This window comes from Haliotis cracherodii, unplaced genomic scaffold (genome assembly GCF_022045235.1).
Source record: "Haliotis cracherodii isolate W230 unplaced genomic scaffold, xgHalCrac1.p SCAF_14, whole genome shotgun sequence".
Classification (NCBI taxonomy): Eukaryota; Metazoa; Mollusca; class Gastropoda; order Lepetellida; family Haliotidae; genus Haliotis; species Haliotis cracherodii.
In genome coordinates this window covers 34,146,048-34,206,995 of record NW_027266269.1, presented here as the reverse complement: position 1 = coordinate 34,206,995, position 60,948 = coordinate 34,146,048, and the positions used below count along the sequence as shown (strand labels likewise).

The following is a 60,948-nucleotide window of genomic DNA, read 5'->3' as shown; positions in this document are numbered from 1 at the left end:
ACCTACTTGAGAGCTGTTTGATAATAATAGGAAGTGTAGTGATACTGCTAAAAGTAACTTATCACAGACAAAGGGTGCAACCAGATTACACACTCAGAGCCATCTCTGAAACACAGAAGAAACTCAAATTGATGAGACTGACCTTTGTAATGGTCATGATTCAAGCTATAGTGTTTTTTTATTTTTCAAATTCTAATGAGGCGCAAAGTATTTTACAACCACCAATTCCTGTCATATTTGTGCTGGACAAAATCTATGATTGTTTCCGATTGTGTTTCTACTTGTGTGTGTACAAACCGATGAGGGAGACCACCAAAACACTCCTGTCCTGTAGGAGGGGGAACCCATCAACGATTGACGTCAGTTCAAGGTGCAGGGGACAAACCAGAAAACGTGACAACGACAGTCAATCCACAGAGAACATACCCAACAATGTGATAACGTTAGTCCAACCAACAGAGAACACATCCAACAACGTGATAACGTCAATCCAACCAACAGAGAACACACCCAACAACGTGATAACGTCAGTCCAACCAACAGAGAACACATCTAACAACGTGATAACGTCAATCCAACCAACAGAGAACACACCCAACAACGTGATAACGTCAGTCCAACCAACAGAGAACACATCCAACAACGTGATAACGTCAATCCAACCAACAGAGAACACACCCAACAACGTGATAACGTTAGTCCAATCAACAGAGAACACATCTAACAACGTGATAACGTCAGTCCAACCAACAGACAAGACACCCAACAACGTGATAAGGTCAGTCCAATCAACAGAGAACACACCCAACAACGTGATAACGTCAGTCCAACTAACAGAGAAGACACCCAACAACGTGATAAGGTCAGTCCAACCAACAGAGAAGACACCCAACAACGTGATAACGTCAGTCCAACCAACAGAGAAGACACCCAACAACGTGATAAGGTCAGTCCAATCAACAGAGAACACACCCAACAACGTGATAACGTCAGTCCAACCAACAGAGAACACACCCAACAACGTGATACCGTCAGTCCAACCAACAGAGAACACACCCAACAACGTGATAACGTTAGTCCAACCAACAGAGAAGACACCCAACAACGTGATAAGGTCAGTCCAATCAACAGAGAACACACCCAACAACGTGATAACGTCAGTCCAACCAACAGAGAAGACACCCAACAACGTGATAACGTCAGTCCAACCAACAGAGAACACATCCAACAACGTGATAACGTCACCCCAACCAACACAGGAGACACCCAACAACGTGATAACGTCAGTCCAACCAACAGAGAACACACCCAACAACGTGATAACGTCAGTCCAACCAACAGAGAACACACCCAACAACGTGATAACGTCAGTCCAACCAACAGAGAACACACCCAACAACGTGATAACGTATGTCAAGCCAATAGGGAACACACCCAAGAAGGAGATACCGTCAGTGCACGGCGAACACACATGTACACCACATCATGATACCTACAGTCCAGCCAACAGCAAGTTATAATAATAGGCTATTTATATTTCGCATATTTCGACATAACTAAAGCGCTATTATTACTCCAGTCACTGGATCAGTGTTCCCTCAACAACCATTCCCTGCTCCCTGGGGAGTATTGGACCCAAGCTGCCTGTTAGGTGCTAGGACTTCCACGTTGTCATCTCATCCTACCTGTTCACCCATTCACTGCTGGGTAAACAGAGGCAGAATTCGATCACATTCACTTGCCCAAGGAGACACAACATGTGTTACATGTGCTTCAGTGTGGGACCGAAGGCCTTGAAACTCCCAGCAGCCAAGCTGCCGAAACGCGGTCATCAATCCAAGGACTCTCTACAACCGACGTTGCTTGACTTCACCTCATCTGTAACCTGTGCGCTGTGCAGAGGACGATGCAGGTTGGCCCCTAACTAATAATGGACTTATGTAACTAGCCAAACACGTGAGTCATATGTCACAGAAATATCATTGTACCAACGATATTGCTTTTAGGGCATATCGTATGCTGGCTCTCGGAGCAGGCTGGTCGAAATTATGACAGACACTTTCAGATATTGTTGAGTTTGGAATTGAATGTGTACTTGCTGTAACGAGATACAACCAATTTTCTTTATTAACTTGGCACATCTTGTTGTTCAACAGAGATCGCTTTTCCTCTACCTAGGGGAGATGGTGGAAAACACTGTGACGTGAACAAGGTAACACATGTGATGGTCAAGACCATTATGTTAAAACCAGGCGGTGGTGAAAAGTATTGTCATTGAGCATTGCTGACTGCAGCATACAGTTGGTTGGTTGTTTAACGCCGCACTCAGCAATATTCCAGCTATATGACGGCGGTCTGTAAATAATCGGGTCTGGACCAGACAATCCAGTGATTAATATCATGAGCATCGATCCAACAATTGGGATCGATGACATGCATCAACCGATTCAGCGAGCCTGACCACCCGATCCCGTTAGTCGCCTTACGACAAGCATAGTCACCTTTTACAGCAAGCATAGGTTGCTGAAGACCTATTCTATCCCGGAATCTTCACGGGTCTGTTCATACCAATATGTTCATACTGATACATACATACTGATGTGTTCATCCTGACACGTTCATATTGTTCATTTCCAAGTTCAATGCAGACTTCAATTCAGAGCATACAGAGAGTGCTGTGAACATTGTTGATTGTGACCATAATGGATTGTCAACACTACTGATGGTGAACATTCTTGACGGATGCAGATATGTGAACTGTCAACGGATTCCCTCATGTTGATGATAGACAATATTGCTTTGCAGGTTTGGGTAAAAAATAACTTGGTCTAAATATTGCACCGAGCTTTATTCCCCTTTATAGCAGCGTAGCTCTAAATTTGTGAAAAAATAGTGTGCATGCTTAATATAGATGGCACTGACAGATATTTATTAGCTTTTTGCATACGACTAGCAATATATAGCATAGTTAGCATTGTCAATATATTATCATTATAGTACATTATGTTTGAGCGCATTTTCTTTCAGTGAGATATTTGCAGTTAACACCAATTTGAACAATATTTGGCCAACTTCACTGTAACCCATTTGAAATTCACCGAAAGGAAGAGCTAAACCCTTTTTTGGAACACATTCCTTCCGCATCTTCCCGAGGCAAGGGAGTTAACTGACTATAAAAGTCCAGTTTCCACCCTTGCCGAACTAGGCTGGTATTGTGGAGTTACATTTTGGCTGGACTAACGAGTCTATGCATAGTTCAATCAAAATCGCGAACCGAAATCGAAATCCGGTTCGTAAACTGTAGGGCAGATTTCGGTCGATTGCAGGATTTGCACAGCATGTGCACCGCCAACTCGTTGTCAACAGATATTTTCCAAATCTTTTCAAGTTTTTGATCAAGGTGCTCACGTGATTCGATGCACTTCGCGATGTAAGACCCTTATATCACAATAAAGATCTTGATTGTCGACCAGATCGTCTTGACTGGGCCAAATGCAAGTGATACGGTCTGATTGGCCCATAGGAGAGGCAGAGAAGGGACTTTTAAACTCTCTTGACACGGGAAGATGTCCTTCCGGGGCATCCAGCTGTGAACAAATTGATATTGCATAACCTGAGGCAAACTAATATGTTTATGTTTCTAGTATTTGACCAAACTATCTCTATATGATTGTTTATATAACTGTTGTGTTCATGAAAAGTGTTGCACTAATGTTAAGATAATGTATATTACCGAAGCGTATTGGGGAAGGGACGCATGGGCGGATACAGCTTTTTTTAAAAGGGGTGGGGTGGGGTGGGGTGCACAATTAAGATCTATTTATTGTCTTTGGTGGTAATTTATACGGAAATAAAGATTTTTTTCGAAATAAAAAGGGGGGTACTGCATTCCGAAGCTCCATCAAAATCTCCACAAAGAGAGATACATTGCTCGGTCCAGCAAATGTACCACCAAATCTCTGACTCAAAGACTAACCATAATCCCTAACATGGGCGGGTACAGCCTTTTTATTTCGAAAAAAATCTTTATTTCTGTATAAATTACCACCAAAGACAATAAATAGATCTTAATTGTGCACCCCCCCCTTTTCATAAAAAGCTGTATCCGCCCATGCCTAATACAATCAAGGAAGGACTTTCTTTACGTTTACAGAACATATTTGAGACAAGTGGAATGAATACCATACGGATTCTCAAAAAACGCAAAGAACTTGCTTGACTTTTTTGCAATCTCAGAATAGAACCAAGTTCCATTCTGTCAAAACTTTTATTTTTCAACTTTGTACACCACTATCCCACATGACAAAGTTTAGGAAAAACTAAAGATCCATGGGGCTTTTGTTACAAAACGTTGTGACCACGGATACAGTTACGTATCTATATTCGACCGCCTCCGTGGTCTAATGGTAGAGCGTCCGCCCAGAGATTCAGGAAAATGTGAAGGAAATGAAAGCAAAAGCCATCTGAAGTTTACTGAGAAAACAATATGTGAAATGCTGGACTTCCTCATTGATAACATCTACGTAACATTTTGGGGTAGGACATTCAGGCAAGAAGTAGGCATCCCCAAGTGCGCTCCCCTTCGTGCGGTTCTGTTTCTTTATGCGTGTGAATCGGAATTTCTGTTTGGATTGGCAAAATCAAAACAAGGTAATCTGGCCAAGTTTAACCTTAGCTTCTAGCTTCGATGCTCTGATATCGTTCCATAACCATCAAATAGCCAATTCCCTTCCACTGATTTACCCACCTGAACTAGAAATAAAGGAGACCAGTGAGACCGCCTCATCTGTTTCATATTTAAATCTATGCATAGAAATTCAGAGAGACAAAACACTCTACACAAGACTGTATGACAAGAGGGATGACTTCAACTTTCCAATAGTCAAATTTCCCTTCATGTCGAGCAATATTCCAGCAGCTCCAGCATTTGGTGTTTACATTTCGAAACCTTTGAAATACAATCGAGCATGCTCTTTCTATCAAGATTTCAAAGACCGTAATACGACTCCTGCTCAGAAGTTGTTTGATCAAGATTATATTATAGTGGTCCTATTATTCCAAATGGTTCACGATATGGCTGAAATATTGCCGATGTGACGTAAAACATTAACTCACTCAAATCGTTCACAAAATTTAAATTAAAATATGATATTTCAATAAGTAAAATATTGTTATAGTGGTCCTATTATGCCAAATGGTTCACAAAATTTAAATTAAAATATAAAATTTCAACAAGTAAAATTGTTTAGTTTAGACTGTAATATTCTAAATACAAATAATACATTGTGTTTTGGGGAAAGACTTATGCAGGTTGCAAGGGGAGTCCACGGAGTACAATAAAAACATGCCGCTGGACATTTAAACAAAGCTCCTCTCACAGTGTCTACAGTTAATCCGTAACGTGACGCACCAATACCATGCGCCAGTGACCAGGATGCGCAATACCGGCTTATTCAGATAATCCGTTTGTTTTAATAAACACGGCAGACATTATTTGGGTAACTTTATGAGAAAATTGTCTTAACTTTAGTTCGCCCCCTACCCACTCTTGGCATTCATTCCAAATCTCAAAATCTCAAAATTACTACACCAGCAACCCTTAACCCCCCCCCCCCCCCCCCCCCACACACACACACACCCCTCCACCCCCCCCCCCCCCCCCCAGGGTTACACCACCACTTCCTTTCCCCCTTTCGAGAACACATTTAATGGCCTGGCGGGCCCGTGTGCGACATAAGCTTGCAGTCGGAAAGCGCACGTAAAATCTCCAATATAAGTAAGTAAGTAACCCAATGTCACATTGTATCTGGGATAAAGCTCGGAACTGCAGCTATCCCTGATGTCATCTTTCGTTAGGAATTTCCATATTCTGTTTTAAGGTAAGACATTTTATGTGTTTTTTCGGATAAGTGAACTAGACTTAGGTTACATGTATTTTATGTTATTTAAGGTTACATGTATTTTATGTTATTTAAGGTTACATGTATTTTATGTGTTAGAATTGTGTTGTGTATATATTCCTGACTTAATGTACAAATAAGATCTTTTTAAATATCACCAGTTGTTAAATTACTTAATGTGCAAAATCATTTTTTTTTATAGATTTCTCTATATTGCTTACATAATATATTTGTTCAAAATAACGATTCATTCGCTAAAAGTATAAATGTGAAATTAAATGAAATTGCATTTGATAATTACAATACTCTAGTTTATCTATTATTTCTGAAATTGGGTTGTTGCAATTGCATATCATTTACATAAGTTAATAATTAGTTAATAATCTTTCAGGTAATTCAGGAAGAAAGTTTTCTTTTCGTGTAACAGTCTTTGTGTTCACATTGTGAACAAAAAGTGGCATTATATTTCATAACTCTCTTTGCTAATTAAGCATCGTAAGTCAGCATTATTTATTATAATTTCCATTAGTGATATATGTACGCTTAGTGTGTAATGTTTATATGCAAATAAACTTATTTTAGAGTCCTGCGTAAAAATAACATATTGTCCCTTTATATTACGGTAAAGACGGTAATACACCGACAGTGTTACCGTATTGTATATATAGTAAGGTCCACATTATGGTGACATATACAATTCAACTGACATTAAAATTGAATATAATGATGCTGTAACGCGTAAGCTTGTGTGTCCTGTATGAAATAAATCCTGGTATGGTTTTAAATATTAAGTACAAGTTTAGATATCTAGCGTTTTATTAATTATTAGCGTATTAAATGTTTGGGTTTATGTAAGCTGTAGGTATTATGTTAAAAATAATGTCATATTGATGAGAAATGATTGTGATGTTGAAAAGAATGTTGATTATGATGTGAATTGTTGTTGGACACATTGTATCTGAAATAAAGCTCGGAACTGCAGCTATCCCTGATGTCATCTTTCATTAGGAATTTCAATATTCTATTTTAAGGTGTTTTAGTCGCGTGAGCAGCACTTGTTCAATTACAACATTCAAGGCCTAAAAGGTTTTTCAAAAGGTCTTATGGTAGACATGTGGAGGACATTTCCAAATTTGACGCATCAGTGACAAAAAATGATGTCCGATGCAATTCCCTAGTTTGACTTGTACCATAAGTTCCCGAGTTTTTGTCAGGTGAACAATTGACTTGCGTTTGCATGTGTTTGTGACGAGTGCCACCGTTGGGGCGATACGCTCACCTTTTCGCGAAAACCTGGTATCATCATTATTTGATAGTGATTCATAAACACAAGTTCATGATATCGTCGGAGTCGTATTATCGACTCTGCTTCGTACCTATTGCTATTCGATATGGTTTTGTCGCTTTATGTACATCATTATATTTTTGGACATATAGCAAGTGTGATTTAGTTAAGTGATTGTTTTCTGTTTATGGTGGCGATATAAACACGAGTGAGTGAGTTTAACGGTTTAACGCCGCTTTTAACAGTATTCCAGTTATATCGCGGCGTGTCAGCTTAATGTGGGAGGAACCCAAAGTGATGCAGGTCTCAGACGTTTACCACTTCGGTGAAACCCACGAGCATTGGTATGGTGCTGAAAAACCTAGAAACATAATAGGGGCGAACAGGGATTTGAACCCACAATCATACGTTTCTGGCGTGCCTAAGGGACGCAACTCTGCATAGCGAATTGTGGCGCCTCAGACGACTGGGCCACCGGACCACCTAAAGTACTTAGACAATATCTCCAACGTTTTTCGTGATAACCGGAATTTGTAACTCATTAAGCGGTTGATCTTTGGACACGCCTTTGTCACAATTTCATTGATATGCCTTTTCCATGAACAATCGCTTTGAAGTGGAATACCCAAGACTTACTGTTTATGACTTCCTACTCCTTGAATGGGAGCTCCGTCCTTATAATTTCAGCCCAATACCGGTATCATATATTGAAGTATTGTCTGGGACAAATGGGTATCCTTCGATATTATCATTTATGTAAAGGACAAACAAAACCTGGCCTAGGGCAGATCCCTGAGGTACCCCAGAGTGTACAGCTCTGAACTGTTTCCACTGATCACTACGGTTTGAACTTCGTAATCCAATGTCTCTGAAGAAATCAAAATCATATGTGAATATGAACTCTTCAAAAAAAGAAAAAAAAGAAACGCACAGATGTAGTTCTTTGAACCTGCCTTCACAAAAAAATCCGGTATATAAATTAGATATATGTTATTGGAAAACGTTGGTGGCCTGACGCAGGCATTGTCGATTTGCAGTGTCTTAAACGGCATTGTTTTCACACTTGTTAACACATGCCATGGAGGAAAACAGTAAAGAAAAATGCACGTGCAAGTTATGGCATTCTTAACTCGTGGTAGTGGGATGAACTCGATCGACGTGTACTTCAACGTCAGAACACGCCGCAGACTCCCACAAATGGCCAACGCGTTACAAGCAGAATGGCGCAGAATTCACCAGGACAGAATTCGTACACTTATCCAGTCAGTGCCGATGAGTTGCAGAGCCGTGATTGCTGCCCGGGGCGGTCACACTAGATACTGAGTTCAGCGCAACCTTGTGGCCTTATGTGACATGACAATGAACAGTTTTCAATGCCTGTTTACAACCACAACATGTGACCATCGAGCTGCAAAATTTCATATTTGTATCTATGATATTAAATTAAATACACGAGCCAGCGCGCATGCATTGTTTTAGCGGAAGTACTCAACTCAGCGCTAATAAGCAGTGCTAATTGGTGTGTGATTGGTTTAATGTAAGGTTGGATTAAGGAGAGGATTCTCCTGTAAACCTTACAGAGTATATTTTCTTAAGATTTAAATCCACCGATGCTTGAGAGGAGGGGGTGTCGCATTCATACTGAGTCGCGTTGTTGGCTAGGGGCCAGCGGTCGCATTCTTTTGGAGACGCATTTATTTCACAATTTACAGTATATCAACCTTATTAGGTACAATACATTGTCCACAGCCTACCTGTGCGTTTCTTTTTTTGAAGAGTGTACATACCAGTGCCTCATAACGCCTGATATCCTTGTGAAGACTGAGAACATGAAAGTTTAATAATGTGTTTCTCTACTGACGAAAATACAAATTAATCATGTATTGTCTGATGAATCAATTGCTTATTAATGACAAACAGGTCTTCAGGTTACATTGTAGTGCAAATTAAAACGTTTCACGGTTGCACAGTTGCGTGGTGAAATTCGATTCAGATTTCATTTGCCTGAACAGGAAATAGTCACTGGGGTCTAAGTCTGGTTCGAACAGTTAAATCGCCCACCCTACAGCCCAGACCAAGCCCCCGCTGACTATTTCCTGTTCCGGCAAATGAAATCTGCCCTACGTGGAAGACGCTTCCAGGATGACGAGGACATAAAGGCTGCCACAGAGGCGTGGGCCAATCTGCGGATATCTATGAAAGTGGAATTAAAAGCTTGAAGGACAAATAGAAGTGTATTGAGGTGAATGGAGATTATATTGAAAAAGAAAGGTGCAAAAGATATTCTGCGACTTGGTCTTATATTGAAGTTCCAAAACTTATTGAACGCCCCTCGTACGTAGCACATTGTGACGTCATGCTTCTATCTTCTTAGATATGTACCGTCAAACATTGTGACGTCATGCTTTATCTTCTTACATACGTATCGTCAAACATTGTGACGTCATACTTCTATCTTCTTACATATGTACCATCACACATTGTGACATCATGCTTCTATCTTCTTACATATGTAGCGTCACACATTGTGACGTCATGCTTCTATCTTCTTACATATGTACCATCACACATTGTGACGTCATACTTCTATCTTCGTACATATGTACCATCACACATTGTGACGACATGCTTCCACTTCTTACATATGTACCATCACGAGATGTGACGTCATGCTTCTATCTTCTTACATATGTACCGTCACACATTGTGACGTCATGCTTCTATCTTCTTACTTAAGTACCGTCACACGTTATGACGTCATGCTTCTATCGTCTTACATATGTAGCGTCACACATTGTGACGTCATGCTTCTATCTTCGTACATATGTAACGTCACACATTGTGACGTCATGCTTCTATCTTCTTACATATGTACCGTCAAACATTGTGACGTCATGCTTCTATCCTCTTACATATGTAACGTCACACATTGTAACGTCATACTTCTATATTCTTACATATGCACCATCACACATTGTGACGTCATGCTTCTATCTTCTTACAGATGTACCGTCACACATTGTGACGTCATGCTTCTATCTTCTCCGAGATGTACTGCACACATTGTGACGTCATGCTTCTATATTCTTACATATGTACCATCACACATTGTGACGTCATGCTTCTATCTTCTTACAGATGTACTGCACACATTGTGACGTCATACTTCTATCTTTTTACATATGTACCGCACACATTGTGACGCCATGCTTCTATCTTTCTACGTGTGTAGCATCAAACATTGTGACAAAATTCTTCTATCTTCTTACACATTAAGCGTCACACATTGTGACGTCATGCTTCTATCTTCTTACATATGTACCGTCACACATTGTGACGTCATACTTCTATCTTCCTACGTGTGTAACATCACACATTGTGACAAAATGCTTCTATCTTCTAACACATTAAGCGTCACACATTGAGACGTCATGCTTATGACATCTATCTTCTTACATATGTAGCGTCATCAATGTGACGTCATGTGTCATGGATCTAACTTTTGACATGTGTTGCATCTCCACATGGAGCTTCAAAGATATACCGAGGAACAAGACAGACTATACCTGTCATTTGATTTTGTCAAATTCTTTAGATGTATCCTCATATTAGACAGCACAATGCAATGTCCTTTATATATTGGTATTAATCACTCTAGGCCAGACAGGACAAATAGACAACACATGTGAAAGTGCTACAGTAAAATTTGATTGCTCTTATCTTGTCGATATTATCCTTTAAGGTAACCGCGTTGGCATCTTCTGTAATGACAAAAAGGCGGTACGATAGGTGACTGAGTGAGTGAGTGAGTGCGTGCGTGCGTGCGTGCGTGCGTGCGTGCGTGCGTGAGTGAGTGAGTGAGTGCTTGCGTGCGTGCGTGCGTGCGTGCGTGAGTGAGTGAGTGAGTGAGTGAGTGAGTGAGTGAGTGAGTGCGTGCGTGCGTGCGTGCGTGCGTGCGTGAGTGAGTGAGTGAGTGAGTGAGTGAGTGAGTGAGTGAGTGTCCATTTCATGTGGGCGTAGCCCACAAGCACAGGTATGGTGCTGACAAACTTCAAAACAATCAGGGATTCGAACTCACGCCAATAGATCTTTGGCACTACCAATGGGGGCACCTCTCACAGCCTTAGAGGACTGGGCCACCCGTGGCCCTTATAGTATCAGAATAAGAAAGCTATATCACGACAAGTTCGAGTATAACATTCTTACAAACTGATGCTGACATACTCGATATTGGATGAAGTCTGATAGTTGTCAGAGAATGCGTGAGCTGGATTTATCGAAGCTTGTAACAACAGGTATACCCTCCGCCTGTATCGTTTTTCCCGTCCATTTTTTCCCTTGAAAATAAGAGGAGCAAAAGAAACTATACCTCTCAGCTGATTATGTTTGATTTTCAAATGAAACATCATAATTAAGCGATAATATAATATTATCAAAAATGGACCGTCGCTAGGTCAACACTCAAGGAATTCTTCCTCATGGTTTTATTTTAAAATGTAATTTGATTTAAACCTTTTAACAAGAGTTACGAAAAGATGACAAATTCCCCGGCCTCCACAAATTCAAAGAACAAATCATATTACAGTAAACTACGTTTATAACGAACATGCTTATAACGAATTGACGGATATTACGAAAAGTTTTTTGTCCCGTTCATTGGCTGTATATGAGCTGTATATATGCGTATAACGAACTACGGTTATAACGAACTAAATCTGTGGCCCTTTTAGTTAGTGTCGGAGTCGGAGTGCAAGAATGTCGGATTAACGGGACTAAATAGCACTGAATCAATCGTTCCCATCATTTGTGTCGGATAAAGCCGAGTGTCGGATTAACGAGTGTCGGATTAACGAGTGTCGGATTAACGAGACTTGACTGTATATTATAACCGTAGTTTACTGTATTGTTTCTGCAAGTCCTACAGGAGGACTTCATGAGAATATTCCTACCAAATGTGTCCGTCTGTATAAAAGAGTAGTTATTGAGTCATCGAAACAATCCCAAGAAAATGATTCGAAACTTTGTATTTGTATATGTCAGATCCATTTTCACAAAGATATGAGTTGGGGGATATCACAGATTTGGTGCATGGCTCATAGAAATGTGGCCAGACCCTCAAACTGCCGACATACACTTCCCCATGGTAGAACAAAGCAAACTTAGATTTTCTTTGTTTTTGTATCCAACTGACAAGTAAATGATAAGATGTAGTCAAATGTTTTGGTGTCAGATACTGTTTTGGGGTAAAAATTCTCTTTTGTCAGTCGCTTTACATCCCAAATCATGCTTTGGACATGACATGTTCATGAAAAGTGTGGAATATAGTTATTGGTGTCATTCATTGGTTACCCCCTCCTGCAAGCGAGTCAAAACGAGGCACGATTACATATATATACCGACGTAACAATCGTTATATCAAGAGTCTAGAAGAGTCAGACGAGAAATGTCAACTGTTGGGTGATGTCCAATCGAAACTCATTTAGACATTATAAACTTGATTATCTGAATATTTCATAACTTTGCTTTGATATATACAGCAGCAAGCAAGAGTCGAGCAAGGATTGTAGAAATGTATATATTTGAACGGACATGTTTAAGCTCTTGCTTGGTGTTGATGTTGTCGTATTGCAAGATATACACCAAGTTCCAAAACTGTTCAAACGGTTAGAGAGAGGTGTGGTGGGTCGGTGGAGAGTGCCCACGACTAATATGAAGACAGAGATCATATTAGATGATTAAATATTAGTTGAGATAATGATAATGTTATGAAAATTATTTGAACTCGCATATCTTGTATCAACGACACACGGTTAACAGTTATAAAGCATAAACTGACCATTGGTCAAGACCCAGCGTTACAGCTGCAAGTTGGACATCCACTGGCATCACTGGCGAATCCTTCAGGACAGATCGTCCGGTCGCATTGCAGCGTTGGGCAAACAGATCTACACTGACACGTCCGACAACCATCCACAAACTTGAAGCCGAGCTGACACTGCGTGGTGCCACAGTCGGGGGGAGGGGAGGGGCAGACGGGGGCGGGTCCACATCTACACACAGGGCAGCCGTTGACCCTCACAAGGGAGGACCCGGCAAAACAGTCGAGGAGAGCCAGGCACGGGAGAGGGGGACAGGCTACAGCCGTCTCGGGTCCTGGTGAAACAGTAAGTCATAATGGTTAAAGTCGACAACAGTTCACAACATGTACAGTAAACTACGTTTATAACGAATACGCTTATAACGAACTGACGGATATAACAAACTTATTTTGTGTTTGTCCCGGCCATTTGCTGTATATATGCTGTATATGCTTACAACGAACTACGGTTATAACACGAAAATTAGCGGTCCCTTTGAGTTCGTTATAACCGTAGTTTACTGTACCATACTGGAGATACGTTATATTGCAGATGTTTTAAAATAGTGTATTTGCGATATATCTTTTAACAGATGCGGTTCTGGAATTAATACTTTCGTGGATGTACATCTTCCCGAGGCAAGTGAGTTAACTGACTATAAAAGTCCAGTTTCCACCCTTGCCGAACTAGGCTGGTATTATGGAGTTAGATTTTGACTGGACTAACGAGTCTATGTATAGTCCAATCAAAATCGCGCACTGAAATCGAAATCCGGTTCGTAAAGTGTCATGCAGATTTCGGTCGACTGCAGGATTTGGAAAGCATGTGCACCGCTAATTCGTTGTCAACAGATATTTTCTAAATCTTTTCATGCTTTTAATCAAGGTGCTCACGTGATTTGATGCACTTCGCGATGTAAGACTCGTTTTATCACAATATAGATCTTGATTATCAATCAGAACGCCTTGACTGGCGCCACCGTTTTGTTTGAAGCAAGTGATACGAGAGGTTGAATCTGATTGGTCAATAGGAGGGGCATAGAAAGGACATAACTCGTAATAGCCACTGGTGGCGCTATGATCGAGCCCAGGAATTCCAGCCTAGTTCGGCAAGGGTGGAAACTGGACTTTTAAAGTCAGTTAACGCTCTTGCCTCGGGAAGATGGTGGATGTATTGATAAATAATGGACTGATTTTACCAAACAATATATAAATCCAGGTTTCTTTCTCTGAATACTGTGCCCTTTTAGCATGAGCATGAGGCTAATTTCAGCTGCCGGGCAAAATAACGGTTACATCCATGTTTGACTGTGCCAAAGAAGAAATGGTTATTCAATGGTGATGTATTTGAGTAAGCGAGTGAGTTGGGTTTAACGCCGCTTTAAATAGTATTCCAGTTATATCGCGGCGTTTCAGCTTAATGTGGGAGGAAAGCCCGAAGTGATGCAGGTTTATGTATTTGAAACAGGTATCATATTTGGTTTTTGGACCTTCACTTTGAAGTGTTTTGGATACTGTTTTCAGTCCAGTAACGTTTTGATAACGTTTGTAAATATGGTCAAATCCAGTTTCGAGTGGATACATCTATTGTGCTGATAGTTTATATATCCGCCATTTTCAACGTCATTAAAGAAAACCTGATTAATAATACGGTTCCAGTAACTGTATTTCCTTTACTAAGAAAACAGGACTTCATTGACTTCATATTACTGAACAACAAAGCCAGTATTATAAGCCGACTCTACTAGTACTGGTCAAGAGACTGTCGGCTCCACATATCATTGAGTCAGCCGATTCTACAAAACGTTCGTATAAGTGGCGAAGAGGAAGGTCTCTGTTTAGTTGAGTTCATGGTCTTAAAATGAGACGAAATTATTAACATTACAGGTACAAAAAAATCCACAACGTAATTCAGTTATTGTTTGAAGCCCGCCGTGAAATTGCTGGAATATTGCTAAAATCGGCGTAAAACCATACTCACTCACTCACTCACTCACTCACTCACTCACTCACGCACGCACGCACGCACGCACGCACGCACTCATGCACTCACTCACTCACTCACTCATTCACTCACTCACTCACTCACTCATCCACCCACTCACTCACTCACTCAGTATTGTTTGAAGCACTGTAATGCTGGGCTTGAACAATTACTGTGTAATTGCTGACTTACTTCTACATTCACACTTCGGACATCCAAATCCAATGTCGTCCGTGACAAACCCAAGGGGACATGTCTGAGGTGAGCACGTGAGAGGGGGGCAGGCTTCGGGGTTGCATTCACAGGTTGGGGAGACGCAGCTGTCCACCCTCTTGAACCCAAAGGTACAGAAGGTCACAGACGCACATTCTGGAAGGGGAGGGCAGGAAAATGGCGGAGTGCATACGCAGACATCACAGCCATTGACGTCCTTCTGAAAGCTAGTCCCAAATAGACAGTCTGATGGGCAGGCAGGAAATGTCGGACATTGAGGTGGTGTTGCGCATGTGCAGACACGGCATCCGGCGACATGTTGGCACACTGGTGTAGATGGATTTGCGCATGTTCGTTCTGGCGGACATGTTGGTCTGTTTCCTGGCAACACATAAAAATACAGTCACATAAAGTCACAGAGAAGATACGAGAACGCTATTTAGGAGACAAACCGTGTGTTTTTAATTCAGAGGTTTCCAACATAAATTTGATATCATTTTATTTTGTTTGGTTGAACATAAGGACAAATTATTTAAAAAAACTGAAACCCAGCTCTCCGAACGAATAGCAAAGGTCGGTCCCTAAAGAGAAGGACTGGAAAAATAAATGTTGCGTATGGCTAGGTAAAGTTTTAGTTATTGCAAAAGTTTAAGTTGTAAAAGTTACTTGTGCATTTTAAACGTATCTAAAGCTTAAAAGTGCCCTGCGAAGTCTAAAACCTGGGTTGTGACAATTTGGCTTGCCCAAGGATGAGAACCTTTGCGCATTGTGATCTAACATACACCTATAAATAACCCAAGTGGAAGTTTTTTTTAATATCTATGTAGGACTTTCTTAAAAATTAAAAAGAAAACAAGAGTCTCGACTGAAATTAGAAGTTGTCGTTTATATTTAAGGAACTTACTCTTAACCTACAAAAACATACTTGCTTAGCTAATCATAGTAAAATATATCCTTAAGGAACGTTAAACCCAATGCGGCGGTCGTATATTCACGGACAGATGCGATACAGCGGAAACGTCTATCACCTGTCCTGTCTAACCTCAGTCTGACGTCATGTTTTGTAAAACTCGCAAAACCTGACCTAAATTTATTATGAAGATATATTTATGTGACAGATCGTGGTGGCAATGACTGGAATCCTCGTGTTGCTACAACAGCTTTGATTTATACATAAAATTAACATGGCGTTATGACGTGTTGGTACATAAATACCATTCCAAAGGTCTTAATGATTTTTATGTACAACTAGAACTGAGATGGTGTTAAGCGGGATTTAGTTTGTAACTGGAACTCTAGAGGTGTTACGACGGGTTGTGTTTAAAACTAAAGGCCCAGCTATGGGTGTTATGTCTGGATTTAGTTTGTAACTGGAACTCTAGAGGTGTTACAACGGGTTGTGTTTAAAACTAAAGGCCCAGCTATGGGTGTTACGTCGGGATTTAGTTTGTAACTGGAACTCTATAGAGGTGTTACGACGGGTGATTTAAACTAAAGGCCCAGCTAGGGGTGTTACGACCGATTGGTTTAAAACTAAAGACCCAGCTATGAGTGTTACGAAGGGTTGGTTTAAAACTAAAGGCCCAGCTATGGGCGTTACGACGGGTTCGTTTAAAACTAAAGGCCCAGCTATGAGTGTTACGAAGGGTTGGTTTAAAACTAAAGACCCAGCTATGAGTGTTACGAAGGGTTGGTTTAAAACTAAAGGCCCAGCTATGGGCGTTACGACGGGTTCGTTTAAAACTAAAGGCCCAGCTATGAGTCTTACGACCGATTGGTGTAAAACTAAAGACCCAGCTATGAGTGTTACGAAGGGTTCGTTTAAAACTAAAGGCCCAGCGAGGGATGTTACGACGAATTTAGAAGTTTGGTAGGATATTTGACATGGCCAAAAAGATCATGAATGAGGGACATAAAACAGAATATATATAAAGTCGGTGGAGGATAAACAGTAACTACTTTTTCATCCGACCACTTCTTAGTGATGCCTATCAAACAATTTAACATATAACAACAATTACACAATGAGCGGAATACCTGCTCTGACAACACAAATAGCGATGAGCGGACCTTCCAGCTAAAGCATACATGAGGTGAGCGGAGCTGCAGCTCATCCTCAGGTCGTCCCGACACCAGCACTCGGAATACCAAGCTTGACTAACACCGTAATGAGTGAGTGAGTGAGTGAGTATGGTTTTACGCCGCCTTTAGCAATATTCCAGCAATATCACGGCGCGGGACACCAGAAATGGGCTTCACACATTGTACCCATGTCGGAAATCGAACCCGGGTCTGCGGCGTGACGAGCGAACGCTTTAACCACTAGGCTACCTGACCGCCCCAACACCGTAATGATAACACATACATAGGAACAATCAACAATGGACAAAGACACAATGACGTTGCTCTGGACATTGGACATATGAGCGTGATGAACCGATGGTCAAATAAGGCAATAAATGTCATACAGTATAACTAACAGTAATTAACGGGAAGTGATATGACACAATTGTAGCCCAGGTTGGCTGACAGTCAATATACAATGAAATGCTGGTAAGGATTAACAACAGGGATTAGCGTCTTATAAATAATGGCAATTAAGTTATGACTACAGGGTAATTAGCCTTTGGAATCGTGTTATTCAGACAATGCTTGTCCCAAATCAGTCACTATGACACTATTAAGAGATGGGCCAAAGGCCATGGTGACCACGGTGATGTCCTCATGGAGTCCGGCATGGTGTGCCCAAAACGATGGAATCTTGTAAAAAAACAGGTGAAAAGAAGTTTAAAGGAGCTAAAATAATGGACAGGAGCATGTATAGGGGCTGACGGGTCAGGCGAAACAGGCCTATGTTTGTCTATTCGAATGTTTACGTACACTAAAATACCTTTACGAAATGGACGTCTACGATAGTATGTTGTCCGACGTGCCTCTGTAGTCGCCAGTAGCAATACTGCAGCTACTACGAAGTAAACTGTCTCCATATAGTCGTTGTCTATGTCCCTGTGTTGACTAAAGGGTGTGTTGTAGTAGATGTCCCTGCGTTGACTTGAAGAGTGTGTCGTCGACGATGTCCCCACGTTGACTGAAGAGTGTGTCGTCGACGATGTACCTGCGGCGGATGCGTGTCTCGTCCCTTCTTTTATGCTGCGTCAGAAATGTCCTGTTGAACGCGGAAATGTTTGATATGTTACCCAACATCCAACGTCACTCAACACATAGCTGTAGGCCAATCACAGGTCACACACACAACCTGGCTGTTGTTCTTGGACGTTGAGATAGTGTTTGTAATTCTGTTCCTGATTGTTGAAATATTGTTTGTTTCTTTCTTGTTTAACGCCGCACTCAGCAATGTTACAGCTATATGACGGCGGTCTGTAAAAAATCGAGTCTGGATCAGACAATCCAGTGATTGACATAATAAACATCGATCTACACTATTGGTATGCGATGACATCCATCAACTAAGTCACCGAGTGTGACAACCCGATCCCGTTTGTCGTCTCTTACTACAAGCATAGTTGCTTAAGACCTATTCTACCCCGGATCTTCACGGGTCTATAGACATCCAGATGTGATGAGGTGAGCTGAAATGGGGTTTAACGTCGCGTTCAAGGTTATTGCACTTATTTAGTGACGTGCATGCGTGTGCGTGTGTGCGTTTGTGCGTGTGTGTGTAAAGCGCGTGTGTGTGTGGCTGCTTATACTAGTCCGGACTGATGCCGATTTATAGTGCTAGCACACTGAGACACCATGCCGCAGTTTAACATGAATACCCCATTCACGTGCGTGCGTGCGTGCGTGCGTGCGTGTGTGTGTGTGTACGTACGTGTGTGTACATGTGTGTAAGCGCGCGTGTGTGTGGCTGCTTGTACTAGTCCGGTTCAATGTCGGTTTTAATACGCTAGCCCACTGAGATACCACGCCGCAGTTTAACATGAATACCCCACTCACGTGCGTGTGTGTGCGTGCGTGTGCGTGTGTGTGTGTGTGTGTGTGTGCGTGTGTGTGCGTGTGTACGTGTGTGTGCAGGCGTTTGTGTGTGTAACTGCTTGTACTAGTCCGGGCTAATGTCGGTTTTAATACGCTAGCCTACTGAGATACCATGCCGCGGTGTTACATTAGGATAAGTATTGTTACATTCTTTACTGTTTCTAATGTTTGGCTCTAGCTACATGTATCCTCCAACCATCATCACCCGTCCATCACCCGTCCATCACCCGTCCATCGTCCATCCATCACCCGTCCATCACCCGTCCATCACCCGTCCAACACCCGTCCATAACCCGTCCATCACCCGTCCAACACCCGTCCATCACCCGTCAATCCAACATTATAGTGCTGAGGAGTAATTTTCGAATTTCATGACAGGTTACCAAAGTAACCAATTCAAAGATAATTTTAGACACCTTATAAAGATAAGAATTTTATTGTCAAAAACAAGTTTCATATACAGCTTCAAACACCATTACAGTAGATTGATATAAACCACAATATAAAAACACCCGTGAGGATCCGGGGTAGAATAGGTATTCAGCAACCCATGCTTGTCGTAAGAGGCGACTAGCGGGATCGAGGGATCAGGCTCCCTGACTTGGTTGATACATGTCATTATATCCCAATTGCGTGGATCGATGCTCATGATGTTAATCAATGGATGTTCTGGTCTAGACTAGATTATTTACAGACCGCCGCCATATAGCTGGAATAGTGCTGAGTTAAACAACAAACAAGCAAGTACAATATAAACATACATGGTGTACAATTGTGACCAAGACCAACCAATGGAGGTATTATATTCAGTCACGTGTATCATATCTATAGATTAAAGATGAATACTTTCAATCTGAATGTGCGGTTTCTGTAAATGTCGCCCATGAGCAAACATTTCCAGGTAACTAATTCTTCTATCTTAATTATATTATCAAATAAACCAATATTTTCATAAATCCAATAATATTGGGTAGCCTTTCACCCAAAATGGTTGTGACAAGGTGCGACACTCATCTCTGAATAGTAAATTATGAAGAGAACTTCCAAGTGATATTGTCAACAAGGCTGAAGAGGATGATTTCAACTGTTTGTAAGTTATCCTTCACACAACATTTGAGAAGTTTCTCAAATGACCCAAAAAATTGTGACGTTAAGTTTAAAACCAGTTGAATGAACGTTTGAATGTTGATAGGAACTTGCACTGTAGGCGTGTGGGATCCAGAGTTTAAAAAAATGTTTTTGACGACCAAATCACCACCCAAACTCACCAGGACGTTCAGGTGAGCTAAAACTATTTATGGAAGGTTATACAGTTGGGAACATGTTCGCGGAACCTAAAACAATACACTTTTTTCAGTTTCAAGTCTACACTTTGAATTTGACATCAGTTACAGCTGACATGACCAATATCATATGAACCATGTCAATTTTGTACATGCCACTCACATGACACCATAAAGCCACCAAGTCATCAAGTAGGGCTCGGCTCGGCACGAAGCTTCTCCATCCATTCCTGCCATGACATCCTACACAATGACCCCTTCTCATCTAGTTTGTAGGCAAACGGTCCACCTTTATCTGTGAACACACAGCCATTTACCGGCCCGACTGAGATTTCGATGACGTAATTGTCTTCTCTGACGTGATGAAAAGCAACATCCACGAGGTCATGAAGGTCACATGGTTGTTTCGTGTGAATGTTCGGTATGATCATCATGTTTTCTCGTACAAGGGTTTTTAACTCCTCTGTGTACGCTGTATGTTGCCGGGACGGGATGGGACAACCCGTTATATCCACTTTAACCCTATTATCAACACCTATATAGATGGACCCACCAGAGCGGTTTTTGGAGAATGCTGAAATATATATTTGTAATCGACATGTGTAAAATTGTTCAGACGCACGAACAGGAACATCCCTTTGACGTTGAAAGCGTTTGTCTACTCCGTCTTGAATATCCTCCACTCCTCTAATCAGCGGAGGTCCGTGTCCTGCTGCCTGTTTTCCGAAGAGCAATGTCCTCAGCTGGGGAAGGGAAACAGTTACACAACCGCCGTACACGGCGATGAAGCTGTTTACACTTGTTGTACATACACGCGTTGCGTGAGATACCGTAATGATGACAAAGTCCGTATCCCCATACCACTCTCTTTGTATGGTATGAGAATAGATTTCCTCTTCGCCAATCGCTAAGGTATCAGATTGTAAAAACATTTCATCGAATCGTGCGAGGTTTCTATCTTGTTTGTTTCGTCCATTGATGTGACACAAGATGCACCCACCTCCAGAATATCTCACAGCAGAAATCCTCCTCGCCATTTCAAACCGTTTCTTGTGCCGCGTTTCTCTCAAGTTGGATCTCAATAAAGTTGCAACATCGATGTGGATAACAACTTGATTTGTATTGACGTCAGGGTCTCTGTTGTCACGCATGTTTCGACATTCATCGCAACCTGAAAGAGCAAAACAAGAGTGTTTTTTTGACAATTTGAAAATGTAATAAGGCAGCAGACGCCACTGAGCGTAACTTATGATTACTCCGCCTACCCTACAGTAACGCCTCACCCACAGAGGAGCCGACTCGTAATTGTCAAAAAGGTACGATAATGAGCAGACTTGATTATACACACGTAAGAAAATAAGCAATAAATAAACAAAAAACAAAACAGTCCAGATATTTGTGATCATCAAAACTCATTCGCCGCCCAACAACTCTTATGCAACCTTCAACGTAGTCATAGGCGACACACAACAGCAGTATTTGTGTCGTCATAATGACGTACCAGTTACCGACACTATATTCGTCACCACTCGCCCCTTTCCGTAACCTGCAAGAAAACACGTCCCCGATCGCATTCGTGACCAACTCGTGTTATTCCGGGACAAGCGGAAAAGGGAGTCGTGCCCCTATCATGGCCATTTTTACGACCGGGTTCCGTCTTTGCACAAACGGGCATACCTAAAACAATTGTCAACATTCATCGATAGGGGGCCGCGTCTTCTTGCAAGCTACGGAAAGGGGCGAGTGGTGACGGATGCCCCGATCGATGAATGCTATCTGCCAAAATACGACAAACCAATCAGAATGCGCGTATGATTTCAAGGTCTTCGTCAAAGAATTCCTCAGAAATATTTTATGATTTTACATATGTCTTGCATAAAAAAATATACCCAAAACACAGTTAAATGAACTTAACCATACTGTATAATTCAACATGTTCCGATGTGTTTTAAATTACATCTGAAATACATATATTATAAGGGGAAATATATGTGAACCATTACGCAACGAGTTGACAATTGTTTTAGGTATACCCGTTTGCGCTAAGACGGAACCCGGTCGCATAAATGGCCATGAGAGGGGCACGAGTCGCTATTCGGCTCGAAAAACTGACACTTGAGGGAGACGTAAAATGTAGTCATAGGCGACAACAACTATACTGTTTTTGACGTCATGATGCATCTGACAATATTTTGAGGCGTACATACAATAGAACAACTAGAATAGAAGTACATGGAGAAGTTTGAAAAATTATACTTCTGGGCCCCGTTCCACAAAGCGATCTTAGCGCTAAGGTGATTGTAACTCCCATTCTTTAACACTGACTTACGACAGTCGTAGCGCTAAGATTGCTTTGTGGTTACGGGGCCCTGGTTTAAGTTTAGGTTTCAAAAGTCTAATGAACATCTAAACTCAACCTAGAAGAGACTCCAATCGGGCGACTCTTGCACACCAAGCGGCTAGCCAAGGCTAGAAAGTATGTTTTTTAACAGACTTAAATCCGTTGTTACGGATTAGCATGTTCACTAACATGCGTAATAAGCCCACCATGATAAGGTGCAGTGTTTGTGCTATAAAACATGTGTTATATACAATAAAGGTCCAATTGGTTATTTAGTTGCAGCCTAAGAGGTAACAAAAAACTAAGGAAATTAAACATTTAGCATACAAAAATACATGGGGGCAGTCCCTCAATTTCAACCTCGTCACACATGGGAATACAAAAATCCGATCCATTTAGTCGCCTCTTACAAGCACAATTACTTGCTTGATAGCTATTCTAAACCGGATTGGCCGCGGAATACCCTTTTCTCACTCACCATCTACATCTTTATCTCTTAGTCTAAAACAGAAACAAATTAGAAATAAGACATGCATGTAGAATACGATGATAAACTAAACATTGCAATATAGTTACTAAAGACGCTGTGTCACATGGATTTATAGCTATTACTAACAATGTTTAAGACGCTGGAGGATTTATATCATAATTATAACAATATAATCTATAATTGACGCTACTTACAGATCAGCAAGCACTGAATCAGTATCCACAACTTCTTTTCCCTGAGAAGGTTCTCCTCTGGATGACATTGAGCTAATCCCAGAGTCGCTTTGGGAAGCGGCATACTGCTTTCCTAAAATGGTACTGACCAATGAAAAAAGCATCCAGACAACAAAGCAATGATGATTCTAAATGAAGTTTGCAATTGATTGTCTTTATTTTATAGCCAATAATACTCGTATTTGTATCATTGTGATGTTAATAGATAGGACTTATTGTAATATCAATCACCCATGGGGATCCTGGTTAGAATATGTCCCCGGTACTTTATTGCTTGTGGTGAGATGAGTCCACATTAGATCAGGTGATCAGGCTCGCTCCCATGGCCGACTTTGTGTCCTCGGCCCACGAGGGGTTAGGTGCGTTACGCATGCCTTCAGTCATTGGTTTGTCTGGCCAAGACTTGATTTTGTACAAATGCTGGTTGTGACCTTAAAGAACAGACAAAAAAAACAACAACCCAAAACAATATCTTGCCTTTTCCCTCCTTTTCTGTCGAGAATGTTGGCAGGTCAGGGACAACATCACATTCGTCCATGATCTTTATCTCACAATTCACACTGAAGTCGTCTTTAATGTTGTATTTTCCAAGTATTGTTTTTAACAGAAGGGACACTTCATCCCTTCTGCTGAACATTTGCTCTGCATCTTCTATGGTATCATGCCCGAACTCAAGAATTAAGCTTCCTTCTTTCATACGGACAGAGGACGCGCCATGTTTGTCTTTGACAGCGTTTTTTATGTCTCTCAGTCCTCTGTATGAATTTGCCATCAAACTGGACATTGCATCACTGTCAATATCACTAAGTGTACAAATTACGCGGTTAGAAGAAGAATCAGCATTTGGTACCATCCCACAATCTGTTGTAAGATGCACAATCCATCCATTTTTGCATGTGGCTTTATTAGGAAATAAGAGCAGAAATTTAATATATGCTTTGACGAAAGATAAACGCTATAAACATGTTGAATAAACAACTCAATATTTAATATTAGAAAACTTGCACATTTGCAATAAATTTTTATGCATACGTGTGAATATTGAACATAAAAGAGTTTACCTGTCGCCTCGACTTTGTCATTGCTGTATGTTCCACGTACCGACACCTCTCCGTCTTTTACTGATATATAAAGACAATACTCACAGAAACAAAACACAGTATTCACCATTATAACACATTGAAATCATAGTTGGATACGACCGTTGGATTTACCAGTAACAGATTGTTCTTTTGTTGTACGTAATTGAGTTTTGACACGTGGCGTGAATAACACGTCATGCAAGTGGCCCAGCGGTATAAGGTGTGGAAAGTAGACGTGCTGATTGACTCCTATTATGTTCCGACGACTCTCGGTCTCATAATCGTGTTCGTGAATCAGCGTGAGTTTTAGTTAACACACACAGCTTCAACATTGAGGTGAGGTGCAATGTGGTCTTATATCGCGATGAAGATTATCGCACTTTTATAACGACGTGCATGAACGTGTCTGTGACTCGGTGTGTGGCTGCTACCCCTGACTAATGCCAATTGTCAGATACGATGCCGCAGTTTAAGATGGACACCCGACCCAGACAGAGTATACTCCGAGCCGACCAGTCCTTGTAACAAGTAGCATCTTTAAACGTCTTTTCATATGACGCGGCCTGGGATCGAACCAGCGGCCTTCTGCTTCCCGGCAGACGCTCTGTCAACTAACCACGGATGAAGTCCTTTGAAAAATGACTTTGTACAAATGGTAAACATGTGGAGGAAATTTTCAAATTTTCAAAAATGATGACTGATCCAATTCCCTATTTTCACTTGTACCATGTTTCCGAGTGTTTTCAGGTAAGCATTTGACTTGCCTTTGCATGTGTTTGCTTATGTTATATTGACGGGTTGTACAGTGAACTCTGCTTTTAGCAGATATATCTTCTGACTGTGGAAATGGTTTTATCCCTGTTACTTACTTGGAATTCTGTCCGGCCATCGGATTGTTTTCAACGTCTTCCCACTAATGCTGACAAGAACCGCATCCCCCAATTCATCTGTATCATCTGTATCAAGGGGGGTGGTGTCTTTTACTCATGATATTAACTGCCGCTTGAACTGGGTTTTTTTCATAAAAAAAAGTTACATGCACTTCTAAATTTATAATTTCAAAAAAATATATGCAAGAACTATGCGTTGTTTTAAAAACAAGGCGGCGGTGGCACTCAAATTCAAACAAAGTTTACATGGATCTGACATTTATAGAATTTGATAAAATGTGGTGTTGTGTGTTGCGATTTGTCGTGTTGTGATGTGTTATATGGATTGGGGTAGGGTGGGGCGGGTTGGAGCGGGAGTGGTGTAGTGTGACTTGGTGTGGTTATAATTGTTTTTATTGTGGTATGGCGTTGCGTGGCGTTGCGTGGCATAGGTTGAAGGGGCGTGGCGTAACGTGGCGTGTCATCGCGTGGCGTGGCGTGACATGTACTGCGACGTTGCGTGTCATCGCGTGGCGTGGGTTGACGTGGCGTGGCGTGGCGTGGCGTGGGGTGACGGGGCCTGGCGTGGGGTGACGGAGCGTGCCGTGACATGTACTGCTACGTTGCGTGTGAAAGCGTGGCGTGGCGTGGCGTGGCGTGGCGTGGCGTGGCGTGGCGTGGCGTGGCGTGGCGTGGCGTGGGGTGACGGGGCGTGGCGTAACATGCACTGCGACGTGGCATGTCATCGCGTGGCGCGGGGTAACGGGGCGAGGCGTGGTGTAAGGTGACGGGGCGTGGCGTGGGGTGACGGGGCTTGGCGTGACATGTACAGCGACGTGGCTTGTCATCGCGTTGCGTGGGGTGACGGGTCGTTGCGTGGCGTGGCATGAGGTGACGGGGCGTGGCGTGGGGTGACGGGGCTTGGCGTGACATGTACTGCGACGTGGCGAGGTGTAGCGTGGCCGGGGATGGAATGCGTGATATGCATTGCGTGATGTGATTAAGACAAGAGACAATATATACATGTTAGATGTACCTTGTTCCTTGTCATGATCATTTGGCTCTTGTTTGGTGTTTCCAGAACCGTCCGATCCTTTCTGGCCAACTTGAAGCAGAAACAAGATATAATTATTATAATTTGCAATACACAATAAGAGGCCAATATCCATATGCCATTTAAAGGTTCCTTTTTCAGCAGTGGTTCTACTTATGGTATGTTTGTGTGAAAGTATTTCGAGCTTTCAGCAGGTTTTATGGTACGATTGTGGACTACATTTCTAATTCTCCACCAGTGACAAACATTATGACGATGCAATTCGCTATGTTGATCATATGATCCCGTGCTCTTTTCAGGTGAATAATTAACTTGCATTTACATGTGTTTGTGACGGGTGCCACCGGCGGGACAGGATACGCTCACCAGGTATCATAACTAATTCATATTAGTCATTCGTAATCATAAAACGTCAACGCCAGAGTTTTCACAGTCTCGATTATAAGCCGCATTCCACTGGGCGTAAATTCAAAATAGCAGTGAATATTATGTTTGATTTGTTTCTTGTTTAACGCCGCACTCAGCAATATTCCAACTATTTGACGGCGGTCTGTAAATAAGTCGAGTCTCATTAACATCATGAGCATCGATCCACGCAATTGCGATCGATGACATGCATGAACCAAGTCAGCGAGCCTGACCACCCGATCCCGTTAGTCGCTTCTTACGACAAGCATAGTCACCTTTCACTGATCTAACGCAATTCCCCGGACTGGTTGTTGCCTTTGTTGTTGTTTTTTTTCCCGTGAGTACCCGGATGATACGCAACGCAACTGAACGTGACCAGAGACTGGGATACCGTCTGCAAGGACAGCTAAATAAACTTGGAGGCTGGAGGCAATATGTGTTTTACGCATTTTTACATAAACACTGATTGGTTAACTGTGATCTATAAAGATTTCGACAAAGGGCGCATGTTAATTAATTTCTTCAGCCTAAACAAACAGACAGAAAGAACAGCGGAGCTCATCGGAAGCGTCATTTGGAAATACCCCAGATGGTTATAGTTTAATACTAAAAAGGTATCCAGTGAAAGCATTTTCGGATTGCGTCGATAATACGATTACTACTCCCTTGTTGTCATTCACGTTTTCTCGCATAACCCTACACTTGTGTATTTGTCGTCATTCACGTGATGCTCAGTTAATGAATTTATTACAGGTGCAATTAGTGGCAGCACCAGTTAGATTACCTGACAAAGGTTCCAATTTGGCATTTATTGTGTCTGTGGTAATTATTCAATCTACATCCAGGTTTGAAGTGAGGTGAAATGTGTGTTATGTAATATGCACGTGGCAGCCCAGCAAGAGATGATTGATCAGTTGATTTACCTTTTTTTGTAAATCAACGGATCGTTCCTAGTCATCAATGGATTAACAGAAAATATGTTGATTGATTAATCACTGTTATCTTGCACAGTGGATATGTCAAAAGTGAGTGTTTACATGTATAGGTTTACTAAAACAAAGGGAATACACTCTTATCATGGCGTGAAGTGCCGATGTAAAAACAACATACTTTGTTCAACGGGTTAACTGATAATACGTTGATTGGTTGATCGTTGTTATCAATCACTCAATGGATTTTTTAGGAACCGTGGACGTTATGAAAATAGTTGTCACGTGGGCTTTCTCAGCCGACCCTTGAGACTTGACACCTATGTGAAACACCTGAAACAATCCAAGTGATCAGTTGAGAAAGGAACACGGGTTATAATATCCCGAAACGACATATATCTTTTAAAATATTTGATTGTTACAGAGACACGTGGCATCAAATATGTTTCTTTGTACAGCTGCAGACGAGTGGGATATTGTTCCTTTGTGTGGATATTCACGGATACATTCCTCGAACAAGGAAGCTGCCTTAATTTTATACACATAAATTTGGTAGGTTGTAATTATGGTATTTGCATTTTGTTTTGCTTCATTTGAACCGATTCGTTCTTGTTTCTCTACGCCTTGGTTGGGAAATTCTTCAATGCGCGATAGACGTTGTTTTCACATGTCTTTTCCTTTGTAAGCGTGTATATATCACCATCAATTTGTAAAATGTGATTCTCCCAGGCAATTTATAAAATGTGTATATATTTCAGTCCTTTTGACTAAATAATCTGTCCAGATTGATTAAGACGATCAAAAGGGCATACAGACATCACAAAAGATTATTATGTAGGATTAGAAGCCAAACAACATAGAAATGTACTTTTCAACGTAACACTTTCAGTCTCTTGGTGATGACATTAAACATCAAAATGTTTGGAATTCGTTACCATAATAATACAGATGGAAATGTTTTTCAGTCACTTTGTAAAATAACTGAATATTTAGACGTTTAATAAATTTGTTACACATTTTGACAGTAAAAAAATATACACACTATATAAAGAGCAGTGCTCAGGTGAAATATTTACTTTGTGTTACAAGACGAAATAGTGTAAACGAAAATTGCAAAATAACCAAGCAAGTGACTTATCAAAACTTCGTCAATGTGACCATACGCCCTTATTACTACCCATTAAAGTGACTAATGCGCTTACGAATGGCGCAGTAAAGTTCGCGACCTAGTCTAGATTTCTGCTATACATCGGGTACTCACTGGGAAAAAACAATAACAAAGGCAACAACCAGTACCGGGGAATTGCGTTAGATCAGTGCCCCTTTAACATCATGAGCATCGATCCACGCAATTGCATCAACGAAGTCAGCGAGCTTGACCACCCGATCCCGTTAGTCGCCTCTTACGACAAGCATAGTCACCTTTTACGGCAAGCATGGGTTGCTGAAGACCTATTCTACCCCGGAGCTTCACGGGTCTCAATATTATGCGAATGTAAAAACACATGTTCATGATATTGTACAATGGGGTCTGCAGTTAGCAGGAATTATTTTCAATATGGAATTGGCTGAGTCGCTTCTATTTTTCTTAGTTATTGTTACTGTTGGGGGCATGACATGCATCAATTTATCTGACTTAACCAAACTTTCTCATTCACTAAATCGTCTCTCTACTGTTTACATCTGAAGCAGTGTAAGAAAAATAACTTCAATACATGAAAAGATGATGTCACGCCCTGCTTGAGCAAATCCAAGTGTCGCCGCGTTGTCGGCTTGTCCGTCCTTCACTCCGGTAGTATTATGGACGGTTGGCCCTGCAACAGGAGATTGAATAGGAGCAGAACGTCATATGCGAGTGAGTGAGTATAGGTTTACGCCGCTTTAAGCAATATTCCAGCAATATCACGGCAGGGGACACCAGAAATGGGCTTCACACAATGGTGTGGTGTGGTGTGTTGTGATGTGGTGTGATGTGATGTGATGTGATGTGGTGTGGTGTGGTGTGGTGTGGTGTGGTGTGGTGTGGTGTGGTGTGGTGTGGTGTGGTGTGGTGTGGTGTAATGTGGTGTGATGTGATGTGATGTGATGTGTTGTGATGTGGTGTGATGTGGTGTGGTGTGGTGTGGTGTGGTGTGGTGTAATGTGGTGTGATGTGATGTGATGTGATGTGATGTGATGTGATGTGATGTGATATGATATGTAATGATATCATGTGTAGTGATGTGATATGATGTGGTGTGGTGTGGTGTGGCGTGGCGTGGCGTGGCGTGGCGTGGCGTGGCGTGGCGTGGCGTGGCGTGGCGTGGCGTGGCGTGGCGTGGCGTGGCGTGGCGTGGCGTGGCGTGGCGTGGCGTGGCGTGGCGTGGCGTGGCGTGGCGTGGCGTGGCGTGGCGTGGCGTGATGTGATGTGATTTGATGTGATGTGATGTGATGTGATGTGATGTGATGTGATGTGATGTGATGTGTGGTGTGATGTGGTGTGGTGTGATTTGTTGTGGTGTGATGTGATGTGGTGTGATGTGATATAAAGTGATGCGGTGTGTCGTGTCGTGTCGTGTCGTGTCGTGGCGTGGCGTGGCGTGGCGTGGCGTGGCGTGGCGTGGCGTGATGTGATGTGATGTTGTATGGTGTGATGTGATGTGGTGTGGTGTGACACGATATGATGTTGTGTGGTGTGACATGATGTGATGTGATATGATGTGGTGTGATGTGGTGTGGTGTGGTGTGGTATGACATGATGTGATGTGATTTGATGTGATATGATATGATGTGATGTGGAGTGATGTGATATGATTTGGTGTGATGTGGTGTGGTGTGATGTGATGTGACATGATGTGGTGTGGTGTGGTATGACGTGGTATGGTGTGGTGTGATGTAGTGTGTTGTGTTGTGGTGTGGTGTGTGTGTGTGGTGTAATGTGGTGTGGTGTGGTGTGATGTGATGTGATGTGATATGATGCGATGTGATGTGGTGTGATGTGGTGTGATATGATGTGGTGTGATGTGATGTGGTGTGATGTGTCATGATATGATGTGATGTGATGTGGTGTGGTGGGAAATGATGTGGTGTGATGTGATATGATGTGTGATGTGGTGTGATGTGATACGATGTAATATGGTGTGATGTGATGTGGTGTGATGTGGTATGATGTGTGATATGGTGTGATGTGATGTGATGTGATGTGGTGTGACATGAGGTGATGTGGTGTTGTGTGATGCGATGTGGTGTGGTGTGGTTTGGTGTGATGAAATGGGATATGATGTGATGTGATGTGATGTGACATGATGTCATGTGATGTGATGTGATGTGATGTGGTGTGACATGGTGTGGTGTGGTGTGATGTGATGTGATGTGATGTGATGTGATGTGATGTGATGTGATGTAATGTGACATGATGTGATGTGATGTGATGTAATGTGACATGATGTGATGTGATGTGACTTGGTGTGATGTGACGTGATGTGACGTGACGTGACGTGACGTGACGTGATGTGATGTGATGTGACGTGACTTGATGTGGTGTGGTGTGGTTTGGTGTGATGTGACGTGACGTGACGTGACGTGACGTGGTGTGATGTGACGTGACGTGACGTGATGTGACGTGACTTGATGTGGTGTGGTGTGGTGTGGTGTGGTGTGGTGTGGTGTGGTGTGGTGTGGTGTGGTGTGGTGTGATGTGATGTGATGTGATGTGATGTGATGTTACGTGACGTGACGTGACGTGACGTGACATGATGTGGTGTGATGTGATGTGATGTGATGTTGTGTGATGTGATATGATATGATGTGACAAGATGTGATGTGGTGAGATGTGTTTGATACGGTGTTGTGTGAAATGATATGGTATGATATGATATGATATGATATGATGTGATGTGACGTGGTGTGATGTGATATGATGTGGTGTGATATGATATGATGTGACATGTGGTATTTAGGATGTGTTGTAGATAAGTAACCAAACATTGATCATCTGCTCGAACCGCTCAATGTCTAACATCTGTACAGCATCGGTCTTTTTTCCCGGAGTAAAATATCGCACTTTGTAAATTCGATCGCTTCATCCCATTGCAAAAAGTTCTCTGATAATCTCGCAGATGTCTGTTGTTGTAATGCTTACAATGAGGATATGTAAAACATCATTAAGTAACATATTTCATGAAGAAAAACACATACCTTGCCTTGAGTTCCCATCCCCCGCACCGTCCTCGCTCATGCTGCAACCAATGACGACGTGACTGTATGAAATGGCTGTATAAAGAATATGAGAAAGGAACGTAATATTACAGGGATCAGACAGTATCCACACCGCTGAAGTAACAGAAATGAATCTAGGGGAATCGATTATTACGACTTGACCAGGAAGTGGTAAAACAGCGTAAAGGCAATAACAAGGTTTGCTTGTAAATACACCATTCTTGATAGTGAAAGGTACACCGCACGTACATAAGTGTACTCCTAAGACTCGACACGTTACTTGGTTAAGTGTACAATGACATGCAGGCCATGGCATGGAACATGTATGTACAGGTACAAACACACCTACATCTTCCCTGTTTACGCTTCAAAATGAAGACGGGGTATTTTAGATGGCAAACAGTTAAATATGATTCCAAATTCTAGTATGAACAGGCAATATATAAATTTCACCATACCTTTTAACGAACCTCCAAACATATAAGCCAGTTAAACAGACAAAGTGTGCGTGATCCCAACAGCCCGCCTGTACACTGGAACATGCATCCACACGTTGTGGCCGGCCCGGTGTTATGGGAAAAACATACCCTAGAAAATGTAACATTTAGTGAGTGAGTGAGTGAGTGAGTTGGGTTTAACGCCGCTTTTAACATTATTCCAGTTATATCACGGCGTGTCAGCTTAATGTGGGAGGAAAGCCCGAAGTGATGCAGGTCTCATACGTTTACCACTTCGGTGAAACCCACGAGCACGGGTATGGTGCTGACAAACCTAGAAACATAATCGGGGTGAACCGGGATTCGAACCCACAATCATAGGTTTCTGGCGTGTCCAGGGGACGCAACTCTGCACAGCGAATCGCGGCGCCTTAGACGACTGGGCCACCCGTGCCCCCCTAACATTTAGTGAGTGAGTGAGTGAGTTAAGATTTAAAGTCACATCGGCAATATTTCAGCCATATAGTGACTATAACAAATTAGACAATACATCAATTTAGAATATAAACCTGTCGACAAAGGACAGTAAAAGTACTAGATTATCACAGGTGTAGGTTTAAAACTAGTAAATGATCATAAAAATTCACAATTCATATAATACAATACGTTACAATACAACGTAAAAGTGGGCTATAGATCACCAGCAACCAAAAGGTAGGTCACCATACCGGGGACCATGGGGACTTACAGTACCTTTGCTACCTGCAAGGACCCCGGCAGGATTTACACCATCTCTTCAGTTACTGGTGATTATGGACAAGTTTAGCCAAAATTAAAACTAACAAATATTCTACAATTAAAAACCTGGTATATATAAATTATTTTAAATGAAGAGGGGTTACGCACCCTCTCAGGGGGACAATAATTTTACGCTACTTCAACCCCCATCAAGGGTACAACCACTTACAATCTCAGTTAAGAACTATATACTACCAATTTATAAAATATATAACTGTAGACATCAAAATTTATTAATCAATTCAATTTCCTTTAAAAATCCAAGAATTAAATGAGAGCTTAGGTTAAAAAGATCCTTGAGTGATGAAACTTTGAAATAGTTATCCCTTGTGATGGCAAAATCAACACAGTCAAGCAGGACATGCTTGACTGTGATTCTTTCATCACAAGGGATGCAGAATGGAGGATCTTCACCTTTTAAAATATACTCCTGAGTGTATCGTGAGTGACCAATACGACATCGTCTTAAAATGACCTCTTCAAATCTGGACTGACAGCCCAAGTAGGTGTAACCAATATTAGGTTTAATTTCATGTAATTTATTGATACCTACTTGGGCGTCCCACTTCTGCTGCATTAAATCTCGGATGTAAGATCTAATCATGGGTTTGAAATCAGTGTACGGGATCAGAAGTGGTGTCACAGATTTGTTGAGTGCTGCTTTTGCAGCATTATCGGCCATGGTGTTACCAACAATTCCGACATGGCTGGGTAACCAACAAAAAACGATGTCGTATTGGCCAGTAGCTAGAGAATTAAACAATTCAATAATTTCGAGTAAAAGTGGATGTTGATGTGACATATTATGAATAGCCTGCAGGCACGAAAGAGAATCAGAAAATATAATAAACCTCTGATATTTTGACTGTGTACTAATATATTTGAGAGCTACTAGAATGGCATTGGCTTCTGCTGTGAAAATAGAACAGTTATCAGGTAATCTGGATGAGATAGTCTTGGATCCAATGACAGTGGCACTGGCAACGGTGTCACCATCCTTGGATCCATCTGTAAAGATTGATTTGTAAGTATCATATGAATTTCTTAATTCATTATATTGTTGTTGATAAACCAGCAGGTTTGTTTCAGATTTCTTTTGTTTAGTTAAGGTTAGGTCCACCACTGGTTTCACTAACTGCCATGGCGGAGAAGACAAAAGCTGAGTAGGGGCTATAGTGTCAAGATTTATTTTAGCAGCAGAAATATGGTATTGTATTCTTATTCCAAGTGGTGGAATAAGAGATGATTTTTTTTTATAGAGATTTTCGTAAAGGGGATTAAAAACACAGTCATATGCTGGATTCGAGTGATTAGAATATAATTTAGAGACATATTGTAAAGACAATTTTATGCGACGGTGTTTTAGGGATGGCTCATCAGCCTCCACATACAGACTATTAATGGGTGAAGTCCTGAAGGCACCAAGGCAAAGCCTCAGACCTTGATGATGAATTGTATCCAATAATTTTAAATTACTTTTACAGGCTCCACCATAAATGATGGAGCCATAATCCAGTTTAGATCGGATAAGTGCTCTGTAAAGTTGGAGGAGGGTTTTCTGATCCCCTCCCCACTTGGAATTTGAAACAACTTTCAGCAAGTCAAGTGCTTTCAGACATTTATTTTTCAAATACTTTATATGCGGTAAGAAGGTCAAATGGTGATCGAAAATGATGCCCAAAAACTTGGCCTCCTTTACAACTTTAATAGGATTGCCAGCTAAAACTAGTTCTGGGTCTTTATGAGGTTTGTATTTTCTGCAAAAGTGGATGCAGTTTGTTTTAGATTTTGAAAATTTAAAACCATTTTCTAATGCCCATTTATGAATTTTATTTAGACACAATTGCAGTTGCCTTTCGACAGTATTCATATTTTTACCACAGCATGAAATATTAAAATCATCAACAAACAGTGATCCATCAATTGAATTGCTTAAAACTTTTGAAAGGCTATTAATTTTAATACTAAATAAAGTGACAGACAAAATACTGCCTTGTGGGACACCCTGATCCTGATGATAATGATCAGACAGGGTAGAACCCACGCGGACTTGAAAATGCCTGTCGGTTAAAAACTCAGATATGAATTGCGGCAAACGGCCACGTAATCCAAAATCGTGTAAATCTTTTAAAATACCATGTTTCCATGCAGTGTCATATGCTTTTTCTAAGTCGAAAAAGATAGACACTGCATGTTGTTTATTTATTATTGCATTTTTAACAAATGATTCTAACCGTACTAAATGGTCAACGGTACTTCGATTCTTTCGAAAGCCACACTGAATATTTGTAATTAAATTATTTGATTCCAAGTACCATGTTAATCTATTGTTGACCATGCGTTCCATGGTTTTGCAAACGCAACTGGTCAATGAAATGGGTCTATAATTTGAGGGATCACTGTGATCCCGTCCAGGTTTCGGTATGGGTATAACTATAGCATCACGCCAGGAAGAAGGAAACTGACCTGTTGTCCATATATCATCAAAAATCAACAAAAGGGTTTCTAAACACGATTCTGGCAAGTGCTTCAGGAGTTGGTAGTGTACATTATCAGCTCCTGTAGCAGTATCATGAGCTTGTCCAAGAGCAGTATGAAGTTCATGGATCGAAAATATTTCATTATAGTCTTCCCCATTATCGGATTTAAAATTTATAGTTTTCTTTTCCTGCTGTTTTTGAAATTTTTGGAATTGAGGGACATAATTTGAGGAAGAAGAATGTTTCGCTAACGTTTCACCGAGTTTATTTGCAATATCCGATTTATTTGTTATAAGGTCATCCCCAGACTTAAGATGGTGGGTACTACTTTTAGAACCCTTACCTTTAATTTTCTGTATCATGTTCCATACCTTGGACATGGGCGTTCGTGAGTTTATTTTGGAAACATAATGTTGCCAAGATTGCCGTTTATTTTGTTTAAACGTACGCCTGGCTTTAGCATTTAAGATTTTATATTTATTCAAATTATGAACCATTGGATGACGACGGAAATAGTGTTCAGCCTTTTTCCGTGCCTTCCTAGCTTGTTTGCAGTCATTGTTGAACCATGGTTTACGGATGTGTGGATTTGTAGAGGACTTATATTAGGAATACATTCATCAGCGATTTTGTTTAATTCATCAGAAAATAATTGCACAGGATCAGTCACGTCAATAAATAGGTCAGGCTTCAATTTTTTGGATGCGAGCATTTCAAATAAAGGCCAGTTGGCCTTAGTGAAGTTCCATCTTGTTGAAGGTGGAACATCTGAAGGTAAGACAGGTTTTAAAATGGTAGGGAAATGATCACTGCCACAGAGGTCTTCGTGGACGGACCATTCAAATTCGTTTAATAAATCAGAGTGAGTGAGTGATAAATCAAGAGCAGAGTAGGTACCTGTACCGGGATGTAGATATGTGTTTGAACCATCATTATGTATACACAAGTCGTTGTTTGAAATGAAATCTTCCAAAAGTTTACCCTTGTTATTTGTCTGAACACTACCCCAGAGTGGATTGTGCCCATTTAAATCACCCATAATAATACAGGGCTTGGGTAGTTGATCATAAAGAGCCTGAAGTTCAGACTGTCGAAGGGAAGAAGATGGTGGAATATAGAGCGAACACAAAGTAAAAACTATGTGTAAGGTTACACGGACGGCAACAGCTTGAAGAGGAGTAGCAAGTTGAACAGGGCTATGGATAACGCCGTTTTGCATGAATATTGAAGAACCTCCAGTGGCTTTTGCCCCTGGAGGTGAAAAGACATTGTAGGAGGTATAACCTCTTATATCGAAGTGATCAGTGTCTTTGTAATATGTTTCTTGAAGACACATCGCCGATGGTTTGAAATCCTGAATTAAAAGTTGTAAATCATTATAATTATTCTTAAGTCCTCTACAGTTCCATTGTATTAAATGTGATGATTGATTCACGGTGGCTCAATGGGAGATCTCTCACGTGAACGTGAGGAAGAGGAACACCTTTCGCTACTGTCTGACGATGGAGTCACCTCCATGTCTAAAGCACTAAAGGAGTTGTGAGTAGTTACTTCCGAAGAAGAGGGGGTACTGGGTGATTGATTTCTATTTAACTTTTTTCTTTGTTTTTTAGATGATTTTCGTTCCAGAGAAGATGGTTCTTCAGGAGATGTTTCAGGCAATGCTGCAGTAGAAGTTTCAGTAGCAGCTTCAGGAGATGCTTCAGACGAAGTCTGAGTTTCAGCCTGAACACCATACGATAGTGATGTGGATTTACGTTCAGTGATAGCAGTGACGGAAGTACTTGGAACAGGTCGATTTGAATTGACCCATGTCAAATCAGTCTGACACAGTACAGATGAGAATTGTTTAGCAGATTTGGTCACGGCAGCAGAATAATTCAGAGTTGAAGGAGCTGTTGATTGACTGGCAACAAGCTCCCTAGCCTCTGCAAAAGAGATGTTTTTTTCACATTTCAGTTTTAGTATTTGGGTTTCTGTTTGATATACAGGGCAGTATTTAGAAGAGGCCATGTGTTGGCCTTCACAGTTTGAACACTGTAGATCCTTAGTACAGTCCATACTCTCATGGTTGCCACCACAACGATGACAAACCATGGGGCGTCTACATGTTTTCGAACCGTGACCAAACTTTTGACACTTGTAGCATCGGAGTGGATTGGGGACATACACATCCACTCCGATGTTGACATAACCTGCTTTTATTGATTGTGGAACCGATGGACGGGCAAAGGTGAACAAATAGGTGTTTGTTTGAATGATATTTGACTTGTCATCCTTACGGGTAAAACGTTTGACAGATAGTACTCCTTGATGTTTGAGTTCCGAAACAATCTCATCTTCTGACATGTCTGAAAGTGAACGTGTCCTGTCGCGAACAATGCCACGACAAGAGTTCAATGTTCTATGCTTAGAAACAGCAACCTCAACATTAGCAAAGTGTGTGATTGATAATAAATTTAGAGATTGCTGTTTCCTCAAGCATTCAACCAGAAGAGATCCAGTACGCAGTCGTGTGACATTTTTGACTTCTCCACAACATCCATGAATTGCTTTGGATACAGCAAAGGGATTTAGTTTTAGTGGTTCATGATCTGTGGCTTCGATCACAAGGAATCGAGCCCAGGAATCAGGAAGAGTATCAGCTTCATCAGAAGAACTAGAGTCCAAATGACGTCTTTTTGAACCAGAGTGTGAGTTAGCCATGATTATGTTGAAGTGATTCAGCAACCCTGCTCCCCACCCACCACGGAGTATCATAATAGACAGTGTTGCAAAGCACCGGATCTCCAAGATGCATACACCAGGGCTACAGGGTTGTTATACTCCAGAAAATATGACACAAACAGCAATATCTGTATACCAAAATAAATGCCAGGCTGGTTCTGCCCATGACAAGAAATTGGATACATACTGAGTTTGGAGGTCAACATTACCAGATTGGCCCATGAGCCACCGCCTTCAGGCATGGGACTCTAGGCAAATTTGTACATATAATTTTCAAGGAGAACATTCATTTACAGTATTCAAAAATACAGAACATAATTAACATGAATGTGTACCATACACAGGGCATGGCATGACCAGCCGATTGATAGAACCGGGCCCATTCTACCACCCGTCTAGGTGAAGTTAGGGTCAAAGTGGTGTGTTGGGCAAAGGAACACTGTTCCTGGAACCAGTGCCCTCAACCACCAGAATCCCTTCCTCCACCGACACAGGGGCGCAACCCACGGCAAACAGGTTGCCCAATTTCGTCGCCTTGTACGACCAGCAATGGGGTGCTGTGGACAAATTCTACCCCGAGTCCACACGGGGGAAGAGCTATTAGCGCTACCCAGCACTCACCACGAGGAGGTTGCTCTTCACGAGTGCCCCCTAACATTTAGCCTCATCCTAACGTTTCAACGAATTAAAAGTTAGGGCAAACAAGGGTAAAGGTTTATGACTCCGGTGTATATAATATGTATGTTGGTTTGTGTTTAACGCCGCACTCAGCAATATTCCAGCTATGTTATGGATGTAAATAATCGAATCTGAACCAGACAATCCAGTGACAAACAACATACCCATCGATCAATGCAATTGGGATACGATGAGTTGCATTACCAAAGTGAGGGAGCCTGACCACCCAGTATACTGTGTCTGGGTGGGGGTATCAATGGTAAACTGCTGCATCTCTCTCTCTCTCTCTCCCTCTCTCTCTCTCTCTCTCTCTCTCTCTCTCTCTCTCTCTCTCTCTCTCTCTCTCTCTCTCTCTCTCTCTCTCTCTCTCGCTCACACACACGAACTCACGTGGCTATTTAATGCAATAATCTTGAACGCAACATTAAACCCTAGTTGAGCACCGCAGATTATCTTTGACAAATTCAAACACACACCTGTACTAGATAAACAAACGGTATTGCGAAGTTTTCCTGTATGATGTTGCCGCTATTCACTGGAGTAAATTCTCACTTCTGTGGATCTGTGCATGTCTATGTTTAAATGTATTGGCAAATTATAGAATTAGTCCGTGTTATGTTCAAGCATATGATTTGTCATGCATGATATATTCATGTAAAGGTACAATTATTCGACGACATTTGTCTGATATCATATACTTACATGTCAAATAGAAATATGTTTTTGTGACATATGTGTCGATTCGTTTCCAGCACAGAAACACTAAACCAGACAAAATCCTTTAACCTGGTCAGTTAGTCTGAGTAGAACTATTCTATTTCAAAGTGTTTCCTCCATGGTAGCTGACATTAATACCTTCAATATGATGATTTGTCACGTTATTTTAACCCAAACCCAAAGTAAATTACTGCTGTACAAGGAGAGTTAATGCATCCGTGGTGTGGAATGGCGACCTATTTTCACAGCACACAATAAACTGAAAACTGTATGTATCGACGCCTGCAGTGATTGGCAGAGGCATAATCACCATCCGGTTTCAAATCAATAACAACTGCTTTTGCGAGCGCGGGACAACACCTTGAATTCTATCTATGGATTTGTATGGTATAATAGCGAATTGCATGAGTAATTTGAGTCAGTATTCTGATGTGCCTTCCTCCATTAGATCTGTACGAGTTACGTCCCATCACCTCCCAATATACACCAGTGCAGTTACACGTTGTCACTCAGTAGAACGGGGTCAGACAAGGATCACATGCTGCTCTTGTCTTATTTAATGCCACAATCAGCAACATGTCAGCTATATGACGGCGGTCTGGACCAGACAGTCCAGTGATTGACATCATTAGTACCGATGTAAGCAAATAATATACGATGACATGCATCTATCCTTTCCCCGAGCCTGACTATCGTAGTTTAATTTCCGATCTCGTTAGTCGCCTCTTACGACAAGAATAGGTTGCTGAAGTCTAACTTCACATCTTGACGGGGTTCGGGGATAAGATGCTGTTTGGAGGGGGCTACTATACTGACTGGTAAACGTGGCAGATACAGCTGGCTGACTGTAACGTTGACCTGGTTGGTATCTTGCATACCCCACAAGGAGTATGTACATGCTGTCATTTGGTTTCTAAAATGCAACATAACATTTAATAAATTAATATTATTATAATAATATCAAATAATATTTTAAACCTTTCCCACACAAGGTGTGACGATTATAGTAAAATCTAAAAAGAGATATTTGTCAACAAGGCTGAAGAGGATGTTTTAAGCTGTTTGTAAATTATCATTTGAGATATCATAACATTTTACCGCAAGTTGAGATTATTAAATTTACGTCAATTTTTATTGCAATTTGCGTATTACAATTTACATCAAATTTTATTACAATTTACGTTTTTATTACAATTTACGTCAAAATTATTACAATTTGCTGCAAGTATTACAATTTACCTTTGTATTACAATTTACGTCGTAACAATGCTTCTGCCACTAGAATTTGTTTCCCCTTCAGCAGTTCCAACCAGGAACCACCCATAGCAGAACTCTTGAAGCGCAGCAAGGAAATCCATTTCATTTAAAGTGAAAAGATCATTTTATTTCATTCTTGACGTGCTCGATTGGTGGCAAAGAAGGGGCTCTTGCAGGCCAGGTCGACACATGAACATTCAGAAGGTGAAGATGGCCCTTCTCTGAAACCTTTGTCGAGGTTGCGTGGCTCGAATTCAGGGCTCACTTGCACAAATTGATCTTAGCGCTAAGATCTTAACTCCCATACTTTAACATAAGCTTACGACAGTCTTAGAGCTAAGATGGTTTTGTGCAAGTGGGGCCTGATGTCCTGGTGGGCAGCCACTACGGGGACTGTCTCTCGCGTGGTTGTTGGTTGTGTTTCCTCGAGCCTTTTCACAAACATTATTCATGGTTCAAATCCAAAACTTCATATAAAAATTCATGTCACAACAACCTTTGTCTTTGAGTATATCTTACTGCTAGTCACCTATGCACTCAATATGGAAAGGCGTCTTAACACATGAAGCACAATTTGCACCATTTTTAATAACACAAAAAGTGCCAATGTAAGCAGATATTCGTAATGTGTCCAACCTCTACATACATTCATCGTTTAATATTAGTAAAAAGTCGAAACATCACCGTCACTTCCACGGCATATGATGACATTATCGGATGCTTCAATGTGAATATGTACCTATTGTTGCAGGAATGTGTTCAGTGAGGATATGTTTTCTTATTTGTGTTTTCTTGGATAACAGGGACACAAAGCATTTCTTCTACAAAAAAGGCGCTCTTGTTACTATCAAATCGTTGTAGCTTTAACGCTGTTGTAGTGATTGCTTCTGGTATTGATGTTTCGGTTGCACTTATACCCCGTATCCGTCTCTTGCAGTCTGAACGACCTCGTAGGCTGAGATCAAACAACGACGCCGGTACTGTAATTTATTAAATACTTTTCAAAATGTTTTGGACATTTTCTCAGTGAAAACATGCAAATGAAAACTCTGGACAGTTCTGCAACAGTCCCTTTTCACATACCGTTTTAGGGGCGGTCGGGTAGCTAAGTGGTTAAGGCGTTCGCTCGTCACGCCGGGTTCGATTCAATGTGTTAAGCCCATTTCTGGTGTCCCCCGCCTTGATACTGCTGGAATATTGCTAAAAGCGGCGTAAAACCATACTCACTCACTCTCTCATCATTATGGGCATCTGTGATACAGCTTGGTTATTTCTGACTAAAAAGGTCTTCAGCAACCAATGCTTGCCGTAAAAGGCGTTTATGCTTGTCGTAAGAGGCGACTAATGGGATCGGGTGGTCAGGCTCGCTGACTTGGTTGCAGCATGTCATCGACCCCAATTATGTGGATCGATACTCATGATATTAATCACTGGATTGTCTGGTTCCCTCCCGTGATATTACTGGAATATTGCTTAAAGCGGCGTAAAACCTCACTCACTCACATACCGTATGTGCCACTTTTTGACCATCTTCCCGACGCAAGGGAATTACCTTACGATAAGAGTCCAGTTTCCACCCTTGCCAAAATATTACGCGTCATGTTCCTTCAATGTTCCTCCTACTGACCAATCAGGTTCCATCTCTCATATCACCTTGTTTGGCAGATATTCTGTTTTGAGAATTATGTTAAATAAACTGGTAAGTTTCTCGTGAAGATTACTGCTTGCAAACAACAAAGTTTTATTTCAACGTTATCTGGACCTGGACTTTTATTCTTACATAGACTGTGTATTTGTAAGGAGATTTCTATAGGATGTATATTTTTGAATAGCTCTTCATCTATATCAGTTGGATCATCATCCTGATTGCCCTTGATTCCCTTAAGCCTATCGCATATGTGACGTTTGAAGTTACCTTGAGGTTGTTACAACGGCTGGGTAAGTTGTAAAGGGACCTAACAAAAGATGTGCAGAGTTGCGTCCCCTGACACACAGTGATAAACGTCATAAAACTGCTGAACTGTTCAAAGAGCTGCAAAATCCTACATAAACAAATCATAATGATACATAATTTTTTACTCGGGCTCTGATTATTATGATGCTGTCCTTCTATCCTCTTTTGCAAAACTCCTGCCCTTCCGGTGGATCTGAAAAACAACAATTTGATTCATTATATTCCTGGCTGCAGTTTAGTATATTTCCAACAACGATACATAAGGTGAGAAATGGAGCAGGGCTGTTGTCATCTGCTTATTACACAAACACTCAGTCTGCATTGAACTTGGAAATGAAAATATGAACGTGTCAGGATGAACACATCCGTATGTATGTATCAGTATGAACATATTGGTATGAACAGACCCGTGAAGATCCGGGGTAGGATAGGTCTTCAGAAACCCATGCTTGCCGTAAAAGTCGATCGTGGTTGTCGTAAGAGGCGACTAACGGGATCGGGATCGACTTGGTTGATGCATGTCATTGATCCAAATTGCGCAGATTGATGCTCATGACTGTGGTTAGGAGGTGGGTAAATGAATAGGTAGATCCATAATATTGTAAAAATAGCATTAGGAAACAATGTTAGAATTACAAAATTTAATTATTTTAAGTGATCACCTGCAGGTTCATGGTATCTAAATGTAATTTTTAAAGGGAGATATCACCTTTAATTGAAAATGGAGAAGTTACTTCCCTTGACATGTCGATCAACTTTGGTTGTGTTTTACTTTTTGTAGAGGTTTCTTTGTGGACTCGACATAAAAACAAGTATTAAACTCGACTTTGTTTATCTGTTAACATTTTAACACAGTACCTGAAGGAATCATGGGTAGAATCCTGTTGATGAAGACACACTCGTGATGGACTACCCCGTGTCCTGCTGCTAAGTTGTTGCCCACGTCAAGGGTCATGTAGGTGAGATCAGTGTTGTCAGAGGCCGGCCAGTTCACCTTCACTGGGACCGGAGCGTTAGGGTCACTGCAAACATATATGACAACTTCAAAATGTCTACGTTAAACAAAAAATGCCTGCTGGACATGCATTTTGTCCTTAAAAAAATAAAAAGATCCGAGGTAACTCAAGCGTTTTGTGAGATTCTTAAACTCAGGGTCCGGTTGCCACAGTGGTTGCTGATTATAGACGGGAAGTACGTGACACACTGTCGTGAATAACATGCGAATGTCCCGCAGGTATCAGTGGGGGTATCCAGAAAGGATTTGTGAACAGAATGTTCTCCCCCCTTTCCCCCTTCCCTCACTCACTGACATACGTACCCTCTCACTCACCCTGACTTGGCAAAGTTGGTCCAGTAGGTCATGATGGTCTTGCTGAGTTCCACCTCCTCCTGTGTACATCCCATAGACTTGCCAAGGCACAAACCAAACACAAACTCAACGTCGTACCAGTGGGTTGCTCCAATCCAGTGTGGATACGGACTAACTGATAGTCGGTGGTTAAAACTGTACACATACGTAGGGTTAGCAGGAGAGTACAATCTGTCAAACTCTAGATGAGGACACTTCATTTCCGTATCCGAAAGCAAGTTACTCACGACATCAAAATAGTCAATGTCCTTTACAGGAGCTTTCTGACTTTCATAAAACAGCTGAAGGGGTTCTTGAATTCTTTCTCTGGTTACAAGTTCAAATGAAAGAAGATTATCATACTCTGGGCGAGTTAAAATCAATGTTTCTGGTACTGTTGTTATGTTTCTCAACTGACTCAACATCGCCGCCATAAACAGTGTTGCCTCATCTTTCGTAAAACCGTGTAATACACTTGTCTGCTTGGTGGAACCACTCGACATGAGAGTTGTGGGGTCATCAGGGAGAAAGTATCCATCCACAACTGGGACGAATGCAAGTCCTTCATCAAACAAACCGAGCTGAACGTCTACCATAGTTTTGGCCTCTGCTGTCTTCAAGCAGTCGTATATGTCTGCATCAGTTGAAGATAAAGGACATTTGAGGAGATCAGCAAACCTCTTCATCTTCCGTTTTGCTGTTTTGGGCTTGGCGCAAGCCCATGGAGAAATGTGGGTCCCACTCTGCATGATGGCTCTGTCAAACATGTCACGTGACAGAGGTGACACCAAGTGGTGACCCACGCTGACACCACCAGCACTTTCTCCAAATATGGTCATCCTTGTTGGATCCCCGCCAAAGTTGGCAATGTTATCTTTCACCCACAGTAAAGCCAGTCTTTGATCCATCAGGCCCATGTTGCCAGGGATGGTATCTGGCCCAAGGTAGCTGAACCCTAAAGGTCCTAATCTGTAATTCATTGATACAATGATGACGTCATTCTCTGCTGCAAGGTATTTACATTCATACAGTGGCACCCGTGTAGATCCAAAATACCACCCCCCGCCATGTATCCAAACCATCACTGCTAGATGGCCACCATTGTCTGTTGGCGCCCACACTGTAAGATGAAGACAGTCTTCACTGTAATCATCAGGGGTCTGTCTGTAAGTCTCAGGAGAATTAAACATATCCGTAGTTTGAAAGCAAGATGGTGTCGGTTTCTGTGCATCCCTTACTTCCGGTCCCCATGACTCTGAAGGCTGGGGGTACTTGAAGCGGAGATCGCCAACAGGTGGCTTAGCGTATGGGATTCCATAGAATACGTCAAGAGATTTACCCAGCACTGACAGACGTTGTCCATGAAGAGGGCCATTTAGAGTCGACACTGTCTGTGGCCTGACGATATGTAACACGGCCAACAAAGCCACAAGCCTCATTCCAGTCCACATTCTGAAAGAACATGATTTCATAGATAAACCTTTCGTAATATAGACTTCCTGAATGACTCCAAACATGTCCAAAAGCTTTGAATTTGTTTTAGTCAATTTGTTTTGATGTCAAGATACTTAAAATGATACTCAAGTGCATTTGCCCTAAAGGGGTTGCTTTTGCAGTCCTTTACTCTTTTCGTTCTTTTTGGCAGAGGGGCGGTCAGTAGCCTCGTGGTTAAAGCGTTCGCTCGTCACGCCGAAGACCCGGGCTCGATTCCCAATATGGGTACAATGTGAGAAGCGCATTTCTGGTGTCCTCCGCCGTGATATTGCTGGAATATTGCTAAAAGCGGCGTAAAACCATACTCACTCACTCTTTTTGGCAGATATGGCAAACAGCGATCAGTTCATTCCGGACGTCATGTTTCTGAAACGTTTTTGTTTGCTGCAGGAGATGAAACGTTTAGGGTTGGGCAAACTCGATTTTGACCTCCTATCACTGGTCCAGGCGTGTAGAATGTTACTGTAAATACATCTAATTACTTTGTGTGCTAAGGCCTTCTTGTTCAACAGGTTTCAATCTGTGATATGTACAAATAGAAATTTCTTTGGATTGTTTCATTAGCGTAAAAAAAGCGTAATGTGACCTGGTCATCCATGGTGCTGAACATGTTTCAAATACATATAAATGCCCTGAATCTGTATGATACCAATTTGTCATGTTACCCCTTAATGAAGTAAAATATGGGTAAGAATATGCTATTACTCGCACGCACCTATTTGGGGCAGGCATATTGTCATTCCAACTACCAATGACCTAGTGTGTCTTGATACAACACGTTCTGGTACCGTTCCAAAAGTTGGTTGGTTGGTTTGTTGTTTAACGCCGCACTCAGCAGTATTCCAGCTATATGACAGCGGTCTGTAATAAATCGAGTCTGGACCAGACAATCTAGTGATTAACATCATGAGCATTGATCTACCCAATTGGGATCGCTGACATGCATCAACCAAGTCAGGGAGCCTGACCACCGGATCCCGGATTTTACGACAAGCATAGTCACCTTTTACGACAAGCATGGGTCGCTGAAGACCCCTATTCTAACCCGGAATCTTCTCGGGTCTGTTAGGCTTATGACATGAATTATTACCGCCCTTGTAATCTTTCAGGATTGTGTCAATGGTCACAATTATTAAAAAAACGGTATTATAAAGAATTTGTGTCAACTAGGTATATTCATTCATGATACGTAAAGGCAACAGGCCTGTGGTATGGGTAGGTTTCTCTGCAGGATAAAGCCAACGGTTAAAAACGATATCCGTTGGGGTCATATGCGGATAGAGATGCAAATATCAAAGGTCAAGTAGGGACTACTTTAACTGTTTATAAACAAAAATGGCGTCGTCCTTGTCATTCGGCGACCGAGTCAGAATTAACCATCGGGCAACTCGTTGCGTAATGATTCACATATATTTCCCAAGTTAAAGCATATCGGGACATACGGAATTATACAGTATGATTGAACACATTTAACTGTGTCTTGGGTATATTTTGAGATGCAAGACATATATAAAATCAAAAATTATTTCTGAGGGATTCTTTGGTAAAGAACTTGAAATCATACGCGTATTCTGATTGTTTTGTCGTATTTTCGCACATAACATTCATCGATAGGGGGACGAGTCTTCTTGAAGGGTCAGAGTTATCAGAACCTACTGCAATAATTGCTATCATTATCAAATCAATAGTCTTATATACTGAAAATCAGTGTCTAACTGTGAATTAGCAAAGGCATTTTACAAGTTTTGGCTGCTTTGGAGATATAAATTGCGAAACAATTTTGCGAGGTCACAAGCCAAGTGGGGTCATTTTCCAGAGGGATCTCTGCGGTTTGGAGCCTTTTCCACAAATTAAAACAGTTGGATTTGATCGAATTGTTACCTTGTTCCTTCGTAACGTTATGGCAGAACAAGCCGGCAGTGGCCGTGACGTCTCATATAGACTAGGGTTAGAGTAGCTTCCCTTGGAAAAAGGGCAGTTTCTCGGTCGGACAGACCGATGGGTTGGAGGTAAAAACAATTTGTGGAGGCAATTGTTTTGCTTATACGTAGTTACGCCTCTGTATAAGAAACAGGTTTCACTGTCCGACTGACACACCACTTACCATCTGACGTAATATATATTAATGTGCACATTCCAGGAAAACTTTAAATGTTTAAGTAATATATGTTAATGTTTGTGAGAGATGGAAAGAGATTTTCGAGCACAGACATTATATGATAAAGAGGTTATCACGCTTGTGTGTTTAGGGATGGTAAATACAATGTTTATTCCTAATACGGTTATTTACATTCCCAAAATACAACCATAATAACCTCTATTTATCCATGCATGCAAATAGAGGGTTTGCTAAGCATTTATCCGTGAAGAAGAGTGCCGAAGCCTCATATTAAATACATGTTTATATCACATATATTTATGGTCATTTTGATGAATATAGAGTAACCTTTTTATATATACTGATCGTAGAATGTACACAAAGGACATTGAATACGTGTGTGAGTTGTCCAGTTTATACCACGTTCAGCAATATCTAACCTTATTACGACCCATGAAGATCCGGGGTAGAATAGGTCTTCAGCAACCCATGCTTGCCGCAAAAATACGACGGGATCAGGTGGTCAGGCTCGCTGACTTGGTTGATGCATGTCATCGATCCCCATTGCGTGGATCGATGCTCATGCTATTAATCACTGGATTGTCTGTTCCAGACTCGATTATTTACAGACCGCTGTCATATAGCTGGACTATTGGTGAGTGTGGCGTTAAACAACAAACAAACAAACAACAAACAAACAAACAAACAAACCTTATTCCGATATTGGTTTCACACAAACAAGACGGACCATGAAACCATGACTTGAATTTGAACCCGGCTCCGTGGGACGATATAACCAGTAAGGTTTATCTTATAATGTCCTTTAGCTTCATTTCGGTCTGTATCATTTAAGTAAGGACTGGGCGGAAGAGGAAATAATATGGTTCAGGGACTGTGAGACAGGCTACTTCAAGGTCTGTTTGACAAACTAGCAAGCCGAGGGCTCCTTGTCGTCCTGATCTTTAGGGCTAAGCAAATCGAGTAAACTGAGACAGCGACATCGACATCAAATACCAGTCACTTCTGTGGGACCATCAGTGTCACTACTTCTCCACCCCCCACCCCCCCCAAATAAAACAGTGTATCTCGTGTGCAAAAAGTAACATCATTCACATATGCTTGTATACATATTGGTCGCCATTGTGTGGCGTCTGTAGAACTGTTATGAGGATCAAATACATATGTTGGAATGTGGGCTAGTAAAAGAGCTCAGTACTGAACCATGTGCGTGTACCGCTATATAGTCCAACACCTTATACATAATTATACCCAGCATGTTAAGAATTTCATAGTATATTATTATTTAAACAACCTCCAACAATAAAAAAATAAGCTTCTTCTTTAAAAAATAGTGAGCTTTATTTATTTATTAATCAGATTACTAATGTCTCTCTTGTGTTTATTTCTTGGATGTCAGACAGTGCAGTGCAAATATAAAAACCAATTGATTTTACACCAGCAGTTATGATAATGATTTCGAAATGTAGAAAGGTATACTGTGTTATACATTATTTGCCATTATTTGAAATAAACATGTTTCGAAATTCAAACCATACAAAGCATACAATAATGATTCGCATGCATGTAACAGGCTGTGCTTTAGAAAGAAATATTTGTTGATTGGTCCTTTTTCTATCAGACAGTGTTGTTATGTAGTAGTATCAAGGGACAGCCGTCGCTGAAAATATATATGTATTTTTTATATAAACTAACGAACAACAATTTAAATTGAAAAGAGACCCAGTGAGAATGAATATTTTATCCACTGTTCACCAGTTAGACAAACACTTGGTGACTAAAAATATATGATTTTACTAGAAATATGGAGCTGCATTTAAATTGTAATGGGGTTCCAGTGAGATAACTGAACCAGCGCTTCTAGACGTCCTTCTTTTCGGGCTGTAGCATCACAGTAACTGGGCGGAAATGAAACATGTATAGTTTAGGGTCTGTGAGACTAATGTTTACATTGTAGCTTTCATAATTTAGTGATAATTCAAAAAGCAAAATAAAAAACCCAAACTATTCTACCTTCATGAAAGTATACAGAATAACATACAATAACTCAGATTTGAACAATTACAAGTTCTTTAAGAGACAATAGGTATGGTGCAAAAGCTCTTCTTTCTACTATAAAACCCTGAAAGAAAAATAATCCCTTAATTACACCACTGTGCCTTAGGTCCAGCCTTGATTATTTACAGACTGCCGCCATAAAGCTGGAACAATGCTGAGTGCGGCGTCAAACAACAAACAATCAAAAACACTGTGCCTTAGTTCTGTTCTGCCAACCGGCCCAACCAGAGATTCGGCCACATATCCGATGACACTGGCCCAGGCTGACCCCAGCCGGATTCGCCCTACTTGTCAGTTCTCGGTGAGACACTGACACCACACTCTGTCTCATAGTCCCCCACACCCGTGAAGATCCCGGGTAGAATAGGTCTTCAGCAACCCATGCTTGCTGTAAAAGAACTATGTCACAAATTCACTTGTAAGGAAATATCCCTTCTTTAAGAATACATGGAGTTCCCACGAATATTTCCAAACACAGGTGGGTTTCAGGTTTATACATGTCAGAAAGTTTAAAAAAATAACTGTTATTCTGAAGAAACTCGACCAATGCCATAGAATGAGAACTATCTGCTTGTTAAAGTATTCAAATGAAATATGAAAACTCTCGTTTACTTATATATGAATTCTGGACCTTTAAAAAGGTATCATATAATTGTATCGTTCACTGTGACTTATTCCATTCAAGCAGATTACGTAAGACTATGAATTTCCCTAAACACAAACTAGGACTAAAACAAATTTTTCGTCTACCTAAAATTTACATTGATAACCACATTGAAATGGACAATTTAATATTCTAGGGGTGGCTATGCATATGTGAGGGCTAGGATTATTTGTATGTTTATGGAAACATACATACTATATATAAATCATTCCTTAAAACAAACATATTAGATATTATTAACAGGTTCAAAACATAACACCCGTAAAAAGCGACTATGCTTGTCGTAAAAGGCGACGATGCTTGTTGTAAAAGGCAACTAACTGGATCTGGTTGTCAGGCTCGCTGACTGGGTTGATGCATGTCATCGATCCCAATTGCGTGGATCGATTCTCATGAAGTCAATCACTGGATTGTCTGGTCCAGACTCGATTATTTACAGACCGCTGTCATATAGCTGGAATATTGCGGCGTTAAACAACAAACCAACAAACCATATCACCCATGCACGTAAACGTCATATTCACGACCTTGACATTAAACTCTGCACAAATTCGTATTTTGAAGTTTAAGGGAATTCTGGTGATGTGATTGGTTTTTTTGCTGCTCATATGATGACCCGTTCAGTTATCAATAAACTTAAAAAAAGTGACGTTTACACTAGTTATGACCGGAACTACTTTTCATTGGAATCCCCGAGTTGAACATGTCTCTGCTGTCTCGATCCCCTGTTTACCATGATCTTAAGGGTCGGCGATATTGGACAATAGATTCACATTAACAATGATTCATTAAAACTCTCATTTACATATTTGCGTTAACCCATGGATGCCGGAGGGACATGTATGACTCATGTTGATTTCGAATAAAATTCAAAATACATCACGCACACAAATACACTGCAAGTCTGTGGGAAATTCCCTGTTCTGTGATATCATCCACAATCCTTTCATGCAAAGCAGGATTACTGAAAATGACCTCACAAAATTTGGACCTTCGTAAATCTCGCCATTTATGACACATTACCTTATCACCATTACGGTATTATTTAGTGTATGTTTTAGTGAGTGAGTTGGGTTTTACGCCGCTTTTAACAGTATTCCAGTTATATCACAGCTTATATGTCAGCTTAATGTGGGAGGTAAGCCCGAAGTGATGCAGGTGTCAGACGTTTACCACTTCGCTGAAACCCACGAGCACGGGTATGGTGCTGACAAACCTAGAAACATAATCGGGGCAATCCGGGATTCGAACCCACAATCATAGGTTTCTGGCGTGCCCAAGGGACGCAACTCTGCACAGCGATTCGCGGCGCCTTAGACGACTGGGCCACCCGGGCCCCCAGTGTATGTTTTAAAATCAATATATGGGATGTTTACTCATGAGAATTGCATTTCAAAAATAGCATTAGTTGGTTGGTTTGTTGGTTGTTTAACGCCGCACTCAGCAATATTCGCGACCAATGATACGTACATTTCAAACGTTAGTCATATAAGCCTCGGAGGACACGTTCGTGTCCTAACATGCATCAATGTGGGAAACTCTGTCTTTTCGTGTGGTGTATATTTACTTGATGTTAATAAATTGTAATGTATACTTTCCATTTGCACGCTCCTGATGAAGTGGTAAACATATGCCCCGAAAGGTTGTGTTCCTCGTTATAAGGAAGTTGACATCCGTTAAGTCTCCGTTAATAAAGTTCTATACATGTAACACGCTGAACTAGGGCGACACATCTATGTTTATCCTAATGTTTGTGACACAATGGGGAAGGAATGTACAGCTCGACCAGCGCTGTTTATTGATAAGCGCCTTCCCATGTGAGGAGACAGAGCTGGAGGCTCCGACAAAAGCGCTCACCGTGTCACACCGCACAATTCCCAAATAGGTTGGTGGGTTGGTTGGTTTGTTTTATGCCGCACCCAGCAATATTCAAGCTATATGACGTAGGGCTCGATTCTGGACCAGACAATCCAGTGATTGATATCATGAGCATCGATCCACGCAACTGGTTGGTTGGTTGGTTGGTTTGTTGTTTAACGCCGCACTCAGCAATATTCCAGCTATATGACGGCGGTCTGTAAATAATCGAGTCTGGACCAGACAATCCAGTGATTGACATCATGAGCATCGGTCCACGCAATTGGGATCGATGACATGCATCAACCAAGTCAGTGAGCCTGACCACCCGATCCCGTCAGTCGCCTCTTTCGACAAGCATAATGGCCTTTTACGACAAGCATGGGTTTCTAAAGACCTATTCTACCCCGAATCTCCACGGATCTCCGAAATAAGTTAACTATGCCATCACAAGGGTAAAAGGCCAAAAGTAATTAGGAGATAAATTTGCGTGTTCAATGTTCAGCAAAATCGAGGTTCGAAACCTCAAATTAATTATTTTTTATTTTGTTGCCTCTGAATAAATAATTCCTTTCGCCGTAATGCGATCATATATAATCATGGTGTTATGTTGATGCGATACGCTGGTGGGTCAGTCATAATGCAGGATTCTGATCATGAACGATTCTGAGTATTTGTTTGTGCTCTAGAACAATGAGGTACTTTATGTTTTATGAAAGCCTACAATGTAGACATTGCTTGAGTCAGTTTTGGATGATAAATACAGTTGAACCCCAGAGAGGGAACCGCGACTTACAGCTGCAGGTGAGGGTAGGTAGTTTAACCCAGATAGTGAATCACGACTTACAGCTGCAGGTGAGGGTAGGTAGTTAACCCGAGATAGTGAACCACGACTTAGAGCTGCAGGTGAGGGTAGGTAGTTAACCCCAAATAGTGAATCACGACTTACAGCTGCAGGTGAGGGTAGGTAGTAAACCCCAGATAGTGAATCACGACCTACAGCTGCAGGAGAGGGTAGGTAGTTAACCCCAGATAGTGTACCACGACTTACAGCTGCAGGTGAGGGTAGGTAGGTAGGTAGTTTAACCCAGATAGTGTACTACGACTTACAGCTGCAGGTGAGGGTAGGTAGTTTAACCCAGATAGTGTACCACGACTTACAGCTGCAGGTGAGGGTAGGTAGTTAACCCCAGATAGTGAATCACAGCTTACAGCTACAGGTGAGGGTAGGTAGTTTACCCCAGATAGTGAATCACGACCTACAGCTGCAGGTGAGGGTAGGTAGTTAACCCCAGATAGTTAATCACGACTTACAGCTGCAGGTGAGGGTAGGTAGTTAACCCCAGATAGTGTACCACAACTTACAGCTGCAGGTGAGGGTAGGTAGTTAACCCCAGATAGTGAATCACGACTTACAGCTGCAGGTGAGGGTAGGTAGTCAACCCCAGATAGTGAATCACGACTTACAGCTGCAGGAGAGGGTAGGTATTTGATGTATGAAAGAATGTCATTTTTCATGACACACTTACCTTATATCTTGCTATACCGGTGTGCTCTCGCCACTGCTCAACCTGTGTACACAGCGACGCGCTGCTATATGGAGCGAGATATCAGATGACGACCTGGTTAGTGGGGCTTGCATATTTGCAATTGTTGCGCCCTCTACGTGTGTTCACCAGGAAATGATATTAGAGTGAGGGAGTTATATTTGCATTTTTATTCGGAAATTTCATCAACGGACGCCGTTTTCTTCCATTGGTTCTCTCAACGAGAAACCTTCACATTACATGATAAATGAAAATGATTGTTCTCTCGAAGTGTTTTTTTTCACGGTTAGTGAGCGAGTGAGTTGGGTTTAACGCCACTTTGAGCAGGATACCAGCAGGATATCACGGCGTGTTAGCTAGATATGGGAGGAAAGTGATGCAGGTCCTGGATATTTATCACTTTGTTGAAACCATGAGCACGATCACTGGAATGATGCTGACAAACCTAGAACAATAATCGAGGGGAACCGAGACTCGAACACATGATTAAACGATTCCGATGGAATAAATATTCACATTCATTGTGAATAAAAAAATATATATCTGGCTTTGCAGCTGTGATAAAGATATCTGACATCTCTACACATTCCCAGGCCATCCCAGCATATTAAATAATCGCTCCCTGATTGTGAGTGACGAACATTTATATGCATGTAAACGGTTCTTGGGGGTAAAATCTAGCACAGAAAACGCAAGGGTATATGGTGAATGCGGACGGTTTCCCATGTATATCAATAGTTATTTAAAGGTTTTTAAATACTGGGTCAAGCTATTAAATATGCCATCTTCAAGATACCCAAAAAATGTTATAATATGATGCTTCTCTACGACAGCCATGGGAAACAAAATTGGGCATCAAAAGTTAAAAACATGTTATACGAATGTAGTTATGGTTATATTTGGTTACAGCAACATGTAGATATGCCACAACATTTCTTCTCCCGTTTGACACAGACTTTAAAAGATATGTACATTCAAAAATGGCATTGTTCTTTGCTTAGTTCTAGAAAAGCAAACTATTACACTACATTTAAGACTACTATTATACTAGAACCTTATCTATTAAGTGTAAATTTACATAAGTTTAGAACAGCTCTTTCTCGATTCCGTTGTGGCTCACATGATCTATTTATTGAAACAGGCAGATATGAAGGTATTGCAAGAGAACACAGACTTTGTAGGATTTGTAAAACTGATTGTACTGAAGATGAATATCACTTTTTATGTGTATGTCCAGTGTATGAAGATTTAAGAGCAAAATATCTAAATAACTATTTCTACCGCAACCCAAACGGTAACAAATTTTGTAAATTAATGACTTGTGATTGTACAGAAACTATTAGAAATCTATCAATGTTCATTTATCATGCCATGAAACTAAGAAAATGTATGAATTTGTAACATGTCCCACACATTGTACTATAGGCCTTTGGCCTCATAAGTACCATGAATAAAGAATGATTGATTGAGTGACGAACTGTTTAAGTGAGTGAGTGAGTTGGGTTTAACACCCATCTGAATAGTATACTTATTTTTATATCACAGTGTGTTGGATTCATTTGGGAAGAAAGCCCGAAGTGATGTCACTTTGGTTGAACCCACGAGCCCGAGCATGGTACTGACAAATCTGGAAACATAATAGGTCCTAACCGGGATTCGAACACATGCTCATACGTTTCTGACGTGTCCAAGGGACGCAACTCTGCACAGCGAATTGCGGCGCCTCAGACGATTGAGCCTACCGGGCCCCCGGGGTGCTTTAGATTCTCCTTATACCGCTCGAGATGGATTAACAGAAGCTCCGGCTCACTTTGGTCTGTTTGCTCGTCAGACACCCATTCACCATGGGGTCTTCTTGAACTGCACTCCTGCTCGACTAAACACAACGCTTGCCATTAGTTACAAATAAAGGGATGTTTAAAGCTTCTGAGTCATCTTCTCCACTGGCCAAGCCATGTGACTGAGTTTATTTAGTATTTGTTATTGTTAATTATTTGTGTTATGACTAAATTCTTCATTGCATGAACACACATGGGTACAATGTGCGAAACTCATTCTGATGTCCCCCACCGGGATATTGCTTGAATATTGCTAAAGGCGGCATAAAACTATACTGACTCACTCACCAATGTTGTAAGCGTCTTGGACCTGGATTCCGTAGAGATTTCTTTTTTTAAAGTAGCGTTCAGTTACTTGCAAAAACGACCGACTATCATGGAGTGGTTGAGAAACTAATTTGCCCCTGAACTTGCTAGTTCTAAGTGTGTCATAGCACAACACATATATGTATTGAACTGTTCACAATGCTGACAGGGGATATAAGTGTGTCATAGCACAACACGTATATGTATTGAACTGTTCACAATGTTGACAGGGGATATAAGTGTGTCATAGCACAACACGTATATGTACTGAACTGTTCACAATGTTGACAGGGGATATAAGTGTGTCATAGCACAACACATATATGTATTGAAGTGTTCACAATGTTGACAGGGGATATAAGTGTGTCGTAGCATAACACATATATGTATTGAAATGTTCACAATGTTGACAGGGGATATAAGTGCGCCATATCACAACACGTATATGTATTTACCTGTTGACAGTATTGGTCAGAGATATTGGAGTGGTGTGCCACAACACGTATATGTATTGAACTGCTCACAGTTTTGGCAGTGGAACAGGTACGCCGTGTCACAACATGTGTATGTGTGAACACTCTCTCTTGGGGTCATACGTACGCCAACCCGTGCATGTGGTTGTCGGTAAGGGTTACGGGTGTGCCTTGGCACAACATGTGTATCTCAGTTTGTTATTGCTTTGATTCCTTTTACATAACAAGTATGAACTTCGCCATTATCAAGATAGTGGTTGGTTGGTTTGTTGTTTAACGCCGTACTCAGCAATATTCCAGCTATATGACGGCAGTCTGTAAATAATCGAGTCTGGACCAGACAACCATGGCCAGTGATTGACATCATGAGCATCGATCCATGCAATTGGGACATGCATCAACCATTCTACCCCGGATCTTCACGGGTTATGGGTGTGCCTTGGCACAACACGTGTATCTCTGTTTGTTACTTAACGCTGCACTCAACCATATCCCAGCTATATGACGACAGTCTGTAAATTATCGAGTCTGGATAAGACAACCAGTGATTGACATCATGAGCATCGATCCATGCAATTGGGACACGTTGACATCAACCATTCTACCCCCGATCTTCACGGGCCGTAAGGGTTATGGGTGTGCCTTGGCACAACATGTGTATCTCTGTTAGTTTCTGTGATCTACATCGCTGTCGTGTTATATGCGTGTCCAGATCCCGAGACCGTGAGTTGTTTGGAATAAAACTGGCAAAACAAACTTCCATAATATGACGAAATCCATTCATACAGTCCATTATGCGATTCCGACTAGAACATAAGCATGCCTTTATTGTAATGATATCATGTGTTTGTGAAAAGACAAACATATCCTGCCCTAAAGGCTACACCCATCACAAACACATGGAAAGGCACATCGACTGTTAGAAGAGGAAAATACTTTAAAACAAATCACGGAGGAGAGAGAAACTGTATCTAATTAATGTGTCACGTACATATTAAATTCATATTGTACCGTTACAAACTGTGAAGTTAGTTAGTGAGTTAAAATTTTAAGTCACATCGGCAATATTTCAGCCATATCGTGACTATCAAGTGTTAAACATGTAGATACATTGGGACTTACATAAAAACCTGCCAACGAGGGACAGTAAAATAACTAGACTTATCACACAAAAATATTTAAAACTAGTATGTAATCATAAAATGGATAGCACTTTACATAACATGACATTATAAAATCGGGCTATAGATCGCCAGCAACTGAAGGTAGATCACCATAGTAGGGACCATGGGGACTTCCAGTCCTTTAGCTCTCTGCATGGACCCAAGCCAGATTTACGTCATCCATTCAGGTGTTGGTGATTATTGACAGATTTAGCCAATTGAAAAGAACACATATTCTACGAACTGTATTTGGAATAACATACTTTGAATGATATGGACTTACGATACCCTCTCAGGGGGACAACAACTGTGGAGCCCATCTTTAAGAGGCTTATGTGACACAACAAATTTTTTTATTGCACAGATATACTTTTCAGGCGTATAAACATACCTGGTGAATATAATGTTTTCTACATACACTGTTTACACATAAAACAATTCAAATATACAATAACATAGTTTAATAAGTACTTATAACAAGTGAGTAAAAGTCATATTTGCGTGTTAACATACGTTATTTAATAATACATAATATAGCTTGTTGCATAATCCTTGTTCTGCTTGTTGTTTTCATATTATGAAATAACACTTTTCAATTATGTTTCTCCAGCAATTAACGAGTAAACCCTCATAATGATGACAACTAGCATCATAAACCATCAAAAAGTTAGCACAAAATACCATATATGAAGATATTCATACAATAAGGATTATCTACAGTTTGGTGACAAGAACATTAATCGTGAAAGAGAAATTCTGACCACAGACTCTTATCAGGTGACATCAACATTTGACTTGGCCTATTGTGACATGACATTAATGTACATATACTTCACACAATAGTTCAACTCTGGTGGCTACTCAAAACAAATTATTGAAAATTGAAGTATTAATATTATAAAATATGATAAAACAGTAAATGGTTGAGTTTGGTGACGGTGACAAACATCTATAGTGACTGACAGCGACGGTGGTTAAATAATTTTTCTAGGAACAATTACATTTATTGACATCATCTACAGCATAGAAGCTGAACAACATATATCTTCCTATATCCACCCTTACTCTGTTTCTTAACTAATGTTATAGCTAAAGGTAGGGTGGAAGTTCAAAATTGGTTACAACATGAGGGAAACATCTATGTGCACGTCTCGGGGAGATAGCTACATGCATCATCATTGTTTGTTTTTTAACGCCGCGCTCAGCAATATTCGAGCTATATGGCGGCGGTCTGTAAATAATCGAGTCTGGACCAGACAATCCAGTGTTTGATATCATGAACATCATCGCAATTGGGATACGATCACATCCATCAACCACATCAGCGAGCATGACCACCCGATCCCTTTAGTCGCCCCTTACGGCAAGCATAGACGCCTTTTATGGCAAGCATGTGTTGCTGAAGACCTATTCTACCCCGGATCTTCACGGGTCTGCAACAGCATTAAACACATACTTTGATCACTTTGATCAATATATCGTATGCTTACCACACACGTCAAGAATGTGAACCATAACAATTCGTATTGTTTATTTGTTTTTGTGTTTATTGTGGATAATCTCTTTCACTCCAACACTCTATCTATTTCGAAGAAATAATCTTAAAAAATATGGTTGATCAGCAAAGCTAGGCTATAAAAGAAGACAAACATATTGATATTTGAATAAACCTGTTCAGTTTTGGGGTGCTTCCACATAATCAGCTCTCGAGGTGAAACATGCCTTCAATGTAAAACATCGTCATAATATTGTAAACATTTATGTTTTTATTGCATTACCGAAATTTCTCGCTTCAAATACTCATAGGCATTCCAAGATAGAACAGGGGACGCCCCAGCCACACCTTCCTTGTTGATTGGTTGGTTGTTTTAAGCCGCACTCAGCAATATTGCAGCTATGTGATTGCGGTCTGTAAATAATCGAGTCTGGACCAGCAATTCAGTGATTGATACCATGAGCATCGATCCACGCAACTGGGATCGATGACATGTATCAACAAAGTCAGCGAGCCTGACCACCCGATCCCGTTAGTAGCCTTTTACGACAAGCATAATCACCTTTTACGGAAGCATTGGTTGCTGAAGACCTATTCTATCCCGGAATCTTCACGGGTCACCATGCTTGTTGAGTTGACTCAACTCGGATTGTTAGGATGTTTCAGTTAGTTGATTGTGTCATTGTACCCAATGTGTTAAACCGTTTCAATGCTATTAGGACGCCCCAGCAACACCATCCTTGTTGATTGGTTGGTTTGTTGTTTAACGCCGCACTCAGCAATATTCCAGCTATATGACGGCGGTCTGTAAGTAATCGAGTCTGGACCAGACAATCCAGTGACTGACATCATGAGCATCGATCCACCCAGATGGGACCGATGACAAGCATCAACCAAGTCAGCGAGCCTGACCACCCGATCCCGTTAGTCGCCTCTTACGACAAGCACATTCTTCTAATGACATTAAACCTCCATTTATTAACTCACTTATACATATTTGAACTTATTAAAGTTGTCAATGTCATATCGCTGTCATATATACCTAAATGCAGTTCACATAATTCATAATGACCATTGCAATAAATATAACATTTCCGGAGTTAAACAACTTGCATTATCGATGGTTCATATTGGTTCAGGGAACTAAAATCACACGCTGAACTAGTCGCTATTGTTTCTGTCTTTGCGACAAATGACGACGCTCCACATTATGGGTTGCCAAAATATGAATTCGCCTTCTTCTCTTAGCTAAACAGTATTCCTAAACACATGTGTTAATATACATTTCCCCCTCGCCACAAAGGGGATACAGGAACGGAGTTTGTCCGTCCGTCCGTCCGTTAAAATTTATATAAGTTAGACAAATGAAATTTTACAAGTGATATCACTGGTCAAGATCTTAAATGTTAAGATCTTAAAT

At 41.1% G+C, this 60,948-nt stretch overlaps 4 protein-coding genes across 4 annotated transcripts; 1 reads left to right on the top strand and 3 right to left on the bottom strand.

Moving 5' to 3' along the window:
* Positions 1-299: 299 nt before the first annotated feature.
* LOC139460388 (uncharacterized) lies at positions 300-9,404 on the top strand. The gene is made up of 3 exons (XM_071241883.1): positions 300-1,450; positions 1,778-1,912; positions 9,254-9,404. Exons 1-3 carry the CDS (start codon positions 300-302, stop codon positions 9,402-9,404), a joined length of 1,437 nt encoding a protein of 478 aa, XP_071097984.1.
* Positions 9,405-13,027: 3,623 nt separating this feature from the next.
* On the bottom strand, positions 13,028-16,006 carry LOC139460387 (antistasin-like). Its single transcript, XM_071241881.1, has 3 exons — positions 15,997-16,006; positions 15,219-15,620; positions 13,028-13,338 (listed from the first exon to the last, which is right to left on the bottom strand). The coding sequence occupies exons 1-3, from the start codon at positions 16,004-16,006 to the stop codon at positions 13,028-13,030; spliced, it is 723 nt and encodes a 240-aa protein (XP_071097982.1).
* A 3,951-nt stretch (positions 16,007-19,957) lies between these two features.
* Positions 19,958-26,757, bottom strand: LOC139460760 (uncharacterized). Its single transcript, XM_071242230.1, has 7 exons — positions 26,570-26,757; positions 25,534-25,620; positions 24,644-24,703; positions 24,060-24,482; positions 23,544-23,655; positions 23,338-23,360; positions 19,958-21,689 (listed from the first exon to the last, which is right to left on the bottom strand). Exons 1-7 carry the CDS (start codon positions 26,700-26,702, stop codon positions 20,707-20,709), a joined length of 1,821 nt encoding a protein of 606 aa, XP_071098331.1. The 5' UTR covers positions 26,703-26,757; the 3' UTR covers positions 19,958-20,706.
* A 15,555-nt stretch (positions 26,758-42,312) lies between these two features.
* On the bottom strand, positions 42,313-54,286 carry LOC139460759 (cholinesterase-like). Its single transcript, XM_071242229.1, has 4 exons — positions 54,236-54,286; positions 44,500-45,969; positions 44,028-44,191; positions 42,313-43,362 (listed from the first exon to the last, which is right to left on the bottom strand). Exons 2-4 carry the CDS (start codon positions 45,966-45,968, stop codon positions 43,325-43,327), a joined length of 1,671 nt encoding a protein of 556 aa, XP_071098330.1. The 5' UTR covers position 45,969; positions 54,236-54,286; the 3' UTR covers positions 42,313-43,324.
* Positions 54,287-60,948: the final 6,662 nt, after the last annotated feature.

Excerpts from the sequence above, each read along its gene's own strand:
- LOC139460388 (XM_071241883.1), top strand. The coding sequence starts at position 300 with ATGAGGGAGACCACCAAAACACTCCTGTCCTGTAGGAGGGGGAACCCA. Across the intron at positions 1,451-1,777 it reads ACACCCAAGAAGGAGATACC|TGTGGGACCGAAGGCCTTGA; the intron begins GTCAGTGCACGG and ends CATGTGCTTCAG. Across the intron at positions 1,913-9,253 it reads CTGTGCAGAGGACGATGCAG|CCCAGACCAAGCCCCCGCTG; the intron begins GTTGGCCCCTAA and ends CCCACCCTACAG.
- LOC139460759 (XM_071242229.1), bottom strand. The coding sequence starts at position 45,968 with ATGTGGACTGGAATGAGGCTTGTGGCTTTGTTGGCCGTGTTACATATC. Across the intron at positions 44,192-44,499 it reads ACCAACTTTGCCAAGTCAGG|TGACCCTAACGCTCCGGTCC; the intron begins GTGAGTGAGAGG and ends ATATGTTTGCAG. Across the intron at positions 43,363-44,027 it reads TCTACCCATGATTCCTTCAG|ATCCACCGGAAGGGCAGGAG; the intron begins GTACTGTGTTAA and ends GTTGTTTTTCAG.
- LOC139460760 (XM_071242230.1), bottom strand. The coding sequence starts at position 26,702 with ATGGATATTGGCCTCTTATTGTGTATTGCAAATTATAATAATTATATC. Across the intron at positions 25,621-26,569 it reads TGATCATGACAAGGAACAAG|ATGATACAGATGAATTGGGG; the intron begins GTACATCTAACA and ends CCCTTGATACAG. Across the intron at positions 24,483-24,643 it reads TGACAAAGTCGAGGCGACAG|CCACATGCAAAAATGGATGG; the intron begins GTAAACTCTTTT and ends TTCCTAATAAAG.
- LOC139460387 (XM_071241881.1), bottom strand. Across the intron at positions 13,339-15,218 it reads TCCGAAGTGTGAATGTAGAA|GACCCGAGACGGCTGTAGCC; the intron begins GTAAGTCAGCAA and ends CTGTTTCACCAG.